Here is a 72,089-nt window from a genome sequence, read left to right as displayed (position 1 = left end):
CAGAATCTCTGAGTTGCTCTTTGGTACATTGGGATTACAATTTCCACAATGTACCGAGCCAAACCCCCAAAAGTCCACTGTACAGTGTCTAACTGGGCTCTTCTGGCAGGTGATAATGCAGGTGACTCTTGTAACTCCTTTATACCTGTTGCTTACAGGAAGTCCACTCCTGAATCCTTTAGGAGCCAGGCAAGTCCTCTTTTGTGAAGCCTAGAGTGTGCAGCAGGTACAGTTCTTGTGAGTGCAGTCCTTCTTGGTCCAGACCAGGGGTTCAGCAGGGCAGTCCTTCTTCTCCTTCTTGTTTCCAGGCAGTTATCTTTGGGCATCCACAGCACCAACCCAAGGTTCCAGAATCTCTGTTGGTACTATTATTCCCAGAATGCAGCAGGCCAGTTTCTTCAAGGGCCATTGGAGGCTGCCCAGCTGCGGTCTTCTTGATGGAGAAGGTGCAGGTGAAACTCTGTTAACCTGTTGCTGTCAGAGAGTCCCCTCCTTCACTTCTTGAAGCCAGAGCAAAGTTCTTAGAGCTATTGTTCCTCAGTGTGCAGCAGATGCAGGCGTTCAGAATATAGGGCTAAATGTATCAAAGGATTTTGCATTCGCAAACGGTGCGAATGTCCGTTTGCGAATGCAAAAATGCGTTTCACGATATATGAAGCGCATTCGCAGTGTGGATTCTAGAAATCGCAAAAACTGCGAATTTTTGCGAATGAGAGACAAATTTGCGTGTCGCAAGCAGCGTATCGCAAATAGTGACATGATTTACCGAATCGCTGTTAGCGAAACGCTAATTGCGATACAGATTAGCGAATCGCAGATAGCGATTTCCAAAATCGTGCTGCTATTTGCAAGATGCAGATTGCGAGACGCAAAAATGGATTCGCAATGAGATGTAGCAAAAAAACGCAATTTGCGATTATTTGCAGAATGGCCGTTTGCACATGCAAATTACCACAAACTGAAACCAGGTAGTAACCAGGTGCAACCTATTTAAAGAGGCCCAGAATGCCTCAGCCCCTCTTCCACAATGGCTGCTCTCTACGTCATGGCGAGGAGAATGAGAATCTTGGCAGGTTTGAGGAGAGAGAGGAGGAGACAAGAGCACATTTTCAGAGTGCGCATAACCCTTTTTGACCAGACTGAGGAGGACATTTTTGATAAGTACAGGTTAAGCTCAGCCATTATACTTGACCTGATAGCTGAGCTACAACCCATGCTGCAGCACACAACACACAGGACCAATAGCATACCCACCCTTGTGCAGGTATTATGCTCCCTGCACCTACTAGCCTCAGGGAGCTATCAACGGGTCATAGCAGCAGCTGGAGGGGTATCACAAAGTGCCCTCTCTAGATATTTCAATGCATTTCTCAATGCCATGCTGAGCAGAATACAACTGTACATCAGATTCCCCAACACCCCACAGGCAGTACAACAAACCAAAGTTAATTTTTACCAGATAGCACAGTTCCCACATGTGCTAGGTGCCATTGATGGGACACATGTAGCAATCTGTCCACCATCGGCCAGCGAGTATGTGCATCGCAACCGAAAAACCCATCATTCCATGAACATACAGGTGATATGCAATGCCTCCTACATCATTACCGATCCCGTGGCCAGATACCCAGGGAGCACACATGACTCCTACATCTTTCACCACAGCGGGATACACACAAGACTGCTAGCTGGGGAGTTTGGGGAAGGATATCGACTAGGTAATTTGATAGTTCACAATAATTCATTGATTTAAGTATTATGTCAGACTGCAAATGTACTCATTGTACTCTCTGTGCACTCAGGAGACAATGCCTACACAGTGCGCACCTATATGCAAACGCCCTACCTGAGTCCTGCCACCCCAGCAGAGAGGAGGTACAATGCTGCACATAGGGCTACGCTCAATGTGCTGGAGCGCACATTTGGGCTGCTGAAGAGCCGTTTCAGGTGCATCCATAAGAGTAGAGGTGCACTACAGTACAGCCCTGAGACGACATGCAAAATTGTAGCCAGATGTGCTATCATGCACAACATAGCAACCACCAGGGGCATACCAGTGGAACTCACGGAGCCAGACTCAGATGAGGAAGATCATCCCTTACCACCCCTTCTACCAGCCAACAGAACCAGTGCAGCAGAAGGCACGCAAAGACGTGCTGACATCACACGCAACCATTTTTGACATAAGTAAGGACAGATCCACTTCAATATTATCTTTCTCAGTAGTTAGCATCTTTATTACCTTGACTTCAGGTAAACATTGTGTCAGTAGGACATAGCTATTCACAATGGGCAAACATGATCTATTAACAGTGTCACACTATTAGCATCATAGCGTGACTTAATTACACATGTTGAGGTGGTCCCCTGTAGCCCTCAACATCACTTCTTTTGTCCACGCACTCCACTTGAGTGCTCAGTGCCCTCGCTGGCACCTCTAGTAGCAGGTTCACCTGCAGTGCTGTGTCTGGCACTGCAACGCCTCAGATCAATCACAGGGACTGTCAGACTGCTGAGGCTAGAGGACTCCTCCCTGTCACCAACATCCAGTTCACTGGTTGTGGCACAGCATGCTGGTTGCATGGCATCCACTACGTTGGTAATTTGAACCAGTCCCTGTGCAACGTCCCTACTGCAATGTGCTATCTCCACCTGTGTGGCAACAGCACACCGTGATATCAGGGCTGTAGAACTTGCAAGCCGATTGACTGATCTACAGAAGCTGTCAAACTTAGCCAAATATTGGTGATAGCGCCTGCGCTGGCTGACATGCTTCTGCTGTATCTCTGTGCATAGTTCCCCAATGGCCTGTTTCAACTCCTTGGTGTTTTCAGCAACTCTTTGCTGTCCCTCCATCAGGGTCTCCAAGTGCTTGTTTTGTAACCCCATATTGTTATTGTGAGTCACAAACTGTCTGTGCAGTGACTTCAAATGTTTGCATTGCAGGTGCTGCACCTTCAGCATGGAAGCTTCCAGGCTGCCAAAGATTGATGGGCCCACTCCTTCTTCTGTGCCCTGTCTGCCTGCATCGTGACACCTCCTGAGGGGAGTAGAATGGCGCTGGCGCTGGTGCATGGACTGCTGTCTTCCTGTGGGACTTGGCTCTGGTGGTGCTGTGGGGTCATGTTCTAGTATCTCATCTGAGTCCAGGATGTACTCTGGCAGTGGTAACACCCTTGCCCTGCGTCTAGTCAGAACAATACTGTAGGACTCACTTGTATTTGAGTCTGACTGTGGCTGTGTTTCTGCTTCCCCCACTTTTAATGATCCTTCAGCAGCAGGGACCGAGTCATCTGCAAGGATAATGTGCAGCATGTCAGTTCTAGCATTTGTCACAGATTTCCACAGTGTTGCTGTATATGTATGTAGGAGGCTGGACTGGCTTGTAGTGAGTACCAAGGGGTACTTGCACCTTGCACCAGGCCCAGGTATCCCTTATTAGTGTATAGGGTGTCTAGCAGCTTAGGCTGATAGATAATGGTAGCTTAGCAAAGCAGCTCAGGCTGAACTAGGAGACGTGTGAAGCTACTACAGTACCACTTAGTGTCATATGCACAATATCATAAGAAAACACAATACACAGTTATACTAAAAATAAAGGTACTTTATTTTTATGACAATATGCCAAAGTATCTTAGAGTGTACCCTCAGTGAGAGGATAGGAAATATACACAAGATATATATACACAATAGCAAAAATATGCAGTATAGTCTTAGAAAACAGTGCAAACAATGTATAGTTACAATAGGATGCAATGGGGAAACATAGGGATAGGGGCAACACAAACCATATACTCCAGAAGTGGAATGCGAACCACGAATGGACCCCAAACCTATGTGACCTTGTAGAGGGTCGCTGGGACTATTAGAAAATAGTGAGAGTTAGAAAAATAACCCTCCCCAAGACCCTGAAAAGTGAGTGCAAAGTGCACTAAAGTTCCCCTAAGGACAAAATAGTCGTGTTAGAGGGAGAATGCAAGGAAAACACAAATCAGCAATGCAACAACGATGGATTCCTGTCTGAAGGTACCTGTGGAACAAGGGGACCAAGTCCAAAAGTCACAAGCAGCTCGGAGATGGGCAGATGCCCAAGAAATGCCAGCGGTTGGTGCAAAGAAGCTCTTACTAGGCTGAAGAACTGTGAATACTGCAGGAACGACAAGGGCTAGAGACTTCCCCTTTGGAGGATGGATCCCCCACGCCTTGGAGAGTCGTGCAGAAGTGTTTTCCCGCCGGATGGACGCCAACAAGCCTTGCTACACGCAAATCGTGCGTTTGGCGTTTTTGGACGCTGCTGGGGCCCAGGAGGGACCAGGAGGTCGCAAATTGGACCTGCAGAGAGAGGGGACGTCGAGCAAGACAAGGAGCCCTCACTGAAGCAGGTAGCTCCCGGAGAAGTGCCAGAAACAGGCACTACGAGGATGCGTGAAACGGTGCTCGCCGAAGTTGCACAAAGGAGTCCCACGTCGCCGGAGACCAACTTAGAAAGTCGTGCAATGCAGGTTAGAGTGCCGTGGACCCAGGCTTGGCTGTGCACGAAGGATTTCCGCCGGAAGTGCACAGGGGCCGGAGAAGCTTGCAAAGTCGCGGTTCCCAGCAATGCAGCCCAGCGAGGTGAGGCAAGGACTTACCTCCACCAAACTTGGGCTGAAGAGTCACTGGACTGTGGGGGTCACTTGGACGGTGTCGCTGGATTCGAGGGACCTCGCTCGTCGTGCTGAGAGGAGACCCAAGGGACCGGAGATGCAGCTTTTTGGTGCCTGCGGTTGCAGGGGGAAGATTCCGTCGACCCACGGGAGATTTCTTCGGAGCTTCTGGTGCAGAGAGGAGGCAGGCTACCCCCACAGCATGCACAAGCAGGAAAACAGTCGAGAAGGCGGCAGGATCAGCGTTACAGAGTTGCAGTAGTCGTCTTTGCTACTATGTTGCAGGTTTGCAGGCTTCCAGCGCGGTCAGCGGTCGATTCCTTATCAGAAGGTGAAGAGGGAGATGCAGAGGAACTCGGCTGAGCTCATGCATTCGTTATCTACGGTTTCCCCAGAGACAGAGACCCTAAATAGCCAGAAAAGAGGGTTTGGCTACCTAGGAGAGAGGAAAGGCTACTAACACCTGAAGGAGCCTATCAGCAGGAGTCTCTGACGTCACCTGGTGGCACTGGCCACTCAGAGCAGTCCAGTGTGCCAGCAGCACCTCTGTTTCCAAGATGGCAGAGGTCTGGAGCACACTGGAGGAGCTCTGGACACCTCCCAGGGGAGGTGCAGGTCAGGGGAGTGGTCACTCCCCTTTCCTTTGTCCAGTTTCGTGCCAGAGCAGGGGCTAAGGGGTCCCTGAACCGGTGTAGACTGGCTTATGCAGAATTGGGCACATCTGTGCCCAACAAAGCATTTCCAGAGGCTGGGGGAGGCTACTCCTCCCCTGCCTTCACACCATTTTCCAAAGGGAGCGGGTGTCACACCCTCTCTCAGAGGAAGTTCTTTGTTCTGCCATCCTGGGCCAGGCCTGGCTGGACCCCAGGAGGGCAGCTGCCTGTCTGAGGGGTTGGCAGCAGCAGCAGCTGCAGTGAAACCCCAGGAAGGGCAGTCTGGCAGTACCAGGGTCTGTGCTACAGACCACTGGGATCATGGAATTGTACCAACAATGCCAGGATGGCATAGAGGGGGCAATTCCATGATCATAGACATGTTACATGGCCATATTCGGAGTTACCATGGTGAAGCTACATATAGGTAGTGACCTATATGTAGTGCACACGTGTAATGGTGTCCCGCACTCACAAAGTTCAGTGAATTGGCTCTGAACAATGTGGGGGCACCTTGGCTAGTGCCAGGGTGCCCTCACACTAAGTAACTTTGCACCTAACCTTTACCAAGTAAAGGTTAGACATATAGGTGACTTATAAGTTACTTAAGTGCAGTGTAAAATGGCTGTGAAATAACGTGGACGTTATTTCACTCAGGCTGCAGTGGCAGGCCTGTGTAAGAATTGTCAGAGCTCCCTATGGGTGGCAAAAGAATTGCTGCAGCCCATAGGGATCTCCTGGAACCCCAATACCCTGGGTACCTCAGTACCATATACTAGGGAATTATAAGGGTGTTCCAGTAAGCCAATGTAAATTGGTAAAATTGGTCACTAGCCTGTTAGTGACAATTTGAAAGTAACGAGAGAGCATAACCACTGAGGTTCTGGTTAGCAGAGCCTCAGTGAGACAGTTAGGCACCACACAGGGAACATATACATGCACACCTATGAGCACTGGGGCCCTGTGTGACAGGGTCCCAGTGACACATACATATAGGCCACAAACCTATGAGCACTGGGGTCCTGACCAGCAGGATCCCAGTGACACATAACAAACATACTGAAAACATAGTGTTTTCACTATGAGCACTGAGGCCTGGCTATCAGGATCCTAGTGAGACAGTGAAAACAGTGACAAACACCCTGACATACACTCACAAACAGGCCAAAAGTGGGGGTAACAAGGCTAGAAAGAGGCTACCTTCTCACACAACCCCCCCCCAAACGAAGGACAATAAGGCTAACCTTGGCCAGTTGAGACTTTATTGTCTAAGTGGTGATAAGTAGAGAGTAGCTCTGCAATAGACTGGTTACTCCCTTTATCATCCACTATATGGTTACTTCCCTGTGGGGATGTAAACCACCCTGTTTGAAGTTTTTTAGCTAAGCAACAATGTGAAGATGTATTTTCAGAGTTTCTATCAGTAAGTTTTAGTTTAGAGCAGTGGGAATTGTCCACTGAACCTATTTGTAGTGATGGAAATGCCAGACAGGGATGCTGTCTCAGAAAAGCCATAGCTGGGCAAAAACTTTGTCCATCTGGCTGGAAGAGAGAACAGGGATGCTGTTTCTCTTGAGTTGGAGCAGGGCAGGGATGCTGTCCTATGAGCTCCACACTAGGGCAGGGATGCTGTCCTAAGTGTTGTGAGGTAGTGCAGGGTTTCTGCACTAAAGTTTCTCTGGGAGGGCTGGAGGGATACTCCATGTTAACTAAAATGGTGCTGTTTTTCTCACCAATGTTAGTTATCCCACAGAGAGGTACTTCCACCTCAGGGAGTCCAGCTTTGCCAGCTGATGATTCCCTTGGAACAGGTGCCACCCCAGGAGAGGTTTCTCCCACCACAGGAATGGTATCCTGAATGGTAGGGTGGTTAGGGGATACTGTGATACCCTTTTTACCTGTTGATGGAGAGGGATCCTGAGTTTTCAGGCCTTCTCTCCTTTGCTTTTTCATTTCACTTGAAATGAGAGGGAACAATTCCTCAGGGATGCCCAGCATGGCTGCATGGGCATAAAACTCTACATCAGCCCAACCTGAGGCCTCTAGGTCATTACCTAAGAGACAGTCTACAGGTAAGCTAGGTGATACCACCACCTGCTTAGGGCCAGTAACTCCACCCCAACTAAACTGAATTATAGCTAAGGGAAGAAACTTAGTGGAGTTATGGACATCAATAATCTTATACTGTTGTCCAATGATGTGTTGTTCAGGAGGCACTAGGTTTTCAGTCACCAAAGTGAAACTGGCACCTGTGTCCCTGTAGGCCAAGGCCTCAACACCATTTATTGAAACTGTCTGCCTGTACTTATCCATTGTAAGGGGACAAGCAGCCAGTGTGGCAAGGCCAATGCCACTAGGTGTGACAGGAACTGTCTTGGGACTGATTACATCAGTTTTCACTGTGGACCCATAAGTGAACCCAACTACACCCTTTGCTTGACTGTTGCCAGCAGTCCCACCACTAGTACCACTACTGCTAGGGGCACTAGAGCTTGATGTATTAGTGGTGGTAGGCTCAGGGGGTTTACCTGGACAGGACTTATCCCCTGGCCTATGGCCTCTGTTTTTACACACAAAGCACCAAGGCTTTTTAATGTGTGCAGGTTGGGAAGAAGAGGAAGAATTTGTTTTATCCCCACCCTCTGAAGAGTGTTTAAGATTTGAAGTGGGATCTTTGGTTTTACCCTTATCCCCATGCTTATCTTGAGATTTTTCACCATCTTTCTTCTTATTGCCATCTTTGTCACCCCCTGTATGAACTTTTCTGTTCACCCTTGTTCTGACCCATTTGTCTGCCTTCTTTCCCAATTCTTGGGGAGAGGTCAGATCAGAGTCTACCAGGTACTGGTGCAACAAATCAGACACACAATTATTAAGTATATGCTCTCTCAGGATTGTGTTATACAGGCTTTCATAATCAGTAACTTTACTGCCATGTAACCACCCCTCCAAGGCCTTCACTGAATGGTCAATGAAATCAACCCAGTCTTGTGAAGACTCCTTTTTGGTCTCTCTGAACTTTATCCTGTACTGTTCAGTGGTTAAGCCATAACCATCCAGGAGTGCATTCTTAAGAACTGTAAAATTATTGGCATCACTTTCTTTCACAGTAAGGAGTCTATCCCTACCCTTTCCACTAAATGATAGCCATAGGATAGCAGCCCACTGCCTTTGAGGGACATCCTGTACAACACAGGCCCTCTCAAGTGCAGCAAACCACTTGTTAATGTCATCCCCCTCCTTATAAGGGGGAACTATCTTGTGCAGATTCCTGGAATCATGCTCTTTTGCAGGATGACTATGGGGAATACTGCTGCTGCCACCATGGGTATCTAAACCCAACTTCTGTCTTTCCCTCTCTATTTCTAAAGACTGTCTATCCAAATCCAGCTGTTGCTTCTTGAGCTTCAGTCTGGTTTGTTCCACTCTCAATCTATTGAGCTCCCTTTCTAACAATCTGTCATCAGGGTGGGTGGGAGGGACATTTCTAGATACAGAGGTATGATGGGAATGAACAGAAGGAGACCTGTCCCTTACAGAGGGCACCCTAACAGCTTGGCTACCAGTATAATGTGAGAGCACATCATCAGTATGATGTGATTCAACCTCTGTACCAACTATGCTAGACTGTCTAGTAATGGGCAGGCTGAGAAGTTTCTTTCCTGAACCTTTTCCTGGGGGAGTCCCTGGATCAGATTGAGAACCATTAGCTACTTTTTCTACAGATTGGGCACTTATGGCCTTATCCTGTACTCTAAGCATATTAATTAACAGTTCTAAAGAAGGATTCTTCCCTACACTCAAACCTCTCTCTATGCAGAGACTCCTTGCTCCTTTCCAGCTAAGGTGATCATATGCAAGTTTGGACAGTTCAACTTTTTGGCCTGTGCCAGACATTTTTAGAGAGAGTTAAAGTGATAGACAAAGAGAAAAAAGTTTTCAGAACTTTTTGGAAAGACAGAAAAAACTTTTTAAACTTTTAAGAACTTTTTGAAAGTTTAGAAGTACTTTTCAGCACTTAGAAAAGAGTGAAAAGAGGAAATGCAAAACTTTTTGGCTATGTGTATATACACTGACCTTGTTTTGTATATTTTTCTCTTATTGATACATCTAGCCCATAGTCCTTTGGGGTGCAGACCAGGGTTCCAGCAGGGCAGTTCTTCTTCACCTTGTAGATTTAGGCGGGAATCTGAGTTCCTGAGCAACTTTCCCACATTTATTCAGGGTTCCTGGGATGGCAAGCAGGGTGGCACCCCTGACCAATGAGGTGCAGGGTGGCACCCAATGGGCTGATTACTTCCTGCGAAGTGTGTGTAAAATCAAACCCAGGATGCACGATTCTTCCAAAATCCAAGATGGAGAAAGTCTTTCCTGGGGGTTAGTATTTGGCTAAGCCATCCCTCTGGTGTGGCATAATTTCCCTAACATTCTCCCTCCAGGCCCTCTGCTAATCCAATTACTGGGGCTTCTATTTGGCTGGGGTGGCAGGATGTGGGGGTGAGCCTGGGTCCTGTCCCAACTAACATTCCCTCTTTGAAGACCTTTGCAGCTTGCAGATCTCCACCCACCAGATGCCTCTTTTTCCTCAATGCAGGCTGCTTCACACTTTATTGAAGCAGCTTGGCTTAGCCTGGCAGAGGCTGGCGAATCAGAGAAGAGCAGCTGAAAGGCTTGATTTTGGCTCACAGAAAACAAAGTTATATAACTTTTTTTCTGTAATAGTTATAACAAATCTAACAGTGGCAAATTGTTGGATGTATTCTAACTATCATTTTAAGTCCAAGAATGAAAATTGTAGCTCCTTCCTAGTGATATTTATACTCTAATAAAGTTTTCCTATGTTATCTTCTGGAGCAACTGTACTACAATGGGGAAAGGAGATTGTCATGTTTTCCTTCACCAGGGCATATAAAACATCTTTTATAATGTCCCTGATGATAGCTACAAGACACAGTAGCTCTGAGGCACCTGGGGGGGATTTTATGGGAGGGACTTAAATGTAAGAATGAGATAGTCTGAGACTTTGGAAGTACTTTTAATTCCAAAGTCGAATTTGCATATAATTTGCTCTTAAATGCAGCCTTCAAAACAGGGCTGCCTTTAAAATGATAATAGGCACCACAGCAGTACATACCTAACTGCATTAAATCCACTGGGCCTCTAATCCTCCATGCCCTAATATGTACTAGGAAGTTACAGGTAGGTTGTGAGGCCAATTATAATTATGCCTAATTTGCATATATCTATTAACCAGAGCACAGGTCTGGTTATCAGAGATCAGGGCACCGTCAGAGTCAGAAATCCAGCATCTAGGGGTCACAAATGGGGCAAAGAGTAGGGGGACACTGCAAAAAAGACCTAGTTTCTCACAATGAATGTCAAGAGCAGTGGATAATAAATTAGCAACTCTAGCTGCCTACATTTATTTCATTATATTTTTGTGAGTGTCCTAGTCCCATCTGGGATACTCACTGCTTCTTTTGTTGTTGGAGGCCCTGACGGTTTCCTACAATAACCACTATCTTATGGGGCTGTGCAGGTGCTAGCATGGGCCCCACCCAGGACACCCAACAACATTTTTAAATTTGGGAGATGCAGGGAGATCCCCAGGCCCCCTCTGTAACCCAGGGCTCCCTTGCCAGCACTCATCCTGGGCTTTGGTGGGTTCCAGTTGCATTACATAGCTCCCACCCGGTGGGCGCACCTTTTTTTTCTGCTCCTGCTGGGCAGGAGCAAATCTATGTTCCCTGTTATGGAATAATGTAGGCAGGGAATCAGGTATACATTCCCTGCATGCGCCCTTCCAGGCAGGGAAAAACTCATTACGTTGGGAGGTGATGTAATAGGGACACGGCCACCATTGGGGCCTGGGGGATGTGATCACTGAGGCTATCCAATGGTGAAGAGAATGCTACCCCACACACTACTCCCCATACAAAATCTCAGTGGGAGATGGGGTCCACAGGGCCTTCAAAATGCTTGTGGGGGCATGCACCCCCCCTTCCTATTAAAAATATGTTGGCCCCAGGGGCCTGAGTCCACACGGCCTTTGAAAGGCTAAGGGAGGGGGATAACAAGCCACCCCTCCCCATAAAAATGAGCTTGACCCTATGGGATAGGGTACCCGGGGTTGAAAAGGCACAGTAAGTGGGACAGTACACCCCCCATAAAAAATATATGGGCCCCAGGGCATAGGAAGCCCAGGGCTGTCAAAAGGCTCAAGGGGAGGGTTCCCACAGCCCTTCACCAAAACAAGAAAAGCAACACATTGATCTGCTGGGCGATAGCCTTCCCCTGGGGGCATTTATTTGGAAAGGGCCCTTTTTGATTTTAACCCCAATTTCATGGGTCCTCCATGGATTCGCAGTACTGTTAAAACAAATCATGTTTAGGCTCAAGGACCACCAGACTGGCAAGAGGGTCGGGTTATCTTCATTTTTTAGGACAGGGTCTTAGGTCCAGATGATCAAAGCTTTTTGCAAATGGTCCAATTTGCAAAATAGGACTCTTTGCGATTGCTAAAAAGCTGTTTGGCATGTTCCAATGCAAAATTGCGATCCAGTATTAGGAAGGGGCATGTTTAGGGCGTTACTTCCTAAATTCTAATCCCAGTGGTATGTCTGAATGTTTTGCAACCCAAATGAGGGTGCAAAATATTTGCAGGTTACCAACAAGTTCCAAATTAGTATTTTTTTTTAATGCAGCCCATTTTCCTTTAAAGGAAAACAGATTGCATTTAAAAAAAAAGATTGCTTAATATAAAAGCAATCACAGACATGGTGGTCTGCAGACCCCACCAGGCCACCATCCCTGTGATTTTTTGCGATTCCCAGTTGGTTGCCCACTAGGAATCCCAAATGAAACTGAAACGAGTTTCAAACATTTGGAATTGCGATTTCCTATATGCGTCTTGCATAGAATCACATTAGGAACTTTCAATTCAAAACGTACATATATCTAGCCCTTAGTTTGAGGTTATCTTTAGATTTTAAACCTTAATTTCCCAAAAAATATTAAACACATTTACACCAAACTCTAAAATACACACTTGGGTAAATATCTAGTAGCTTTCTGCCAAATTTGATGAAATGCTGTTTTTAGCTCTGTTCACTTTTCCTATAGCACATTGCATTGGGAAAATGCATTATGGGACTCCCCTCTTTTTCTTGGCCCCCACTTGATGGATCACGCCAAAACTTTCCAGGAGGGAGTTTAGCTGAACATGACTTATTTTGGGAAAGTTTTGTGAAGATTTGTTAAATTCCACTAAAGTTAGTACCAGGCCACAAAACCAATTTCCTTTGGAAACATATTCTTAACAATACCTCTATGTATATATTTTGACCGAAAGCCAAAAGTTAAAGTGACATTATGGTTGGGTGAAAATGTCAGTAAAAAGTAACAGTTTAACATATCTAACTAAAAACAAAGCACTACAATTTACCAGTTATAGTTAACTGAACTATAAGTTGCTCCCCTGCCATGCAAAGTGTTGCAATCAATTGATACCATTTCAGATGTCATCACTGATGTTGGGGATGTTATTATTGATGTCATAGATAATTTAATTCCCTGTAGGGTCGATAACTACAGGGTCAGGGACAGAGACTTTGCGTCCATCAAGAGAAAGTACACATCAGTGCAGAGAGAGAATGTATGCATGGAGAAGCATGTCCAATGGACGTAAACAGTCAATTAAAAGAAAGATATAGAGAGTATGTACAATGACGTGGACATCTGTAGTACTGAGAATCTACTCTGAAATATTCTCAAGTGTAGGTATTTATTAGAGCACCCACACCAGATGTACTGGAGTCAGCCTAATTCTCATGGGATGTAGAATCATATGCAAACAGATGCACGTCAACCAATGAAAACAATGGAACACTCTATAATAAACCACTACTGATTTCAGTGAATAACAAATATGCATGTACAATTATATACGTTCTACATTACTACACAATCTATCCAAGGACAAGGAGCATGCCCAGAGAAAGTGAGCATGTCCAGAAATATAGAGAGTGCCCAAGGAGAACGTGTATGCTCATGCAAAGGTAGAATATCTGGTGGGAACTCAGTAAGCATACTGAGAGTATGTCCATGGCGAGGGAGAGTTTGCCTAGCAACTGAGCATGTCCAGTATTTCACAGAATGTCCATTTAGATGCAGAGTGCCCAGGGAGCCAGACATGTGTGGAGAACAATCATCTGTGGAGGATTGGGGGCAGGTCCAGATAGAGGGGGATGAGGCAGACAAGTTTGTCTGGAAAGAGAGAGGAACAGGGGCGGGGGATAGAGTGACTGCGAATGGAAAGGGAGGGTCAGGTGGCAAGTTAGTGAATGGAGACTTTCTTCTCTTGTTTCAAGAGGTTGGGAACACCCAGGTTCTTCAATATTCCTTCTCAGTTAACTTGCACACTAGTACCAGGGAAGATACAATCTGATCTGATTGTCCTTACCTCCTGGACAAGACAGAACGAAAAACCTCTTGACCTACTGCAACTCTGATATTCTTATAACTGTGAAATATCACTCATTAGCACACTTTATTTAGCACTTTTTTCCTGTCAAATATCATGATATATTTCTATCTAGCAAACAAGTAAAAAATAGTACAACCTGGCTCAATGATCAGAACCTTGATGGCTTTGAACTTCAACTTTCACCAGATGCCAAGTTAATTTGATTTATCTTGAAAAACACATTCTCAAAATCTACAAAGGAAGCCTAGTACCAACCTTCCCTTCTAAAGAAAGTGAAACTGATTTTCTTTCCAAAAAGCTACTTCAAAAACTGCCATTTAGGCCCCTATACTCTCACATGTTGATGTCATGGCCTTCTAGACTCTACACTGGCCCCTCTTAAGGGCATCCACCATGCTGTTGCATTTGTCATCCAGGGCTGGAAGACATATGACCACATCTCCCCCATCCTAATGGAACTCCATTGACTTTCCTTGCCAGCCCACACAATCTTCAAAACCAGCTGCATTATTTACAAAACCATCATTACCAGAAGCTCTGCCTATCTTGCAGACAAGCTCACAATATCTGTGGTACTTGGCACACCTGAAACCAGGTCACCTTCACACTGGATACTAAGGGCCAGATGTATCAAAGTACTGTTTTGCATTTCCTAAATAGCGAATTTTAAGAAATTGATATTTGAGAAATGCACAATGGTATGTATGAAAATAGTGAATCCCTAATACTGATTTCTTAAAATTTGCGATCGCTATTAGGAAATGGGACTCCATTCATCTTTATGGGCCTAGGTGTGAACGGTCTTGCAATTCTTAATTTGCGAATTCCAATTAGGAATTCGCAATTTAGGTAATGCAAAACCAAGGGGGCTGGCGGCTTAAGGCCCCCTTTGATGCACCCCCCAAAAATATGTCTACATGTAAAGTGCACACATGCTCTAGTAGCATGTGTGTGCTACATGGCACTTTTAAATATGCATTTGTAATGCATTTTTAAAAATTGCACATGGTTACCACCAACTTGGAGTTTGTGGTAATTGCATTTTCTAAATGCACAGTTGACATTTAGGAAATCCTCGATACACGTGCATGGGTTATCGCAAATAGGTATTCCCTATTTGCGATTTCGTAATTTAGGGAATCACAATTTGCGATTTGCAAAATTGAGTCATAATTTTAGGGAATCGATATTTTAGTGATTCCTTAAAGTTGCACAGTGAATGCCTTTCATAAATCGTGAAAGGCTATTTTGCTATTCGCACCGTTTAAAAATGCAAAATAGTTTGATGCATTTGGCCCTAAGAACTGTAACAAAGTGAAAAAACAAGCCAACAGGCCTCTATGCACCCAAAATCTTGAATAACATCCCCGTCCCTATATGCAACAGGACCACCCCAACATTGATCATATTTAGGAAAGAGTAGAAGACTCACCTCTTTGGAGAACACCACATCACAATCAACTAATATTGCAGTGACCAGCTACCTCTCCTATTACTTGTTGACTGTATGCAAGTCTTTGACAATGTTCATCATTCCACTGACTTTTTGCAAAGTCCACTCTATACAAGTACCACATACAAATACAGAAATAGCTCAGGCAAAAGGATAACAGAGGGGGGTCATACTGGAGAAAGGAGGGTGAGGGTGAGTGTCACGCTGGAGGGAGAAAGGAGGTGGGAGGGTGACAAAAAAAGTCTCTATGTAATTTGCTGGAGAAAGCAGAATGACGAGTGATGGAGTCACTAAGGAGCCAGTTTGGAAGAGGACCAGGGAAGGTTGTCGTGGTAGAAGATGTAGGAAGCAGGACATTGAGGAAATATTTTCCCTTTCTATTACTCACATATACATTGACACAAGCACGACGCAAAAACCACATCCCTGAGCATGTCATGTTCTGCTATTATTTGGGCACCTCAGGCTAACCTGGCACTTGCCAGATCACAGGCAGCTGGCATCCAGGAGAGATGCACAGCTGGCAGTAGTTCCAGGTTTGTGAAGGTTTTTTGTATTCTTCACATGAGTGGAGAGGCCACCACCATTGGGGGCAAACTCACTAACTGGTAACAAAATATCTAAAGAAAAACACCTTTATTGTGAATGGCTTTCAAACCTAAAGCACACTGCATTCTGGGACTTGTAGGCTCATAACCATAGGAAAAAGAGAGCTTCAAGCCAGGACGTGCTACGACCTACTATAGAGATAGATAAAGGCACCTCAAGCATCATGATGCCAGTTCACCGTTCTGCATGTATGTTTTTCAGTAAAATAGATTTTCAGTGAAAGCTCACATTAAAATGTGATGTAGACACAAGCAGCTGGCTTGTCTACGCCACGTTTCCAACTCTAATGCTTGTAAAATGAAAAGGTATGTTCTTGCGTGCAGTAATCTTTTTCTAGATCTTGCAGATTAGGTGGTGGTGTCACACAGTGACACAGAGATTTCTCACCTACACACCTGTTAGCATGTCTGCACCTTAATAAGTAAACTTACAATGGGAGGCTACGAGGTCGATCAATCTTTTGACCAAAATGTTTGAGATGTTCCCACCACAATGCCCAGTGTCATCACAAAACAATATTCAATCGACATTTGCCATCAATAATCAATAATATTAGTAATCAATAGGAGTCAGTAATTGACACACCAAGACCTTTCAGTCATGAATAACCACACTGTTGACTGAAAGTTAGAATATTTATTTCCCTATATTAACAATGCTAAGGTCACGTAAATTAATCTAAAAATCAAATGAAACACATACAGAAACAATACTGGCTGTCCGAATCGCCTAAAGAAACACAATCCAATCAAGACTTGAGCTACAACACATTATGATATTATAGTGCAAATTAATAACAAGAGTATCTGTGAGAGGGTTATTTGGTACATCTAGTTTCAGCAAAGAAAGATTTCAAATATTCATCCATTTAGTTGACATTCTAAGATATTACCTATCCTCAGTATGGATCAGCAAGCAGTGTCAGTCTTCATCCTCTAGGACATCAGGTCGGTCAGCAAGATATCAGGCAAAGTTTAGAAAGGGCAAAGTCTTTAGCACTAAAGTTAAGCAAAGTCTCTTTCCAAAACACAAAATAAAGAACTGGCCTTTGGCTAGCAAGGAATGGGGCAAAGAATCTCATTTCTCCTCTGTGTAGTGCGGTTAAATCAAAGTCTGCAAAACTATTACCCAAAACCCTATTGGTCAATGAATCACAAGTTAATACTTTGTCCAAAAATATTAAAACATCCGACTAGTGATTTCTAGTATTTCACAGTTCACTTGTCGAGGATTGGTCCAGCTTGTGATGTCCTCATCATCTGGCTCGTCGGGTAACAAAGCCGGTGCTCAGTGGCTGCACAGCTGACATTGGTGGATTTTCAAAAAGCATCATGAGTGAAGATTCCAATTGGAATGTGGAATCAATGCAGTCCTGAGAACTCTTCAGATATGCAGAAATCAAGTGGTATTGTCAGTGATGTTCAGTCCATCTGGATGCAGAGATTTTAAACGGTACATCCAGACATTTTCTCTGATGTCCAGTAGTTCTTCCTTTAAAACATGTTCCACAGGGAAAATCTTCAAATCTGATAGTAAATGGTCAACAAGGTTAAAATGGTTGGCTACAGGCTGGTCAAGTTTCTTGTTAATTATTGCCAATTTGTGGTTCCTGAATCGTGTACGGAGGTAATAGCCGAAATATACCCACATTTTGGGTTTTCGTAAAAAAAAACTGAAAAAATCGCTGTGTAAAAAAGTGTGTGTTTTTTTTAAATATTGCATCAACAAAAGTTCTACTGTTATACGATCACCATTTTCCTAGGATTCAGGGGCAAGCACAGCTGTAAAAAACATGTTTTGACTTACAACAAGAGGCTTTATTCGGTCACCATAACCATCAAAGCATCAAGCATCAAATACAATTAATTGAAAATTGAAAATTTAAACTTGTACAAAATTTAAAAGCATAGTATTAATAAAATACAATCTTAAGCTTCATGACTTTAAAATACCTAGTATTAATTCATAAAGAATTGTTTAAAAAACGACTTCATATATGCCAACCGACCACAAGAAACTTGCTAACCGCAAGAATTAAAAAATTAGAGGTATCACTTTTTAAAATTCTAATAGCTGTACAACACTGGCTCAAACCCAAATCTCGGCAGATTGCATAAATCCATTTTGACCGTGGCAAGGAGTATGCAGGACAGAAGAACATAAAATGTTCTACAGTTTCTGCACTACCATGACAAACTGGACATAGGTCAGAGAGTAAAGTAGGTCCCCAGCAACGGGAGACTCCCAAAACCAAAGCGTGCATAAAGGCCCTTCCCCAGAAGATCATGTATAACATCTAAGTATGGTTCATACTTGGGGTCCCACTTAAAGTCAATAAATAAATTGGTCAACCGACCAAAAGATTTACAACAGATGGAATTGTTTCTTACATAGGGCCAATAAGCTTTTTTCAGAATGGTCTTATGAGATTTTTCCAAGTTATGTGGGTTTTCCCAGAAGCTTCAGGGTACGAAACCACTTTGACACATATTTAACCCATGGAATAGTAGCCAAATTCGGCCTCCTTAGTAAATCAAGGAGGGAGTCTCTTTATACAGTAAGTATCGGGACAGTCCAGATCCTCACCCAGAAAGGCAAAGGTCTTAAAGCTATCAAATCACCTATACGATTAAATCCAAGATCCAAAAACATTGGGATCAAGGGTGTACTACGAAGGCACGCTATTAAAGCCTTGGCAAAATTATTTTCTCCCACAGATAATCTTTTACTCTCAGAGAACCCCCATAATTCAGCACCGTAAGTGGCCGCAACCTGCACCGTTGCCAGATAGATTTTAATAGCTGGAGATACAGCTTTAGATATAGATCCTTTATAAAAATGCAGGATAGCGGCAGCTCTATGCTGAAGGAGCCCCACACTTTTGCTAATCTGGTCCTCCCAGTGTAGATTACTTGATACCCTCACGCCCAGGTAATCTATAGTTCTAACCCTACTTAGGAGAGTCCCATCCGAATTAATGGTGCATTTCCTACAGGGACCAAAGCTGAACACCATTAATTGAGTTTTGTTCAAATTCAACTCCAAACCATAGTCCGTGCAGAAATATTTAAACCTGTCAACAAGGACTTGGAGGCCCATGGGAGTCTTGGAGATGAGCAGGGAATCATCAGCAAAGAGTAGTATAGGAATCTTCTGCGCATTCAGTGTGGGAGCATCATTTGGACATGAGGACAGAATTTGTACCATCTCATTAATAAATAAGGTAAATAGAATAGGGGCCAAAACACAACCCTGATGAACTCCCCTCTGAATAGGATTTTTTTCTGTCAGCTCTCCTTGATCTCCCCATCTCACTTGCGCATATGTGTTTTCATGCAACCGTTGTAAAAGGAGAACCATATCAGTTGGAACACCCAACCTGTACAATACTTCCCATAGCTTTTCCCTTGGATACAAGTCAAAAGCAGATCTAAGGTCCACAAAAACAGCATATAGATATTGCTTAGGGGGGACCACATATTTCCAATATAAAATCACAAGCCTAAAGGCCTAGGGCCAGATGTAGCAAAGTGTTTGCGCCTCACAAACTGCGAAAAACGCTGTTTGCGAGGTGCAAAAGCCTTTTTGCTATGCAGAAATGCATTTTGCGAGTTGGATCCGACTCGCAAAATGCATTTCCGACTCGCAAATAGGAAGGGGTGTTCCTTCCTATTTGCGACTCGCAATGCAATTCAATTTCATTTGCGACCACGAAAGCGGTCGCAAATGAAATCGCAGTTACTATCCACTTGAAGTGGATGGTAAACCATTCGCAAACGGAAAGGGGTCCCCATGGGACCCCTTCCCCTTTGTGAATGGAAATAAAAATAATTTTTCAGAGCAGGTAGTGGTCCAAGGGACCACTGCCTGCACTGAAAAATAACGAAACAAAAGGTTTCGGTTTTTTTTCTAATTGCAGCTCGTTTTCCTTCTAGGAAAACGGGCTGCAGATAGAAAAAAAAAAACTGCTTTATTAAAAAGCAGTCACGGACATGGTGGTCTGCTGTCTCCAAGAGGCCACCATACCCGTGAGTGCCCAGACTCGCAATGGGGTCGCAAACTACGACCCACCTCGTGAATATTAATGAGGTGGGTCTTTGCGACCCCATTGCGAGTTGCAGAAGGTGTCTGAGACACCTTTCTGCACACCAAATTGCGACTTGCAATTTGCGAGTCGCACGGACTCGCAAATTGCAAGTCGTAATTTGGTTTTAGGGCGGAAGCCCGCTTGTAACGAGGAAAGTACCTGATGATCTTGTACCCAGCTTGTTAACCTCTCCAACAACTGTTTAGCAAAGATTTTCTGAAGATTAATAATGAGTCTAATAGGTCTATAGTTGGCTGGAGAGTTTTCATTGCCATTTTTGTAAATGGGAAATATTTCAGCTCCTTTCCAAGTACTTGGGATTACACCGCTAGCGGCGATTTTATTTGAGATCAAATTTATATACCAGGACCAAATAATTAATTCAGATTTATATAATTCTCACAGAATCTTGTCGGGCCAGGTGCTTTGCCTGATTTTAAAGAATTAATTGCAGCTATAGTTTCCTCTAAAGAGAAGAAAATGTGGTCCTCAAAAGTACAGATGTCCAGGCTAAGTAAGTCTGAGCGATCACTTGAACTTTCCAACAGTGGGAAGGAAGAATCGCAAAATTGAGAGTTACAAGTTGGAAAGTTACAGGGAGCGACATAGAATTGGGTGAAATGATCCACCCAGCTCTCAGGTTGTATATGATTCCTGATACACTTCTTGCCCCCTCTTTGCATTGTGGACAATAGCTCCCAAACATCATATTGTTATTAATTTTAGTTGCGGCCAACGGGCCCTGCCAAATAGAGTCTTCCAAATACCTTTTTTGCTTGCATTAGGACCTTTTTATAAATACATCTAGCTGATTGTATCTCCACTTGGGAACCAATCATGACAGCAGATTTTAGTGCAGACGTAGCCTTAGCACAGTCCGCATTTAACCATTAATTTGTATTTGTAATATCATCAAAGTGTTTGAGACTAGACTTTTTGTAGAAGAACGTTTGCAATTTCTTCAACATCTCTTCGTGTATACTGAGAATGGGAATGTTGTCAACTTCATATTCCTCATAAACTGCCATCTCATTAATGAACAATTTATAAATCCTGTGTATCAAATGGGGATTGGCCAAAACCTTGGGCCAGCTAACCCTTGTGTAATTGTTCTTCAGCAGTGGGGTAGGAACCACTGTACGTTGTACGGTGGACATCCCTTGTTTGAATGTAGGTGTTGTATTTAAGTCAGAGGGCGTACGACCATTTCAGGCCCTAAGACCATACTTTAGGCATAAGAAGGCCAACTGGGAGGCCACACAAGAGCGAGTACACTGGCGATTATTATAACATGTTTTTTTTACTAGAGTTTTGAAACTGTTCTAAGAGTTAGCCCATTGTTCCTCATTTTTGTGTTTTCACTATAGTTGTGGTTTTTGGTGGAAACAGGTGTAAAACACATGGCTGACATTTCTGAAAAGTGAATCAATTCAGCAAGGGATCATTTGTGTAGATCCCTAAAGGATTTCCCAAAGAACTTAACTGCTTAAATAACAAAAATATAAAAATGAATAGGACAAATATAGCAATTTCTGACAACATTTTGTTCTGTAACGATTGACGAACGCAATACTTTGTTATGTTCAATAGACCCTTCTGGTCATGAGGATATATAGGGTTTGTATGTTTTCCATAAACAGGCAATTCCCAGAGCCAAATGACAACAAATGAGTTGCACATTACAATTATTTTTCATGATGTACCAACTATACAGCAATTCATATGGTAAAATATAAAGAGTGAACAACGAGTATGAGGGAAACCTATGTATTTCTGAAATTTATATAAGATGTTGAGTTTAGGTACAGTGATTATTTGTACACCTTTAAAATTGTGGGTACCTATAATATTATGTGACTCAGAGGGCATTCTGCAAATATATTTTATTTCTTGTGCAGTGGCTCACATTGGAAGCCAAAAATGAGCAAAATCATATCCTATCATATCCTATTGTTATATGCTTCCACAAAAATGGTACGTGGTTTTAAGATAAAAAAAAAACTTCCCAAAACCTGACCTGGAGACATCATATTTGAAGGCCTTTTTTACAGTGTGGGTAGCTGTGCAGTTTGAGAGCTAGCTCAGCCACCACCTAAGGAAACGCACCAGACATTTCTGAAAACTATACACCCTAAGGAGTCCAGGGTGGTGTGGCTTATGTGATTCTCAATGTGATATCTTACCCAGAAGCCCTTGCAAATCTCAAAAATTTGGCTAAAATACACATTTGTCTCACATTTCTGTTAAGGATACGTCCAGAATCTATAGGAATCCATAAATGTCCTACCATCAAACATTCCTTTATGTCTCGTGATAACATTTTTAGGAGGGAAATTTCTGGAATCTGTAGGGATCCACAGCTTTCCTATATGAATTCCGATTAAAACGCTACTCCAATTGTGTAGCTGGGCCTAGTGCCCTCGCTAGCAACAGTTCAAGACAGTATTTCCTGTGTGCCCTAAAGCAAAGAGTGCCACAGTGTCCTTCCGTATCTATCTATCTTTGTTTCCTTGTGAAGACCCTGGAAATGAGCAACACCTTCTCTGTGGTCTTTTTAAACCATTTCTGGGGACAGCTCTTTCAACACTATGATTGGATTGGAGCCTGCTGACTGGGGGAACAAAGAAGGGGCATTTGCAGGTGTCATCTGACATCTGCCTTTGACTATGGAGGCCCCTTTGCAGATATGTAAGCACATGGGCACTGCCCAATAGTAAAAGCTTTTGTCTCTGAAGCACTTTTCACACCTCATCAGGGGCTAAGCACTTAGACGTCTACAGCTGGCACTCATGTAAATGAGTTTCCAGAAGCTTTAGGCAGGAAAAAGGTAACTTTCAAAAAGTACATGTTCCTCCATATTTATTTAACATCTGACTACAACAGTAAATTTGGCTTTTAATAAATATTACAAAGAGTCCAGGAATTAAATGTATAGGTGTTTCCTAGTTGGAGATAACATTATTAAAGTTATTATTGCATCCCAGTGTTTTCCTACAGAACAGCCAATCTTGCTACAATGAAAATAGCTATTGGACCTTCTTAAGACTATGTTTAAGATTTCATTTCTTACACGTGCTTCATTTAAATATCTTGTCATGTGGCATAAGTCCTATATAGAGGTGACTCATTAATATATAAAAGGGAGGTTTTGACCTGTAAACGGGGCTTATGTTGAGTTGAGTTGCAATATTTTAACTGCACAGTCAGGCTACAATGAAGGGCCTAAAGTCATGTTTTACACTGTCACTTTGGTAGAGGCAAGGTAGGTGCTATCCTATAGGCCCTGGCTACACTTTGTACTACATACTAAGGACTAATAGGAAAGTTAAATATGATAATTAGGAGTATATCGATTTCATTATGGTAAAAGCAGAAGCACAGGCACTTTACCTCTAGCAGGGATAAAGTGCACAGCATTTCACCTACACCAAATATTCTTAAAAAATGTAAGTACATATTCTTTGGGAAAAGTGTATACTGCAGGCATCACCTTTCCAGATTGGCATTATTAATTATGGATTGCTGGTCACACTGCTGATGCTATCCTGTCACTAAATAAATACTGACATTCTTCTACTTTTTCCACTAGATTCAGTATCAGATATTACAGAGATGCACTGGCCATGATTTTTGCCACAGACGAAATCAATCAAAATGCCAATCTGTTGCCAACCATTACTCTTGGTTTTCAGATCATTGATTCCTGTATGTCTGAGAGCATTGCATCTGCTGGGGTTCTACAGCTTCTCTCAGGAAAAGTGCAACTACTTCCAGGATACAGGTGTCCCATCAACCCACCACTAGCTGGAATCATCGGGGATGTAATGTCATCCTTGAGTGTCCCCATGGCCAGGATTATGAGTGCCCTTCATTATCCACAGGTAATAGAAATGTTAGTGTGAATGTATGTATGTAGTGGTAGTTTGAGGGAACAAAACTTGGCTGGAAGCAATGGGCTACTGAGGGGATAAAGAGAATGATTCAGAACCATATATATTAGTGAGGTACCCAGTACGTATGTCTTGACTGTGGTGGTGCTTGATTGGAACATCTCTATTCATTTTGTTTTTCCCTTCTCAATAAGGCCTATCTGCGTTCTCTCCCCCAGAGTGTGAGGCCTCTCTCTAAGATGGACGTCACCCTCATTCTCAATTTAGTCTTTTGAGAATGTTCCTCCAAGTGCCTGTGCCTTTTCCGGATTCTGACCCTGAAGGCGGTCTTCACTGCACCTTCTGGTAGTGTTTGCTCTCACTGGTTCTGCTGTTCTGCTGGTTCCGCTGTGGAAAGCGGCACCTTTCTCCACAGCTGCTCCATCTTCCAACCCGCAGGCAGAAGATACCTTTACAGAGGGTGCTTTACAACCATGCCCTATTCTAATTTTCAATGGTGCAATGATTATTTGTGTGATTCTCCACCAGCGCATGTTAGGCCTGACATCCTGCAAGGCCAGTATGGTACTTGCAGCCCTGCCTCTTGATTAAGGTGGTTCTTTGACTCTCTAGGCCATATTCATGATCCATTGTTGGTGAGTCCCTGCCTTAGGTCTGGTGTTAGCCAAGAACTTTTGATTTTTCTAAAACTATATGCATATTATAGTTAATTAAAGGGGCTTTGAGCCAGTCCTCTTTATCCATTGCTGCTAATGCTGCTGTACATTCATTTTAGATTGTCCTCTGTTTATCTGACTGTTGCTCTTTCACAGCATACCATATTGTGTCCATTTTAAACGGTTCTTATCTTCTTTGTAGTATGCGCGTAATGAGGTGCATTTATAACTGTATTTCTGTGTGTCATGCTGGTATGTACTTAAGTCAAGGAATACAGCTAAACCTGTAAACCAGAGCAGTCTGTACTTCCAGCTTGTATGGCTTTCTAGTTTGCTTTCAGTGCTCTTTTATATCATACGTATATAGCTCAGTAACTACCTAGGAAAACTCACCATACTCAGACATTTCTAAAAACTAGACACCATGCACAGTTTTCTCATCAATCATTTCACTGCGACTGTGTGATATGATAGAAGATGTCATGGGTGATGTAATATGTGAGTTCATTAGCAGTGTATGGCAAGGGTGTGAGTTATAGTTTCCCTAGGGCTAAAGTTCTGGGGGCTGATTTAAGAAAAGTGGTGCTGCACTGAGTTCAGCGCCACTTTCCTTACGTCCCTTAGCGCCCCCCTACTTCCACCATGTGTGCACAGTATTTAAAATACAGCACACCTGGTGCAGGGTATGGGGCAATAGCATCAGAATTCGTGAAGATATTGATTTACTCTGCAGGAGTAGTGCAAAATGTTGGCACTACTCCTGCATAGTACATTGGGGCCCATTGTATGTAATGGCACACCCACCTTTAACGCCTGCTCTGAGCAGGCATTAAAAGTGCCAAAACAAATGGTGCAAGGAAACCGCTTAGATTTCATTGCGCCATTTTTTCAGCCCCCTAATGGGGGGGACGTCCTCCCTTTCATACATTATGCCTGGTGCAGGAATATTGTGGCGCAAGGGTTTACAACGTGTTCCAATGCATGCATTTCACCACTTTGTAAATATCGAACATGTAAAAAGCCACTTTAGCGCTGCCTTAGTGTCAAAATAATTATGCTATGGCAGCTGTAAAGTGGCACTATGGCCTCTTAAATCAGGCCCATTGTTTCTTTAATTAAGCATAGCTATGCCTGCAGAATTTCTCCGGTTTAATGTGTGTACAATCTGAACCTTGCTATAGCATCCCTGTAACCTTTGTTTTTTTTGTGAACTTCAAAGGTTATTTATTTCTATTTCCTGACCATAACATCCCTGGAACCTTAGTTTTTTTCAGTAAATTTCAAAGTTTTTTCAATGTAGAGTATTATTTAATTACCATACATTAATCCAATCGCCTGGCCTTTGGACAGGCCCTGCATCCAACCACCTCATGAACCAACCTCATGCTGCACATGGCCATCGGCTGTGCATGGCAAGGGTTGCCCGGAGGCCAGGACCTATGGTAAATCCCTGCATCTGGCCAACACGACTCTGTGGGTCTGTGAGTGGTTGTATGGTTGTGTGACTGAGTGTGTGTGGTTGTGTGGGTGTGTAAGAGGGTGTGTGAGTTTATATGTGGGTGTGTGAGTGCATGTATAAGTAGCTGTGCTGGTCTGTGAGTGGGTGTGTGAGTAGTTTTGTGGGTGTGTGAGTAGGTGTGTGAGTGTCTGTATGGGTGTGTGAGTGGTTGTATGGGTGTGTAAGTGAGTGTATAAGTGGTTGTATGAGTGGCTGTGTGGGTCTGTAAGTGGGTGTTCAAGCGGTTGTGAGGGGGTGTGTGAGTAACTGTATGGTTATGTGAGTGGGTGTGTAAATGGTTATGTTGGTGTATAAGTGTGTGTGTGTGTGGGTATGCCCATCTGTGACTGGCTGTGCTAGTCTTTTTTTGAGTCTGTCAGTGGGTGTATGAGTGTGTGAGCAGGTATATGAGTGGCTGTGTGGGTCTGTGAGTGGATGTGTAAGTGGTTTTATTGGTTTGTGAGTCAGTATGTGAGTGGGTGTATGGGAATGTGAGTGGGTGAGTGAGTGTGAGTGAGTGTGTGAGTAGGTGTTTGAGTGGCTGTGTGGATCTGTGACAGGGTGTGGTAGTGAGTTTGTGGGTCTGTGAGTGACTGTGTGAATGGTTGTGAGAGTGGGTCTCTGAGTCAGTGTATTTTTTTAATTGGGCTCTGGATCTGTCATGGATTCACAGGGGGCAAGGGCACTGAGCCCTGCTGAGGATTACCTGTTCCCCAAACACACAAAAAAATAACATTGTTCAGCAATTTCTTGTACGTGAGTGGTCCCTTAAAGACCCCTCCATCAGTCCCATGGGGGAGCGAATACCTCTATCCTGACCCCTTATATCCTATATTTATTTGCTACACCAAAGGAACCATGTCCCAATTGACAAATTGGCGGCTGCAACTTTTCTCTCAGGTTGCAATCAGCCAATCACAGCATGTAGATCCGCAGATCACATCTCTAGCCATACATACATATTTTTTCTTTAATAATTCCAAAACTACAGTAAAGATTTTACATCAAATTACAAAAAAGCATTCTTTCTGGACCATGGTCTAGCTTTATTCAAACTTTGGTATGATTCTGTCCATCAGTTCGGGCTGTAGTCATATCTAAATCCCTATAGGAAATTGCATAAGGATAAAAGCAGGACCCCCTTTTTCTCAGCCTCTGCTTGATGAATCACCCTAAAACGTCTGTTGACCAGCGCCAAATTTATTGGCAAAAAAAAAAATGCTTTTCCTATGGAAACTATGGTGGTCATTTTGAACACAGCGGGATTTCCCGCCGTGTTCAGGCTGGCGGTCTTTCCATCAACCGCCAGCCTCCTGGAAAACCCGCCAGCCGTATAATGATTTCCCCGCCAGGCCGGTGTGGAACACGGCTGCAACATTGAGGGGGGGCTCCATGGAGGCAATGCTGGTGTGCGCCGGGTGCAGCAACACCCATCGCGCATGTCACTGCCCGTAAATCGAGCAGTGACATGCGCGATGGGGGCCTGCACGGGGGCCCCTGCACTGCCCATGCAAAGTGCCCATGGGTGCCCCGGGTCACCCCTCTGCCAGCCTTTTCCTGGCGTGACATTCCGCCAGGAAAAGGCTGGCGGCATTTGAAACATCCGCAGCGTAGGCTGTCTGGCGGCAGGAGCATGGTGGTGGGTGACAGCTGCCGCTGGCGGCCGTCAACCTATTCATTATGTGGTGGTTCTGCCTGCCATGCCGGCTGGCGGCTTTGGCCGCCACTGCCAGCATGGCGGGCCGAACCTGCAAGTTCATAATGACCGCCTATGTCTTAACCATAACTACCTACTGGCGACCACCAGCAGATAATATATTTATATTTAGTACCGCCAGGGATAAAATGAAGTGGAAAACTGAAAGAATTTTCTATTGAGGATATTGCAGTAAATGAGGACATTAGGGAGCTTTGTAACAAATAGGTTTCCCAAGAAGGCCACTGGAGAAAATAAAGCCCAAATGAAGCACAAATATCACTCAAATGTAGCCCAAGAATAGGCCTTGACAGAAGTGGCCAAAACACTTAGGACCAAATTCACAAGGGCCTTGCGCCACCAGAATGTTTACTGACGTTCCGGTGCCACAGTAGCCTGCCCCATTTTTACAAAGCGGTGTTAAGCCACTTTTTGTGGCTTAAGGGCCCTTTGTAAATATGGCACCTTTACACACAGCATTTTACCTTTACCAATGCAACACCGATTGCATTTTGACACTGACCCAGATTTACGAGGATTTGTAAACCTGAGGCAGCCCCAAAAACGAATGCCTGCCCTGGGGTGGGGTTAGCATGGCGTAACGAGGAGAAATACTTTTATTTCTCCTCATATTTGCTTTTCCTATGTGTGCTGCATTCTGCACCATTTCCTTGTAAACATGCCCTATAGAAATTTAGCAATCTATTTGTTCATTACAATGTGTGGGGATACAGAGGTCAGGGGCATGGACTCAGAGAATGGTGGGCATGGAGGAGGGTGCAGAGGCAACAGGTTAACCACACTGGGTAGGGGGGGAGGTGCAGTGGCAGCAGAACGGACCATGGGGGGCAGGGGAAAGAGGGGCTGGGGCAACAAACCAACCGTGCAGGACAGGCAAAAAAGGATGCAGTAACATAACAGACCATTGAGTGCAGAAGGAAGAGGCAGTGGCAGTTCAGCCATAAATGCCAACAGACCAGGCAGGAGATTCCTGATGTTTTTAAGCTGAAAATGGCTTTATTGTATTTGTCTCCAGCCTAATATCTCCTCTTTTTTCAATGTAAGTCAATGGGAAAAATCAATCCCCCAGTTTTTAGTTTTTTTTTTCACAATCTCCCCCTTCCCAAGTTGGCAATGTTGACTAGTATGGTACATTGGATCACAGAGGGCAGGAGCAATGGAGTAGGAGCATGGGTAACAGAGTGTAGGAGGAAGATGGGCAGGGGTACCAAACGGACCTTAAAGGGCATGCATCAGGAGTTGCAGCAGCACAATACACCACACAGGGAAAGCAGGATGTCAGTGCAACACAAAGGACCATGGAAAGCAACAGGGAGGGGGCAGGGCCATGCACATTGACAACAGAGAGCATAGGCGAGGCAAAGGCAGCAAGCTGACCATACCAGTCAGACAGGAAGGGCAGTTGTAGCATAACAGACAATGAAGCGCAGGTGGAAGGGTGCAAGGGCATGACAATGGACCAGAGAAGGCAGGAGGTAGGGGATAAGGGCCTGCACATGGAAAACAGAAGGCCATGGGAGGCGGAGAGGAGCAGCAAGGTGACCATGGAGGGCAGCCGGCATAAGCAGTGGATGCACATAACACCATGGAGGGCAACCATGAGACTATAATGGCTTACACAAAGGAGGAAAGGTGGAAGGGTACCAGGGGCAGCAAGCTGACCACACAGGGCAGGTGGGAGAGGTTGTGGCAGCACAGAAGACCATGCATGGCAAGCAGGAAGGTTAATGGTAGCACAAGGGCCATGTTGGGCAAAAGGGAGGTGGCAGGGGCATGCAAAAAGGACTATAGAATATAAAAGGGAGGGGAAGGGACTGGACACAGGCAAGGGAGGGCAGGGATGGGGACTTCACAACAGACCATGCAGGGCAGCCAGGACGAACAGTTGCAGCACAACAAAGCACTGTGGGCAGAAAGGAGTTGCAGCAAAATGGATAATGGAGGACAGGTAGAAGGCATGGAACTGGGACAGGCAGGGTGGAGGTGACAGGAACAGGCAGCAGCCATCTGACCATGCTAAGCAGGTGGGGGATAGGGCAGGGACAGCTTAACAGAACACTCAGAGTAGATAAGAGGGGCAGTGGCAGGTCCATGGACCATGGTAGACAACAAGGAGGAAGCAGGGGCATGCACTCTGAAATAGGAGGGCAGGATGAAGGAGGGTAGGGGCAGCAAGCTAATCACAGAAGCTAGGCAGGAAGGCAATGATGTGGTATAGAACTGGGCAACGGAGGACAGGATGAGTGAGTAGAGAAATAAAGGTAAATGGAGGGCAGTGGCAGACCAAATCGGATCATCCAGGGCAGGAGGGAGGGGGCTGGTGCATGGACTTCCACAACAGAGGTTAGTGATGAGGTGGATGGGACAGTATGATAACTGTTAGGGGCAGACAGGAAGGGCAGTGGCAGAACAACGGCCACACAGGACTGTTATGAGGGAGCAGGGGCATGTACTTGGACAATGGATGGCAAGGAAGAAGGGGGCAGGAGCAATAAGCTCTGGTGGGGGCAGCACAATGCCAGGCCAGGCCGTGTGTCCAACCCTCCCACTGTGCATTACGATGGGCATCTTACTTAACATAAAAAAAAACCTAAAAGTTCACTGAAAAAAACAAAGGCTACAAGGATGTTATACACATAAATTCAGCTGTTATAGTTAAAGTTATTTCAATTAACTATAATCTGTGCCCTAGAGTTACTAAACTTTCACCCTCACCATTCACTGCTAATTACCCCAGAAATCATATCACTCATGACATCATTGATAGTATCACAGAAACATTTGCAATAAAATTATAGTCTGGAAATGATCTATCAGTGTTTTGCTAATGCATAAGATGTGACCAACAAATGCTGTCTAAACATTGAGCCCCCTCAGATGGATTCCTATGCAAATGTACTACTCAAGTTGCGGTACCTCCTCAGTAACCACATTTAAAATGTTCCTTATGTACTGGGGGGGCTCTTTCTGAATGTCAGATACATTGTCCTGAGTCTTTTAAAGAAGGGATCCTGCTGGAAACTGCATCTGGCTGGCCACCACTTATCAGGCTATCCTCCCTTTCCATTATCAGTTCCCATGGTGTCATGGCCACCGAAACAATCTTCTCAGAGACTGTAGGGTTGATAGCACCACACACCAATATTTTAGAGTTATAATTGTCTTTTTTTTACAATGTAAAAAACTGTAAAATAAAATAGGAATCACTATTCGATAATTACAATATCTGATATCTATCAACAGGTAAGCCATGGGTCTGTTCTTTCCACTCTAAGTGACAAAAGGCAATTCCCTTCTTTTCTGCGCACTGTGCCTAATTACTCATTCCAGAACACTGCAATTGCCAGATTAATGGGCCACTTCCACTGGACATGGGTTGGAATGATTGTATCAAATGATGAAGTGGGCTTGCAAGGAGGTCAGGGTATACGTAATGGTATTGAAGACAATGGTGGTTGTGTGGCCTTCATGGAGCAAATAAACCTCCGATTCACCAAGGAAAAGATTCTCCAACTGGTTAAACTCATTCGTGGACATTCAGCTAAAGTGATCATTGTTCATAGTCTTGATGTGCATGTCAAGGTTTTACTGCAAATGCTTCATGAACAAAATGTAACAGACAAAGTCTGGATATTCACTGCAGCTTTTACACTGGGACCTGGGCTCCTGCTGGAAAACCAGGCCTGGAAAATACTGAAGGGATCTCTTGGAGTTGCGCCTTACACAGAGCGTATGCTGGAATTTGAAGAATTTCTATCCCACCTTCATCCATTGAGGTACCCTAAAGATATATTTATTAAACGTTTCTGGGAGAGAGCATTCTATTGCACATTTGAAGAGGAAAATGGTACTACAAGTTTGTCCACCAAAGAAGCAAACAGAGGTCTAGTGCCATGTTCAGGGAAGGAGACATTAGAAAAAGTGACCAGATTTTTATTTGAGCTAAATGACCTAAGCTACAGTTACCACAGTTACTTAGCAGTCTATGCCTTTGCTCATGCCATAGACTCTTTGATAGCTTGTAAGAATGGCCAAGGACCTTTCATCAATGGAACCTGTGCTGACATCAATAATATAGAACCCTGGCAGGTAACACTAAGCGAGCGGTTGTTGAAATATTACAATACAAGACTGAACACTTTTAACCTGTGAACAACCATATATGATGTCTGAGGTAATGTCACTGTGTGTGTGTGAAGAGTTGTCTCTCAGTGCACAATCCACAATGTTTACTAACACTTGGGGCTTTTGCCTGTGGCTATTGGGTTGGCTTTTCTTATTTTTATGTCTCTGTAAAGCAATACAGTTTTGGAAAATACTTAATCTCCACTCCAACGTTTCAATCGAGGTAATGAGATACAGGAAGTTCATATGAACCAGCTTGGAGAAAAGAGGCTGCACCACTTCCATGACCAAAGGCTCATCTCTCATAGATTCTGAGAAAAGTGTGAGCTAGTGTGTTATGTTCAGTATTATCGACTCAGTGCAGTTTTAAAGAACAGGAGGTTGCAGCAGGAGGTTGAAGGATTACCTAGTGTACTGTAAATACCTCACTTTCTCAGATAAGGTGTATCCCACATCAAACTGCACTAAATGAGCTGCTCTGCAACATCATCTAAAACCTGAATCATTTTGTGTACCATTGCCACTAAGCATTTATTGAAGGAACCAAGGGTCTGATTTAGGGTATTATGTGCACTCTGCTCTGCGATCCGTACAGCATCTTGCAGCGTGTACACTGCTGTGTGGTTGCATGCCTAGCCATAAATCCTGTCTCCACCTTCTCACTGTTCTGTTCTGTTCATTTCTGTCTTGATTATTAGGATCAATACTAAAGTTGGTATGCACAGGCCGTGCCATTGAACAACATAAATAACATTATATAGCACTTGAGGCCATAGAGGGCTAGAGTACTTTCACTGCACTGCCTCAAGTGATTTCTGACATGACGTCCGCTGGTATTCCTCCACCCTAAGGATTTATCTGTCCCAGGGATGCCAGTAACTCTGCAGGTGGTAAAAACTTGACTTATTATGAGTTGGACTCCGAGAGTACACTTAGAAATGAGGAATTACTAATGTGACAGCTAATTTATGTTCTAATTTGCCTGCAATTCCTAATTTTAGTCTGGACATTCTCCTGGACGAATCTCCAGCTGACAAGAAACATATCTTTGCTGTTTCTGTAGATCTCTTCTTTCCAATGGCCAGTAACTGGTGTTGGACAGTGGATTTTTCAGATGTGTAGATTCCAGATTCTATATTACCTCTGTGTCTTGGTTTTTGCACGGTCTGCCCATCTATAGAAGGAAACTGCCAGTACAAGAATATTTTCAGATAGGGGTTGGGGGAATACTGCTAAATGTAGTATGTCTTCCAAGAAAACTCTGGTGTATATTTTCATGTTGCATGCTAGAGTTAGGATGCCAAATTCAATTTTGAAAGTGGAGCCTTGCATGATCATTTTTTGAAATCATGTGAATAAAGGGACACATATATGTCAGAAAACAATGTTTTCACTATGGATTACAGCTATTCCCTATTTGATCCATGTGTATCAACTTTGTGCATAACTCTGTTTCCTGGCAGGAAGAATAACATCAGAAAGTTGGTAAGTTGGGAGAGGTGAACATCTTTGGAAAACCCAGCATGTGATACTCTTCTCTTTTCAGCACATGACAACTCTTAAGTGTATCTTAAGTGTATGTTTATGTGGCAAACGTTTATTGATAATCTGATGCTGACATTGTCTATCTTTGGAGTGATAACTGTCAATACCCTCTTGAGGGAGAGGAATTCAAGGAAAAACACCTGGTGGTTTGGTTTGTTGAACTTTGTAGACACTTATTTATTTTACTAAAATCTAAGAACTTGGCTCGCTATCAAATGGCAATTATATCCAATAATCTGAAGGCAATGATACAAGTAGCAATCAACTCAGCAGTCTCATTCCTAGACCAAAACATAATTTCTATTGATCAATGAATTTATGCTATTTAACATGTTAAGAAATGCAAAAATGTGTATCACTTATTTAGTCATTGCCTTGGCAATGCAGTTCTTGCCTATTCATCCTGTGATCACACATTAAACGAGGTGTGCATTATGTATCCAGTCATCCCACCAAGACTTCCCATAACCAAGCCATAACGCTGGCAGTCCAGTTGAGCAACCAAAATGTACACAGACCTATCCCTAAGTGTGAATAATATTACACTGTGGTGTAGAACATATGAGGTAAGGCTTCTGTCTAGGCACTATCTAAGTCTAAACAAGACCAGGTCTTCCCCATGACCTCGAAACCAGTTGATATAAACAGCATTGCCAGTGGTCACTGATGATGTCATGAATAAAGTCCTGAATGTCATGGATAATGTTATCTTTAATAGGGAGCAAGAGGCCATGGGCCTGACTTAAGGCTGCCTAATAATATTTATTTAATAAATAGCCACCTACAAACTATTCCTCACACAACTTTAAAACATCCTTAAAAAGCTTTTTTTCAGTGTTTTCATGGTGTTTACTGAAGCCTCTGTTTTATGTTGCTGCCAAAACACCAAAACCCCATCACTTAAGCTTGCACAGAACGCTAATGACCTCTTAGCATCAGGGCATGATTAGGAATAAAAACTCCTATGTCTATAGCAGGACTTCTACACATAACAGTGTTTCACCCACATGTTTGTCCTCTGCCTCCAATGTGGCTTCCCCTGAGCCTGCTCTTTTCCTTTTCTGGACTTCTCAGCGTTGCAGTTGAGTTGGATCTGATCAAATTCCTCTATGGGTGAGGGATTCTCAGTTGTAAGCACCATTATCACATTCCAAACACAGATTTACACTTGGAAGAAATGGCTATAAACAATTAGGTTGGCCCATCTCTGTATGTGTGTATGTATGTATATTATATTTCTATAGTGTGAAACTAGTCAAAGGAAGTGGAGCACTAAACAGGGTCAGAAACAAGCATACAGTCAACCCTTATTAGGAGAGGAAGCTGGGTTGTGAATGGTTAATGCATTGTGATGTAGTTTTTAAAGAGTTGAGTCTTCATCTCTTTCCTACATTTGAGCAGCTTTCTGGCAGTCCTGGGGGATACAGGGATGTTGGTGCAGATCCTGGTTCATGAACAGCACATTTTGGCATCTGAACAAATCCTGTTTGGCAAACAGCACAAGTACAATATATTTTCCCCAGTGGCTACTAGTGTGGACCCAAAAAATGCTTGTAAATCTAATCTTTTTTAACCAACAAGACATGTTCTGTTGTTAGAGGTTTGATGTGTCACATTTATTGCAATGTTGAATTTCTTCCTATGGAATGCTGTTTTGTTTGAATGTCTCTCCCTTCAGATTCTTCACTACCTGAAACATCTGCACTTTAAGACTCTCACGGGGAATCAAATATCCTTTGATGTGAATGGCGATGGTCAGGCCACCTATGACCTCCTTAATGTGCAAATATCACCAGATGATGAGTTCCAGCTTGTAAAAGTGGGAAAATTAGACTCATCTGCACAAGAGGGTGAAGACGTCACTGTCAATCTTGACGCTATCCTGTGGAGTGATGGCTCTTCTGAGGTGAGGCTACTGCTGTTTCTGCAGGATGTTGAGAGCCAAGTGAACATCTTCCCCTTCTATTTCATTGTAATCTTCCATTATCCTGCTGTGGCATAGGTTGAACAAAAGACAAGGTATAAATCCGCTTGTAGATGTAGAATGGCTTTTAGCAGATTGTTCTCTACTCTGATTAAAGAACACGGCTTCCCTCCTTCATATGCCATTGCTAAGCCTGTGCCTTCCTTGTTGCCAGCATGTTCTGACCACAGTACAGTATATTTGCTGTCTTCCACTGAGAGCACTGATGGCTGGGTGATTGCTATACTAGCCAAGTTCCTTTATTACACAGCATGTGTATTAGAAATAGGCCATGCATTGAGTTAGCACACAACATAATTGTCTTTCTCTTTCCAAAAAAATGTGCAGTAAAGGAAACGTGCAACAGGCAGAATGTTTAGCATTCATAATTTACAACAATATCCAGTATGCAAATAGCAGGGTCATAAAAATATCAAGAACCTCAATAAGAATTGATCTCTATAAAATCATATCATACAACCTGATAAGAAATGGCAAAGCATTTATTGACTCTCTACCACCACAATGTAGTCAATATTTTCATGAGAAAATCAATATTTACAGATGAAGAGTCTCTGAGATTCTGAAACCAGATGCATTCTACCTTTGATGCATTTCATGTTCAAGCTGTCCAATAAAAGGAAAAAAAATGTGCAGTGTTTGGAAATTTCAGAAGCAGGCAAGACAACAGAGGATGCATTTTCAATCCACCAGTACAGAGTCCTTTCAATTAAAATTCACAGTGGGACGCAAAGTGATATTTCGATGTCTCGTTAATCAATGATTGAATCTAACAACAAGATACATCCAGTCATCACCAACGATATTACGTAATTGCAAAAAGGAGTCAAAGGGTGATTGTGATCCAAGGTATCAAACCTGTATTCTTCAAATGAAGTGAATATCACTAATTAAAACACATTTTTAAGCAAGATTTATTGGAATTCTGCCAAAGGGAAGTAAAATGTTTAGATATAATACTGTATGTAAATTACACCAAATTGAACACAAGTGTTCAGGAAACCTGCATCATCTAACAGAATTCTTCATTAAAATTCAGGTCATGCACAAGGTCACAAAGAGAATGTTCCATTTGGTGAATTGGTAAGAATAAAAATAAATTACAGTGACTTGGAGATGCACTTCAGTAAGGAAAAACAGCCTTAAATAGACTCACTTAAAGGGGTACCCAGCTAAAAATACTTACAACTTGAGCCCACAAATTAAGGGAAATGTTAAGATTAATCTTGTTGTAGGTTAACCTAAGAAATCAGGACTAGTAAAAAATGACCTGTGATTTATAACCTGAATTGGTATTGGCTATTTAGGCTCTAAGACACTGCTGTAAATGTAACCTGCTGGAAGTCACCCCAAACACTAAAAATAATGGTAATCTGAGCTTTACCTGTAGGCACAAGAAGAAAACTCTCTAACAAGACGTCTACAATGCTGTGCGAAGAAGCCAGTCACCTTACCTGGTTTTGGCTCTGTTCTGCTCAAAGATGACCACAATCAAATGGCATGCCTCCATAACTTGCACATATTTTCTTTCACTTATTGCGTTACTCCATGACATTTAATTGCCTTCCGATATCTCCAACTGTCCCAGCTGATAATGAGACTTACTTTTAGGTCTGACCTCGTGGTCATGATAAACTTATTCGAACATGTAATCCCCTTGTATTTGCTATTGTTTTCTCACTTTGACTGTTAATGATTTGTGTTGTACCAGGACACTTCCCTTGCATACGGATCAAGGTATTTTAATATTAGTGAATTGATGAACTGTAAAGCATTGTGTGTGTACCTTAAAGTCTGTTTTTGTAAGAAACAACTTATGGGATCAACTAAAAGCACCTTTAAAAGAAAGGGGAAAAGAAGAAGCAAGGCCATTGATCAGAGATGAGGGATGACAAGCAACATATAGCTGTATATTTAAAACACACATGAAGGATTAGATTTGAAAATATATAACTAATTGGTATCTGCCATATATGCCCAAAACTCAGAGGTGGGGACAGAGAACAAACATTTAAAGAATGAAACACCTGGTGAATTGACATTTTGAAAACAATTCAAACAGCTCTAAATACAAATACTGAGTGTCAATAAATGTCATATTCACTCCTCACTACATTGTAAACAATAATGTTCCTAGTTGCGAGAAATGTTAGAATGTAAGGAAGCTCACAAAGTTCTATACAAAAATAATTTCCCTTCACAAATTCACATGACTCATTGCATTTTTATTCCATTGTGTTAGCAATCTTAAATACTTAATAGGCAAGACAAAAAACTATTCAGTAGAGTAGCAGTTCTTAACCTGTGGTTCAGGGACTGCTGGGAATCTGCAAAGCTTACGCAAGGGGTCATCAACTGCTTAGAATTTTTTTTTATAATAATTGATTAAAAAATGTATATAAATAAAGAAGCAAAATGTACAGTGGAAATTTTAAAACATTCTGTAAGGTGAACACATTTCAAACTGGAGGCTAAAAATTAAGTTGACCTCCTCAAATTGATGTGTGGGTGTAGCGCAAGTGCATGCAACAGAATACAGCATGGACAAAGGGTAGCTCTACTGCATTTACAAAAACGTCACCTTCCCATTTAAAATGTATATTTTTTTATATTTTTTTGTGAATTAACTAAAATATTTCATCATTGTTGTATTTGATTGATGAATGATTTCTGCGGTATTTCCATGTATTGTTTTGCTGTTCAAATTATTGCAGTTGCTTAGTCTGCTTCCCTGGATTCCACTAAAGACTCAGTGGGGAGGTCTCCGGATTACAATATGGATTCAGCAGGATCCTTGGGTTCCAGTAATGATTAAGAGGGGGAGCACAGAAGTCAAAAGTTTGAGAATCACTTCACTGGAGATTGGGATCAAGCCTTTCTATACTAGTCACTATAATGAATTTCATCATCATCATATTCATTTATTTTAGGCTATCGCCCATTAAACAAGTAACAGTCATCATCACAATTCATTCATTAATACAAATTTTGATCAAACTTATAATTGTAATAAAAGAAAGCTAAAAAAGTATCACATGAAAAACATACGATCTTCCTCAGCGCGAGAATAATTCATTACAAAGGTTATAATACAGTACGATCTGATTTTAAAGTTTTAGCCCATCCTTTTTCCTAATTAGCCAGAAAGCATGTAAATATCGGCTGATCCCACAAACAACAGACTCACTCAAATCAGAGTGCAAAATCATATAAGCCTCTTAGTATTGTCTCTCGCCAATGTTGTAGAGGCTTAATATAGGAACGATGCAGATGAATATATCTTGGCCTAAGAACATAATATGTTCTACGTTCTCACTCACATACCCACAACATTAGCATATAGGAGGAATTGGTCACATGGATTTCCAATTACACACAAATTAATTTGCTAGAAGATTCCCCAACATTAATTTATAAATATAACAAAATGCGTCCAACCTACTGTAGGGTAAATGGCGTGTATATCGGACTCTCTACCAGGTAGTGGTTTCTGATTTAAAACATTCTCCACCAAGCTCCCTGGCTTAAGCTTATTACTCGAAGACCCTCTTCTGCCAGGTGGCAGTAATAATCCTATCTCTGGTGGCTGAGCCGATTGCTTGAGAGCATCATCAATCCTCACCCAGTCCCAGATTAGCAAGGTGGCACTTAACAAATTTGAACCAAGAAAAAGTGGGGGCCTTACTTAGCCGCATCAGTTCCTCCACAGCCAACCTATAGTGGTAAAACTCCTTCAACAGCCAAAAGAGCTACAATCGGGGCTAGTTTACTTCCAGAGCAATTACAAATTTGGCATGTAAGTCCTCCATTAATGGTCCCAGGTTGTCAAGACCTTGATCGGATACTGTTACATCTTCAACTAACAGAGTTGTCCTAATGCTCATGCACAGGTGTTTAGACTTCACTCTAGCTTCCATCCTCTTCCTTTTACCTGACACAGCCTAGCCCTGTCTATAGAACCCACGAAAATTTCAGGCTCCAAGTGTAAGGAAATGCCTCCTTGGCATGGTTGCCCCCTGACTTTTTGCCTTTGCTGATGCTATGTTTACAATTGAAAGTGTGCTGAGGCCTGCTAACCAGGCCCCAGCACCAGTGTTCTTTCCCTAACCTGTACTTTTGTATCCACAATTGGCAGACTCTGGCATACAGGTAAGTCCCTTGTAACTGGTACTTCTAGTACCAAGGGCCCTGATGCCAAGGAAGGTCTCTAAGGGCTGCAGCATGTCTTATGCCACCCTGGAGACCTCTCACTCAGCACAGACACTCTGCTTGCCAGCTTGTGTGTGCTAGTGAGGACAAAACGAGTAAGTCGACATGGCACTCCCCTCAGGGTGCCATGCCAGCCTCTCACTGCCTATGCAGTATAGGTAAGACACCCCTCTAGCAGGCCTTACAGCCCTAAGGCAGGGTGCACTATACCATAGGTGAGGGTACCAGTGCATGAGCATGGTACCCCTACAGTGTCTAAACAAAACCTTAGACATTGTAAGTGCAGGGTAGCCATAAGAGTATATGGTCTGGGAGTCTGTCAAACACGAACTCCACAGCACCATAATGGCTACACTGAAAACTGGGAAGTTTGGTATCAAACTTCTCAGCACAATAAATGCACACTGATGCCAGTGTACATTTTATTGTAAAATACACCCCAGAGGGCACCTTAGAGGTGCCCCCTGAAACTTAACCGACTATCTGTGTAGGCTGACTAGTTTTAGCAGCCTGCCACAAACCGAGACATGTTGCTGGCCCCATGGGGAGAGTGCCTTTGTCACTCTGAGGCCAGTAACAAAGCCTGCACTGGGAGGAGATGCTAACACCTCCCCCAGGCAGGAATTGTCACACCTGGCGGTGAGCCTCAAAGGCTCACCTCCTTTGTGCCAACCCAGCAGGACACTCCAGCTAGTGGAGTTGCCCGCCCCCTCCGGCCAGGCCCCACTTTTGGCGGCAAGGCCGGAGAAGATAATGAGAAAAACAAGGAGGAGTCACTGGCCAGTCAGGACAGCCCCTAAGGTGTCCCGAGCTGAAGTGACTCTAACTTTTAGAAATCCTCCATCTTGCAGATGGAGGATTCCCCCAATAGGGTTAGGATTGTGACCCCCTCCCCTTGGGAGGAGGCACAAAGAGGGTGTACCCACCCTCAGGGCTAGTAGCCATTGGCTACTAACCCCCCAGACCTAAACACGCCCTTAAATTTAGTATTTAAGGGCTACCCTGAACCCTAGAAAATTAGATTCCTGCAACTACAAGAAGAAGGACTGCCTAGCTGAAAACCCCTGCAGAGGAAGACCAGAAGACGATAACTGCCTTGGCTCCAGAAACTCACCGGCCTGTCTCCTGCCTTCCAAAGATCCTGCTCCAGCGACGCCTTCCAAAGGGACCAGCGACCTCGACATCCTCTGAGGACTGCCCCTGCTTCGAAAAGACAAGAAACTCCCGAGGACAGCGGACCTGCTCCAAGAAAGGCTGCAACTTTGTTTCCAGCAGCCTTGAAAGAACCCTGCAAGCTCCCCGCAAGAAGCGTGAGACTTGCAACACTGCACCCGGCGACCCCGACTCGGCTGGTGGAGGTCCGACACCTCAGGAGGGACCCCAGGACTACTCTGATACTGTGAGTACCAAAACCTGTCCCCCCTGAGCCCCCACAGCGCCGCCTGCAGAGGGAATCCCGAGGCTTCCCCTGACCGCGACTCTTTGAACCTAAAGTCCCGACGCCTGGGAGAGACCCTGCACCCGCAGCCCCCAGGACCTGAAGGACCGGACTTTCACTGGAGAAGTGACCCCCAGGAGTCCCTCTCCCTTGCCCAAGTGGAGGTTTCCCCGAGGAACCCCCCCCTTGCCTGCCTGCAGCGCTGAAGAGATCCCGAGATCTCTCATAGACTAACATTGCGAACCCGACGCTTGTTTCTACACTGCACCCGGCCGCCCCCGCGCTGCTGAGGGTGAAATTTCTGTGTGGGCTTGTGTCCCCCCCGGTGCCCTACAAAACCCCCCTGGTCTGCCCTCCGAAGACGCGGGTACTTACCTGCAAGCAGACCGGAACCGGGGCACCCCCTTCTCTCCATTCTAGCCTATGTGTTTTGGGCACCACTTTGAACTCTGCACCTGACCGGCCTTGAGCTGCTGGTGTGGTGACTTTGGGGTTGCTCTGAACCCCCAACGGTGGGCTACCTTGGACCAAGAACTGAACCCTGTAAGTGCCTTACTTACCTGGTGAAACTAACCAAAACTTACCTCCCCTAGGAACTGTGAAAATTGCACTGTGTCCACTTTTAAAACAGCTATTTGTCAATAACTTGAAAAGTATACATGCAATTTTTATGATTTGAAGTTCCTAAAGTACTTACCTGCAATACCTTTCAAATGAGATATTACATGTAGAATTTGAACCTGTGGTTCTTAAAATAAACTAAGAAAAGATATTTTTCTATAACAAAACCTATTGGCTGGATTTGTCTCTGAGTGTGTGTACCTCATTTATTGTCTATGTGTATGTACAACAAATGCTTAACACTACTCCTTGGATAAGCCTACTGCTCGACCACACTACCACAAAATAGAGCATTAGTATTATCTATTTTTACCACTATTTTACCTCTAAGGGGAACCCTTGGACTCTGTGCATGCTATTCCTTACTTTGAAATAGCAAATACAGAGCCAACTTCCTACATTGGTGGATCAGCGGTGGGGTACAAGACTTTGCATTTGCTGGACTACTCAGCCAATACCTGATCACACGACAAATTCCAAAATTGTCATTAGAAATTCATTTTTGCAATTTGAAATTTTTCTAAATTCTTAAAAGTCCTGCTAGGGCCTTGTGTGTTAAGTCCCTGTTTAGCATTTTCTTTTAGAGTTTAAAAGTTTGTTAAAAGTTTGAAATTAGATTCTAGAAACAGTGTTAGATTCTTTAAAAAGTCTTCCCACTTTTAGCAAAATAATGTCTGATACAGAGATGAATGTGGTGGAACTCGACACCACACCTTACCTCCATCTTAAGATGAGGGAGCTAAGGTCTCTCTGTAATATCAAAAAAATAACCATTGGCTCCAGACCTACCAAAATTCAGCTCCAGGAGCTGTTGGCAGAGTTTGAAAAAGCCAACCCCTCTGATGATGACATCACAGAGGAAGAAATTAGTGACTTGGAGGCCAATGTCCCTCCTCCAGTCCTAAATAGGGAGAACAGGACCCCTCAAGTCCTGTCTCCAACTGTGTTAGTCAGAAATGGTGAGTCCCTCACAGGAGGGTCCCACGTTTCTGAAATCACTGAGGATGCTCTCAGTGAAGATGACCTCCTGTTAGCCAGGATGGCCAAAAGATTGGCTTTAGAGAGACAGCTCCTAGCCATAGAAAGGGAAAGACAAGAGATGGGCCTAGGACCCATCAATGGTGGCAGCAATATAAATAGGGTCAGAGATTCTCCTGACATGTTAAAAATCCCCAAAGGGATTGTGACAAAATATGAAGATGGTGATGACATCACCAAATGGTTCACAGCTTTTGAGAGGGCTTGTGTAACCAGAAAAGTGAACAGATCTCACTGGGGTGCTCTCCTTTGGGAAATGTTCACTGGAAAGTGTAGGGATAGACTCCTCACACTCTCTGGAAAAGATGCAGAATCTTATGACCTCATGAAGGGTACCCTGATTGAGGGCTTTGGATTCTCCACTGAGGAGTACAGGATTAGGTTCAGGGGGGCTCAAAAATCCTCGAGCCAGACCTGGGTTGACTTTGTTGACTACTCAGTGAAGACACTAGATGGTTGGATTCAAGGCAGTGGTGTAAGTAATTATGATGGGCTGTACAATTTATTTGTGAAAGAACACCTATTGAGTAATTGTTTCAATGATAAACTGCATCAGCATCTGGTAGACCTAGGACCAATTTCTCCCCAAGAATTGGGAAAGAAGGCGGACCATTGGGTCAAGACAAGGGTGTCCAAGACTTCAACAGGGGGTGACCAAAAGAAAGGGGTCACAAAGACTCCCCAGGGGAAGGGTGATGAGACAACCAAAACTAAAAATAGTAAAGAGTCTTCTACAGGCCCCCAAAAACCTGCACAGGAGGGTGGGCCCAGAGCCTCTTCACAAAACAATGGGTACAAGGGTAAAAACTTTGATCCCAAAAAGGCCTGGTGTCATAGCTGTAAACAGCATGGACACCAAACTGGAGACAAGGCCTGTCCCAAGAAAGGTTCCACTCCAAACTCCCATCCAGGTAACACTGGTATGGCTAGTCTCCAAGTGGGATCGACAGTGTGCCCAGAGCAAATCAGGGTCCACACTGAAGCTACTCTAGTTTCTGAGGGTGGGGTGGATTTAGCCACACTAGCTGTCTGGCCGCCTAACATGCAAAAATACAGACAGCAACTCTTAATTAATGGGACTAGAATAGAGGGCCTGAGGGATACAGGTGCCAGTGTCACCATGGTGACAGAGAAACTGGTTTCCCCTGGCCAATACCTGACTGGAAAAACTTACACAGTCACCAACGCTGACAATCAGAGAAAAGTACATCCCATGGCAATGGTTACTTTAGAATGGGGAGGGGTCAATGGCCTGAAACAGGTGGTGGTCTCCTCAAATATCCCAGTGGACTGTCTGCTTGGAAATGACCTGGAGTCCTCAGCATGGGCTGAGGTAGAACTAAAAACCCATGCAGCAATGCTGGGTATCCCTGAACTGGTGTGTGTGAAAACAAGAGCACAATGCAAGGCACAGGGTGAACAAGTAGAGCTGGAGTCTGGAAGAATGGCCCAGCCTACCAAGAGAACAGGAAAGTCAGTTGGGAAACCAACTGCAACACAGCAAAAGAAAGGGAACCTCTCTTCTCAGGAAGAAGTTCTGCCCTCTGAGGGAACTGAGCCTTTGGAGCTTGAACCTTACCAGGTTGAGCTCTTGGGCCCAGGGGGACCCTCAAGGGAGGAGCTGTGTAAGGGACAAGAAACCTGTCCCTCTCTTGAAGGCCTTAGGCAGCAAGCTGCTGAAGAGTCCAAAGGCAAGAAAAATGGAACACATAGGGTCTATTGGGAAGATGGACTCCTGTACACTGAGGCCAGAGACCCCAAACCTGGTGCCACTAGGAGAGTGGTAGTGCCTCAGCTGTTCAGGAAGTTCATCCTAACATTGGCCCATGACATTCCCCTTGCTGGACATTTGGGACAAACCAAGACGGGGAGAGGTTAGTCAACCACTTCTACTGGCCCAATATGTCCAACATGGTTAAGGAGTTTTGCCTCTCCTGCCCCACCTGTCAAGCCAGTGGTAAGACAGGTGGGCACCCAAAGGCCCCCCTCATTCCACTTCCAGTGGTGGGGGTTCCCTTTGAAAGAGTGGGTGTGGACATAGTTGGTCCACTAGAACCTCCCACAGCCTCAGGAAATATGTATATCCTGGTAGTAGTGGATCATGCTACCAGGTATCCTGAAGCTATTCCCCTTAGGTCGACTACTGCCCCTGCCGTAGCCAAGGCCCTCATTGGTATCTTTACCAGAGTGGGTTTCCCTAAGGAGGTGGTGTCTGACAGAGGTACCAACTTCATGTCAGCATACCTAAAGCACATGTGGAATGAGTGTGGGGTGACTTATAAATTCACTACACCATACCATCCACAAACTAATGGCTTAGTTGAGAGATTCAACAAGACATTAAAGGGCATGATCATGGGGCTCCCAGAAAAACTCAAAAGGAGATGGGATGTCCTCTTGCCATGTCTGCTTTTCGCTTACAGAGAGGTGCCACAGAAGGGAGTAGGATTCTCACCCTTTGAACTTCTGTTTGGTCATCCTGTAAGAGGACCACTTGCTCTTGTTAAAGAAGGCTGGGAGAGACCTCTCCATGAGCCTAAACAAGACATAGTGGACTATGTGCTTGGCCTTCGCTCTAGAATGGCAGAGTACATGGAAAAGGCAACCAAAAACCTTGAGGCCAGCCAACAGCTCCAGAAGTTTTGGTATGACCAAAAGGCTGCACTGGTTGAGTTCCAACCAGGGCAGACAGTCTGGGTTCTGGAGCCTGTGGCTCCCAGGGCACTCCAGGACAAATGGAGTGGCCCTTACCCAGTACTAGAAAGGAAGAGTCAGGTCACCTACCTGGTGGACCTGGGCACAAGCAGGAGCCCCAAGAGGGTGATCCATGTGAACCGCCTTAAGCTCTTCCATGACAGGGCTGATGTCAATCTGTTGATGGTAACAGATGAGGATCAGGAGGCAGAGAGTGAACCTCTCCCTGATCTTCTGTCATCAGACCCAAAAGATGGCACAGTAGATGGAGTGATCTACTCAGACACCCTCTCTGGCCAACAGCAAGCTGATTGTAGGAGAGTCCTACAACAGTTTCCTGAACTCTTCTCCTTAACCCCTGGTCAGACCCACCTGTGTACCCATGATGTGGACACAGGAGACAGCATGCCTGTCAAGAACAAAATCTTTAGACAATCTGACCATGTTAAGGAAAGCATCAAGGTGGAAGTCCACAAGATGCTGGAATTGGGAGTAATTGAGCGCTCTGACAGCCCCTGGGCTAGCCCAGTGGTCTTAGTCCCCAAACCTCACACCAAAGATGGAAAGAAAGAGATGAGGTTTTGTGTGGACTACAGAGGGCTCAATTCTGTCACCAAGACAGATGCTCATCCAATTCCAAGAGCTGATGAGCTCATAGACAAATTAGGTGCTGCCAAATTCTTAAGTACCTTTGACTTGACAGCAGGGTACTGGCAAATAAAAATGGCACCTGGAGCAAAAGAGAAAACAGCATTCTCCACACCTGATGGGCATTATCAGTTTACTGTTATGCCCTTTGGTTTAAAGAATGACCCTGCCACCTTCCAAAGGTTGGTGAATCAAGTCCTTGCTGGCTTGGAGTCCTTTAGCACAGCTTATCTTGATGATATTGCTGTCTTTAGCTCCACCTGGCAGGATCACCTGGTCCACCTGAAGAAGGTTTTGAAGGCTCTGCAATCTGCAGGCCTCTCTATCAAGGCATCCAAATGCCAGATAGGGCAGGGAACTGTGGTTTACTTGGGACACCTTGTAGGTGGAGGCCAAGTTCAGCCACTCCAACCCAAGATCCAGACTATTCTGGACTGGGTAGCTCCAAAAACCCAGACTCAAGTCAGGGCATTCCTTGGCTTGACTGGGTATTACAGGAGGTTTGTGAAGGGATATGGATCCATTGTGACAGCCCTCACTGAACTCACCTCCAAGAAAATGCCCAAGAAAGTGAACTGGACTGTGGAATGCCAACAGGCCTTTGACACCCTGAAACAAGCAATGTGCTCAGCACCAGTTCTCAAAGCTCCAGATTATTCTAAGCAGTTCATTGTGCAGACTGATGCCTCTGAACATGGGATAGGGGCAGTTTTGTCCCAAACAAATGATGATGGCCTTGACCAGCCTGTTGCTTTCATTAGCAGGAGGTTACTCCCCAGGGAGCAGCGTTGGAGTGCCATTGAGAGGGAGGCCTTTGCTGTGGTTTGGTCCCTGAAGAAGCTGAGACCATACCTCTTTGGGACTCACTTCCTAGTTCAAACTGACCACAGACCTCTCAAATGGCTGATGCAAATGAAAGGTGAAAATCCTAAACTGTTGAGGTGGTCCATCTCCCTACAGGGAATGGACTTTATAGTGGAACACAGACCTGGGACTGCCCATGCCAATGCAGATGGCCTTTCCAGGTTCTTCCACTTAGAAAATGAAGACTCTCTTGGGAAAGGTTAGTCTCATCCTCTTTCGTTTGGGGGGGGGTTGTGTAAGGAAATGCCTCCTTGGCATGGTTGCCCCCTGACTTTTTGCCTTTGCTGATGCTATGTTTACAATTGAAAGTGTGCTGAGGCCTGCTAACCAGGCCCCAGCACCAGTGTTCTTTCCCTAACCTGTACTTTTGTATCCACAATTGGCAGACCCTGGCATCCAGGTAAGTCCCTTGTAACTGGTACTTCTAGTACCAAGGGCCCTGATGCCAAGGAAGGTCTCTAAGGGCTGCAGCATGTCTTATGCCACCCTGGAGACCTCTCACTCAGCACAGACACTCTGCTTGCCAGCTTGTGTGTGCTAGTGAGGACAAAACGAGTAAGTCGACATGGCACTCCCCTCAGGGTGCCATGCCAGCCTCTCACTGCCTATGCAGTATAGGTAAGACACCCCTCTAGCAGGCCTTACAGCCCTAAGGCAGGGTGCACTATACCATAGGTGAGGGTACCAGTGCATGAGCATGGTACCCCTACAGTGTCTAAACAAAACCTTAGACATTGTAAGTGCAGGGTAGCCATAAGAGTATATGGTCTGGGAGTCTGTCAAACACGAACTCCACAGCACCATAATGGCTACACTGAAAACTGGGAAGTTTGGTATCAAACTTCTCAGCACAATAAATGCACACTGATGCCAGTGTACATTTTATTGTAAAATACACCCCAGAGGGCACCTTAGAGGTGCCCCCTGAAACTTAACCGACTATCTGTGTAGGCTGACTAGTTTTAGCAGCCTGCCACAAACCGAGACATGTTGCTGGCCCCATGGGGAGAGTGCCTTTGTCACTCTGAGGCCAGTAACAAAGCCTGCACTGGGAGGAGATGCTAACACCTCCCCCAGGCAGGAATTGTCACACCTGGCGGTGAGCCTCAAAGGCTCACCTCCTTTGTGCCAACCCAGCAGGACACTCCAGCTAGTGGAGTTGCCCGCCCCCTCCGGCCAGGCCCCACTTTTGGCAGCAAGGCCGGAGAAGATAATGAGAAAAACAAGGAGGAGTCACTGGCCAGTCAGGACAGCCCCTAAGGTGTCCCGAGCTGAAGTGACTCTAACTTTTAGAAATCCTCCATCTTGCAGATGGAGGATTCCCCCAATAGGGTTAGGATTGTGACCCCCTCCCCTTGGGAGGAGGCACAAAGAGGGTGTACCCACCCTCAGGGCTAGTAGCCATTGGCTACTAACCCCCCAGACCTAAACACGCCCTTAAATTTAGTATTTAAGGGCTACCCTGAACCCTAGAAAATTAGATTCCTGCAACTACAAGAAGAAGGACTGCCTAGCTGAAAACCCCTGCAGAGGAAGACCAGAAGACGATAACTGCCTTGGCTCCAGAAACTCACCGGCCTGTCTCCTGCCTTCCAAAGATCCTGCTCCAGCGACGCCTTCCAAAGGGACCAGCGACCTCGACATCCTCTGAGGACTGCCCCTGCTTCGAAAAGACAAGAAACTCCCGAGGACAGCGGACCTGCTCCAAGAAAGGCTGCAACTTTGTTTCCAGCAGCCTTGAAAGAACCCTGCAAGCTCCCCGCAAGAAGCGTGAGACTTGCAACACTGCACCCGGCGACCCCGACTCGGCTGGTGGAGGTCCGACACCTCAGGAGGGACCCCAGGACTACTCTGATACTGTGAGTACCAAAACCTGTCCCCCCTGAGCCCCCACAGCGCCGCCTGCAGAGGGAATCCCGAGGCTTCCCCTGACCGCGACTCTTTGAACCTAAAGTCCCGACGCCTGGGAGAGACCCTGCACCCGCAGCCCCCAGGACCTGAAGGACCGGACTTTCACTGGAGAAGTGACCCCCAGGAGTCCCTCTCCCTTGCCCAAGTGGAGGTTTCCCCGAGGAACCCCCCCCTTGCCTGCCTGCAGCGCTGAAGAGATCCCGAGATCTCTCATAGACTAACATTGCGAACCCGACGCTTGTTTCTACACTGCACCCGGCCGCCCCCGCGCTGCTGAGGGTGAAATTTCTGTGTGGGCTTGTGTCCCCCCCGGTGCCCTACAAAACCCCCCTGGTCTGCCCTCCGAAGACGCGGGTACTTACCTGCAAGCAGACCGGAACCGGGGCACCCCCTTCTCTCCATTCTAGCCTATGTGTTTTGGGCACCACTTTGAACTCTGCACCTGACCGGCCTTGAGCTGCTGGTGTGGTGACTTTGGGGTTGCTCTGAACCCCCAACGGTGGGCTACCTTGGACCAAGAACTGAACCCTGTAAGTGTCTTACTTACCTGGTGAAACTAACCAAAACTTACCTCCCCTAGGAACTGTGAAAATTGCACTGTGTCCACTTTTAAAACAGCTATTTGTCAATAACTTGAAAAGTATACATGCAATTTTTATGATTTGAAGTTCCTAAAGTACTTACCTGCAATACCTTTCAAATGAGATATTACATGTAGAATTTGAACCTGTGGTTCTTAAAATAAACTAAGAAAAGATATTTTTCTATAACAAAACCTATTGGCTGGATTTGTCTCTGATTGTGTGTACCTCATTTATTGTCTATGTGTATGTACAACAAATGCTTAACACTACTCCTTGGATAAGCCTACTGCTCGACCACACTACCACAAAATAGAGCATTAGTATTATCTATTTTTACCACTATTTTACCTCTAAGGGGAACCCTTGGACTCTGTGCATGCTATTCCTTACTTTGAAATAGCAAATACAGAGCCAACTTCCTACACCAAGGGTGTGACCAATTTATTACACCCCTGGGGCATTGAATCACCCCCCTCCGAGCCCGTGTTAACATCCAAGGATGAGGGCTGTTCCCCCGTTATAACTGGCACAGGCGACAGACCCTCTGCCAAATGAGCAAGTGGGGGGAGGAGAACAAAGAGACACGGGGGGTGTTCGGCCAATTATATCTGTTTGCTGATGACTCCGACCACACGTTGCAAAAAACCATTGCGTAGGCTCATGGGGTTTATTTTGACCCACAAGAATGGCTATGGTCTTTTATGTGCCTACTGAATTCCAAAACCTAAAACCAAACAAATAAGTATTGTACCTAATTAGTGGCACAGTCAGAGAAAATGCACACAACAAAATGGAGGAGGCCCAGCACAGTTTTTTTCCAGACAAAGATGGGCCTGATCGTAGCCCGGTCTTCATGCGGGTACATCCTGCATGCGTCCTGTGCAACGGGGCCCGTACTGTGTCCTTATATCGCCTCCAGGTGCGAACAATGAGCCCTCTAGCGGCTCATGTCTGGAGTCACCCTGGGGCTTGTGTTCCTGTCCCTCAGCTGACACCAAGTTTGCTCTGCATGGTGGAGCTGGTTCTGTGCCTTAGAGCACCTCCAGGCATGAACAATGAGCCCTCTAGCGGCTCCTGTTATGAGGCCCCTGGGGCTTGGGGTTCTGCCACTCCACCGACACCAAGTTTGTCCTGTGTGGCGGGCCAGTACTGTGTTTTTATAGTGCCTCCACGTGCCAACAATAAGCCCTCCAGCAGCTCCTGCTGTGAGTCACCCTGGGGATTATGGTCCTGACCCCCAGCCGACACCAAGTTCGACCCGCGCAGAGGGGCCGGTACTGTGTCTTTAAAGCACCACCAGGCATGAACAATCAGCCCTCCAACGGCTCCTACCACAAGTCAGCCAGCGGTTTGTGGACCTGCTCCTCAAATGACACCAAGTTTGTGAATTTTATGTGAATTTAGATGCCCATTTGTCCCTTGTTGTTTTATCATGAAAAGTGTTTTCCTCTCCTCTGGAACAAACAAATTTCCTCACCACAAACCCAGGCTAGAATCACTGTTTGATGATTTATTTTTTGATCAGGTGTAGTTCCATTTTGCAATTAAATTAACACATTCTTAATGTTTACTAAAGCATGAAATTGACATTTATTCTCAGTTTTTCACAATTGGATTCTAAATATATATTTGTGAAAATGATCTCTTTCTGTCTATTCGGCATCTGTGAACTCACGAAGTGACGTCGTAGGTTCAATATTTAAGCCGTCAAATTGAGCGATATCATTAGTGGTGAACCAGGGGGTACTGCCCCAGTGTTATGTGATTTAATTCATAGGGATTGTGAAAAATCCAAGAGGCATACAAAGAACAACTGTAGCAAAGGAACACCGTTCATTCAGCAGGGGGAGCAAAGGTGTCATATGTAATGGTGGTGCAATTTGAGGCACATAGTTGCACAGATATTACTAATGCATGGAGTGTTAGCGCAGTGTCGTTTACAGATGGCACATTTTCCATAGTAATGGCCACTAAATCTGCACAGGCTTGCAGTTTTACTGATAATACTGTACGGTGTATCAAGGATAATGTGTCTCATTCAGGTTTCAGTAAATATCACTTGCACATCACCAAGTAAAGTGTCTTGATTTGTTTTGATGCTATTAAAATATTTATTTCTATCACTGATCAGAATTACAAAAGAAAGAACTTCATTTATGCTTTCTAAACTTCAGATAGATTTTGAAATATGTGTACAGTTCAAGTTTTGTTCTGTGTTAGAAAAAATCAAATAGGTATAGCCTTTCCATCCACACTTAGCACAGTTAGCACACTGTTCCTGTATGAAAATCCTCTCACTTCAGCCAGGGAAAGAAACCTGAACTGAGGTCTCATTGTGAACATAATGAGCAGCAATCTGTCACAAGACAGAGCCTTGGACAAGATGAATATAGTTATTGGCCATTCACCTTTTGAAAACCAGTATGGTTATTTTGGGATTGCTGCAGCACCCCTTCACACCTACCTCCAGTACCTATGAGAAATATTATTACAATGGACAGTTTTTATGACTATGTATGCATGAAACTATAAAGTAATGAGTTTTTGCTTGTTATTTTTTAAAGCAAATTTTTCATTCTGTTTTACACCTTTGCATGGGTTATACAAATAGTGATGTCATTCAAAATATGTGCATTTCCTATAAAACTATGATAGGAAAATACAAAATTATAGGTACCAATAGCATCTGCCTCATGCTTTAAATCAATTATTACTGGTCTTCCTGTTCTTTAACCTGCCTCGTAAGCGCCCAGGATTGATGTATTTATGGCCACAGAAAGATATATTTGTGATTCATCCATTGTACTGCAAAATGTCACTGCATTACCTGGGGTTTGAAGGGCCATAATAATTCTATAGGTGTGCCAGCCATTTGTTGTAAGAGACAATCACTATGGACTTTCAGCAACTACTCAGTATTCAGTACTCTAGTTGTTGAAAGTAATAGGTGTCATGGCTTTTCAAATCTTCTTCTCTTTATTTGGTCCATGCAGTATTTAATTCATTTCACATTTTATATTTGTTTCTCTCCCTAAAATTCCTATGTTATTCATGCAGTAATGAATCAACATAATGTCATATTTTTAATATATGTTACATGATAAATATTGACAGTGCTATTAATTAACATTCTCAAACTGATAGAGCTAATAAAACAGCTTTGATTTGGTATTTGCTTAACAACATATGACTAGGGATCTTGTCTCTGTTTTCTTGACTCCTTACCATCTTCAATGGACTGGAGACTATTTCAACCCTCTTTCCACATGTCTTTTCTAAAAGCAATGTAGAACTGAAGTCAATCATATCAGTATCTAAATCTAAATTATGTAAGTTATCAAATCACCTTTAGGTCAAACACAAGATGCTACTTTAAGAATTAAAGCTCCATTGTAACCTTTGAATTAATATGCAATTTGGACATCAACAAGTCATTGCAATAGGTAAGGACCTGTCAAAATAACTCATGTTCCATCATACACCATTGTGACAGTCCTACAATGAAAAACATTCTTAATCTGTTCTTTTACTATTTAAAACCCACAATATCGAAAAGGTCTTTAGGTATCCTTAATGAATTTGGAACCTTCTATTGCCTGGAGGTGCTAGCTATCAAAATAATGGTGTAAAGCAGACTTAATACTTTAGGTATAATTTTTGCATGATATAAAATATTTTTGCACTAAAGTTCTGTTTGCCTTAATTTATTTGCATACAGAAAACATGCAAGTTTTTCCAGCGAGTGAAAGCTTGCAAAAGTCATATTTCCTTTTCAAACCCACTTATCTCCATATAATAAATGACAGTGTAATATTGAAATCTTTTGCAAGCAATTTTATTGCATGTTATGAAATAAGAGGCATATTTACAAGAAATGACACATATCTGCGTTGCAGTAGAGATGTTTCAAAATTAGTCACAATGCACACAAATCCATTGCAATGCCATGGATATGCCGTATTTGCAATACAGGGCACCATGGCGCTAGAACCCAAGGTGCTTCAGAAATTCTGATGCAACGGTGGGTACTTTACAATAAAGAATCAGTCCCAAAAGTAGTGCATCGCTGAAGCTGGTCTCACAACTGATGCAACTTAAGTGATGCATCAAAATTTAGAGGTGCTGTGTTAGTTTTCAATTATGCAAAATGACGTAAGTGGCCGAATGTTTTAGGACCAATGCGAAAGACTGTAAGATGCTGGAATATCACCTTCTACACTTTTACATTGGTCTTGGATGTAAAAGTTGTGTAAGCAATATGTCCATGTGTCACATTACAGTGGACATAGGCTACTTAAGTGTATGAAAACACCTGAGTATGTGTGACATAGTGAGTGACAGTGTATTGTAAGTAAATACAAGTATATGTTGGAATGTGAAGTGGCAGTACATGTTTTACCTACTTAAGTGAGTACTTACCTGGTGTTGTTTGCAAAACGCAGACCTGGACTTGGGGACCCCTTCCTCCATGAAGAAGCGACAATCCTGGGCTGTCCCTTACAAAAAGTACACAACGTCACATTGCTTTGTTGCAGTGGATGATGAAATCATTGGTATGATGGTCTAAGCTTGGTCAAGGGTTTCCTACAACATGATTGTCACATGTGTAGACCCTACTAGTAGAGGGGAATTAAAATACAGGCATTTTCCAGTGTGTAAAGTGACTTCAACTGGTCAGATTCCTACTGAAAAGCCATTGCAGCATTTTTATGCCTGGGCTAAAGAGGCAGAAGAATTTTGACACATGTTGTACTCTGCGCACCATTTGCCAACGATGCATCACTTTCCTAAAAATGTATAAATATGGATGCTTCTGTTCTGCGTGGGATTTTAGAAGGGAACATCTACCTTGCACATGGTTAATGTTGCCTGACTCAGATGGTTTTTCGGGCAGGTAAAAAAATCTGCTGGACAGAGAGTTGTGACGCATTATGCCTAACACGTCACTTTGTAAATATGTAGCACTGAATGTGCCACTGCTGCGTCAAACACAATTATGCAGCGGTGGCGCAAGCTTCTTGTAAATATGTCCCTAATTCTGGGTATGTTGCACTTTGTCTGTATATAGGTGTAACCTATTATGAATTTCTATAGAATTTAAAGTGCTATCATACATGATTGGTTTCAAGTTATAATATTGATATGACACTGGCAGTGAAATACCATTATTCTTATTTTTATTTCACATCCTTGACATATGTCTGTTACTATGAAACTGGGATATGAACATTTTTAGAATTTGAAGAATGAAGCTCTGATCCCAAGAATTAGGTAGAAACTTACCTACGACAATTCCTTCCACCTCTTTATGTTAAAAATTGAACACAATTTTTTTATTGGATCTCATTGTTAGATTCCATCATGGAGAAAAATCCATAAAAATATGACATTGCACCCTACTACCTTGTGGAGGGACCATGACATTCAGTGGGGACAACTAGTGCAAGGCCCAGATTTTTACAAAGCCTGTCCCAGCTTTGGACTTTCCTCCAATTACCATCTTTTAATACTAATTACTGTTGAATTTCATTTAAAGTGCTTTCTCCAAAAAAGTGTCCCACAGCCCATTAAAGGATTCATTTTTCTAAAAAAATGATTTGCTCCAAAGTGTATTAATCTATTGGTATTCTGACAAGTTTGCTATTTCAGAGCTCTTTACCCACTAGGATATAATCTGAGTGAATAATTCACTGGTGTGAGAGGGGATGGGGCAGATACCTTAATATATGCTATATCTTCAATTCCATTGTAACCTGCTTTTCAGGAGCTTGCAGGGGCAATCCAGTAAACTCAAAATGGTATTTCTAGCACACCTTACCCCAACTCAAATGCATATATTCTTTAAAGATCAATCAATCTGGAGGGTTTCTGTGGGCCTTGGCTAGAAGGTGATGGTGGTTGAAGAGCCACGTCTTGAGCTGCTTTCTGAAGTCCTCCACAGATGGGGAGGTGCGCAGGTGGATGGGAGGTCATTCCAGGACTTGGCGGAGAGGTAGGAGAAGGAGCGACATCAGGAGTGACCTCAGCACCGATCGCGATGGATGAAGGAGGACTTGGGCCAGGGCAAGGGTGGAGGAGCAGAGTTCTGTGCTTGGTTGGAGTGTCAGGCGGTTGTTGATGTAGGCTGATCTGGAGTTGTTGAGGGCTTTGTAGGCATGCGTGAGGAGCTTGAAGGGCATCTTTGCTGTACAGGGAGCCAGTGGGGAGCCCTAAGGATGAGGAGGGATGTTCATCTGGGGAGGGTCCTCTGGGGATGAGCCTTGATGCCGAGTTCTGGATGGTCTGGAGGTGATTCAAGAGATGTTTCATGTTTCTGGAGTAGAGCACGTTGCCATAGTTGAGTCAGCTGGAGATGATGGCCTGTGTCACTGTCTTCCCAGTTGAGATGGGGATCCATTGGAAGATCTTGTGGAGCATACAGAGGATGTGGAAACAGGTCGAGGAGACAGCATTGATCTGTTGTATCATGGTCCGAGGTTGCATGTGTGGCGGGTGTGGGTTGGTGGGGGGGCCAAGTGCATCACATGTTGTCCCGGGGGAGGGCTTGTTCCTGAGCATAAGGACCTCTGTTTTGTCCAAGCTGAGTTTGAGGCAATTGGTCTTCATCCAGATGGCGATGTCGGTCATGGTGTTTTGGAAGTTGGTTCTTGTGGTGACAGCGTCCTCTGTGAGGGATAGGATGAGGTGTCGTCAGCGTAGGAGACGATGTTGAGTCCATGGCTGCAAACAATGTCTGCCAGTGGTATCATGTAGGTGTTGAAGAGGGTGGGGCTTATGGAGGAGCCCTTGGGGAGGCCACAGATGATGTATTTGGGTACTGAGGTGAAGGGAGGTAGGTTGATGCTCTGACAAATATTATAAAACTCAAACGTTGAAGTCTTTGTTCAGTAAAAAAAAGCTAACATGTTTTGAATAGATGCCACAATATTTATTGCACTCAGGGCCTCTTTCTGGGTGCACCAAATGTATCCCTCGTAACTCAGATCTAAGGGGTGTCATTATCTTTTGGGTATGAGGAGTTAACATGGATTACAATGGGAAATCTGAGGTTCCAATGAGAAATGATGAGTTACCAGAGGAATCTGGAGTAAAGATCCAATTTTGCTAATTATTTTTTAGTATTTAGTATTTTTTAGTATGCCCAGGTATTTCACCCAGTCAGTATAGTCAGAATCCATGGATAAATCCTATAAACCTGGAATCCCCATGGTGCCTGTAACACCTGTTAACTCGCTGCACATGTTTGTATATGCAGGGTATTATTTAACAAAGAATAAGACACACAACACAATACTGAAACACAAGTAACTTGATAAGTGAGTATTTTGGGACAAAATCAATTAAATAGAGACACCCTGAATAAGTGGCTTCATGTGCCCTTTCTGCAGGCGCCCCACTCTGTCTGCAGTGGCAACTGTCCTCCTGGCTACAGAAAAGCTGCAAAAGAAGGAAAGCCAACGTGCTGCTTTGATTGTGTACCATGCTCTCAAGGAGAGATCAGCAATGGCGCAGGTGGGACTACTCTTAATATTTTCTTTAGTTAATGCCGTGAGTACATTGAGAAGTTTAAAATCTCATTAAATACATTATAATTTGCTTTTTCCTTGAAAGATGGATCCCATCTGCGTGCAAATATTCTGGCTGTAAATCCTAATTGTGTAGTATATTCTTGTATGTATGAAACATTTGCATGTTTGATATTAAAAAGAATATGTGGCAGTAATTGTAAATTTACATCTCTGCTGTTGTTACCACTACTAACCCCTATTTGTTCCATATCTATCTATCCATCTGTCTATCTATCTATATATCTATAGATCTATATGTTTTTGAGCGTCCAATTCTTCTAAGGTTTGATTTCACTATTACTAAATTTGATAGTATTACACTTACCAAATCAAACTTTGAAGTTTAGGAATCTGTGCTGCCCTTGAAGAGATAATCACCCTTCCTCTTTAAACTATGCAATATGTAATCACCTGCTAGCCTAATGTTTTCTGAACACTAAGTTATTTCCACACATGACTGTTTAATACGTGAAGCACACAAACAAGTTTACACTGTTTTCCATCTAGTAAGGTTGTACTCACTGCTATCTTTTTTTCAGGGGCAGTAAACTGCATAAAATGTCTGGAGCACCAATGGCCAAATGAGAGACGTGATCAATGCATCCAAAAAGTCATTGAGTTCCTAACATTTGAAGAACCTTTTGGTTTAACACTCACTATCTCTGCCACTACCATGATCTTGCTGACTGCTTTTGTGCTGTTTCTCTTTGTCAAGTTCAAAGACACTCCTGTTGTTAAAGCCAACAACCGTGAGCTCAGTTATGTGCTCCTCATTTCTCTCCTATGCTGCTTTTTGTGCTCATTCATCTTCATTGGCCGCCCCAGCAAGCTCTCCTGCATGCTGCGCCAGATTGTGTTTGGTATCATATTCTCCATCAGTGTTTCCTCTGTTCTTGCAAAAACTATTATTGTTTTTCTTGCTTTCATGGCAACAAATCCCGGCAGCTCAGCAAAGAAATATCTGAACTCAAAGACACCAAGCTGCATTGTTTGCCTATGTTCTTTTGTACAAATTGTAATTTGTTTTGTGTGGATGCTCATCTCTCCTCCTTTTCCAGAACTAAACATGAAGCCTAACAAGGAGAAGATAATCTTTGAGTGTAATGAAGGGAACCCCATCTTCTTCTACTCCATGCTGGGATACATGGGCCTCCTGGCCATAGTCAGCTTTATAGTGGCCTTTCTCTCAAGGAATCTGCCTGGAAGTTTCAACGAGGCCAAGCTTATTACCTTCAGTATGCTTGTCTTTGTCAGTGTGTGGATCGCTTTCATCCCAGCACACCTGAGTACAAGGGGGAAGTACATGGTGGCAGTGGAGGTGTTTGCCATCCTGTGCTCCAGTGCTGGACTGCTGGGTTGCATTTTCTTCCCAAAGTGTTATGTCATTATTGTGAAGCCTGAGAGGAACACCAGGGAGCACTTAGTGAGAAGTAAACATTTAGGTAAATCATAGCATGCTGTTCACTGACATCAATTTCATGATACAGTGATAGTTAGGTTTCCCTTTCACATTCATATTCCATCATTTGCAAAGAGTTAAATGCACTGATATGTCTGTTGTTATGTAAAGATGACCACCAAAGGCATCTTTTTAGCACTCTGGTATTAAATTAGATTGACTACAGTTGGTTTGTAATTCTCCTATACAATTGTGTGTTGAAAAATATTTCTGTCATATTGTAATTGCTCCCTATGTGCCCAGAAGGAATTGCAAATTTCTGTGATTGTTCCTCTGGGAGACATTCATTGTCCAGTCACTCAACCTGCTGCCAACAGTGGATGACGTCTCATCAGACCCAAGTGCAGAGAAAACCAGTGGCCCCATTTAGAGTTTTATCTCTGCAATTTCCATCAGGAATAACAGTGGAGTATCATCCCACATCTATGTTAGAATCAGAATGCAGGTGGTGGTGGCTGACACACCATGGTGACTATCTCTGCCCCAGGAGGGGGCATTTTGTTGAGTGAGTCTTCTGCAGAATCAATGTAATTGCCAGCTAGTGGAGTGCTGCCACTAAAAGGTGGCACTAGAAATGCTCTCACAAAGAGTGGAGGCATAGTCAATGCCACATGGCTAGTCTGCCTCACGTATCGGGGGGTGGGGCACCATACACCCATTTATGTGAATGTCCACACCAAACACCCCTGTCAGGGGCACCATACACCCATTTATGTGAATGTCCACAATTCTTTGCATAGTGATATCGTACAGAGGCAGATTCATCAGACATAATAATGGATCAGCTCTCTGGTAAGGGCATCAATAACAACTATACTTCTGGCAGTGTTCCACAGCAGTCACCATCCCTGGACTCCTACAACTCATGCCCCAGTATTTCAATATATTGACATTATAATATTGTTTACTAATAGTAGAAGTAGTAAAAAAGTGTCTTTGAGAGGTAATCACAACAGAAAGTAAATGGTTCATCATCAGTATATCTAGGTAAAAATAAAAGTGTCATATTCTAAAGTTAAAACAGTTAACAATGCATAAGCACACCTGTCATTGAAAATGGGGAGTTATTCATAACAATGTATCTAATATCCCTTGCAACTCTACAGTAGCGCAGGTATAAATCCTTTATGAAGAGATAGAAAAATATAGAGGGTGAAAAAGAAAGTTAGTTGTGTGCTATTGGCACAAAAAACAAAGGGCTGGATTAATTCTTGAGCGCTTTGCTCATTTAAGAATGGAACAGTCTATCTGCAAGGCTGCTGCCAGCATCTTAAAGCCACATCAGGCTACTGCAGCTAATCAGAGGAATACTTTAAAATATGAAGGTCCTGATTTACTAGGATAGTGGTCTTATAAAGTTGTTGCAACTTTTTGCAACCAGTAGCTAATTTTGAGAACCGACCTCTGTATTAATAAATTGTTTTACATTTTAAAAATAAGGAATCACAAAGAATCAATGAATAAGCTGCCTAATAAATGTTAGTTTACCCATTTGCAATGTGCCACCCCCTGCGCCTCACTATAACAACAGGGATGGTGGCCTGCAAGGGACAACAGGCTACCATCCACATGCATTTCAAAATTGAAAACCTGTTTTGTCAACACAATCTGATTTCCTTAAATATAATGAGGCAGATTTTGGAAGAAAATGTACTCAATTTCTTCACTGAAAGTTGTCTATGGTTGGGTCCCAGGACCACTGCCTACTCTCCTTGAAGTTGCAAATGTGATTAGCAAAGTCAAATGGGTCCAACTTGGGAGTTTGTAAATGCTCAGTGAAAACTATAGTGGGTGAAAGAGGCAACAATTATCCAAGTGCACTTTGACACAAATATCCCTGGGCTAGATTCATTTTTATGAGCTTTCCTAATTTGGGTACTATGGACGTCATTTTGAGTTTGGCGGGCGGAAAAGCCTACCCGCCAAACCTCCGCGGGCAGGTTGCTGCCAGTGCGCCCACCTTCCCGCAGGCCCCATAACAAGTTCCCAGCGGGGAGCAGCCCACAACATTGACGCCGGTTTATAATGGAGCTGGCGGCAATGTTGCGGAGTATAGGGTGCAACAACACCCATATGCAGACAGTGAAAAGCATGACGGCTGTCTATGGGGGCCCCTGCACTGCCCATGAACTCAGCATGGTCAGTGCAGGGGCCACCATGGGGCCCCCTGCACCCCGTCTCCACCAGCTTTTACATGGCTGTGCAACCTGGTGGATTCGGACTGCCAGCACCACCAGTCCCTCCAGTGGAGGGAAACTGGCAGTGCTGGCAGTCTGACCGCCTAAATGTTTTCTATTGTAATTCCAGTTACAAATCATTGAGCAATATGTTCATTCACATAATAAGGAATTGCATGGCATCACTGAAGGAGCTGTCTAATGAACATTGGTTAGGCCATGTGTAATTTGTGTCCCCCTAGCCTAATATTCTTTATGCAGCTCATTCAATGACCCCTTGCGATTCCATATTTTGCAAACCAATATAGTTTTTTCATTTCATAAAGCTTTATTCAGCAGCATGTTAGCAACCATAAAAGTCAAACACAGTACAAGTAATTAAATTATTAAAAGATATATAGGAATTTGCAAAGAATAAAGTGCATGAGTGCTGAAGTGCATAGCACAGTTCTAATTAATGATAATAGAATGTCAAAACATTGTTCTCTGCAAATAAACAGCAGCTTTCAGAAAAGAGAAAAATTAAAAATCACTTCCTTCTTATCGAGAAGTAATAAAAACCTAAAATCAATTCTGCAGTATCTAAGTTCAGAACAATACTTCTTTAAAACTGGAGTTAGAAACATTTTAGTATATGGTATAAAAAAATACAAAAAACATAAAATGAAGCATTGTCTGTTCAGAGAAATTATCACTTGCGAAGGGCAAACATTGGTGGCAGTGTGTGTGTCCTGTTGGAAAACAGAGTACGTATTTGACATTGTCAGATCTAAAACAGAGGACCAGAGAGCATGCCCACCAATTATGAACAAGCAAAATATAATTAGTAGAGTGATCCCTTAAATCCAGATATTTGCCCAGGCTTTTTCCTTAGGGAAACACATGAGGAAGGATCAAAAAAACATGACTCCATCCCTAGGCGTTTAAATACAGAGTAAACATAGCTAATCCAGTGGATTTGTAAACCCTTATCCAGGGAGAGACAGACCATTATTTTTCCTTAGTTAAAATAGCCTCTGGGTTTTTATAAAAAGACAGCCAGAGTACGGCCGATCAAACCCGAATCAGGTCCTCAAGATAAGGTAGCTCAAGTTCTTTATGACCTATGTAAGTAGCAGTATATACAGGGAGAGATAATAGTCTACGAAGGAATCTATTTTCTACTTTTTGAATGGCATTACAGTTCAAGATACCCTAGACCGCAGCACCAAACACTGGGTTTTACAGATGTGGAGTAGTGACATCAGTGAACCAAGTCCTGAGGGGTTGGGGAGGCTAGAAAAAGCCCCATTACTCTTGGAAAATGTTGCTGTGTGATGGGCAGTATTTGGAGACCAAGGGCCAGATGTAGAAAGTGTTTTGCATGGTGCAAACAGCAAATTTTGCTGTTTGCGCCATACAAAAGGCGCATCGCAATGCTCATTCCCATTTTACGAATCGGTAACCTGGTTACCGACTCGCAAAATGAGAATACGACTCGCAAATAGGAAGGGGTGTTCCCCTTCCCATTTGCGATTCGCATCGCGATGTAGAATTGTTTGTGACCGCGAACGCGGTCGCGAAGCAATTCACAGTTAGCCCCTATTTCAAAACATATTAAAAAACTTATTTTAAAACATAGGGACCACTGCCTGCTCTGGAAAAATGAAACAAAAACGTTTCATTTTCTCGAGTGTATTACAACTCGTTTCCTTTAAGGAAAACGGGCTGCAATACAAAAAAAAAAAATGCTTTATTAAAAAGCAGTCACAGACATGGTGGTCTGCTGTCTCCAGCAGGCCACCATCCCTGTGATTGCAGCGAATCGCAAGGGGGTCGCAAATTGCGACCCACCTCATTAATATTAATGAGGTGGTTCTTTGCGACCCCCTTGAGATTCGCAGATGGTGTCAGGGACACCATCCTTCATATGGGTTGGCGACTCGCAAATTGCGAGTCGCTAACCCATTTCTTGCTACATCTAGCCCCAAGAGCCTTGAGCCGAGAAAAGGATACCTAAATACAGGAAGGAGCTCTTACTAGTCAGGGAGTTTGGACCAATGGTCAATGTAGACATCAGTTTGCACTTAGATCCACATGACATAATATGGGACTTGGTGAAATTAGTCCTGAGGTCAAGCGAGGACATAAAATGAATCAAAGCAAGCACAAGGAGACGCAATGCTTTTGGAGCCCGGGCAATAAGCACCGCATTGTCCCCAAATATATAATCATATATCAATGATTTGTATCCTGAATTACAATTGAAAACATATAGGGTCCAAGTCACAAAGGTAAACTTAGATTGAAGGTCTAAGTTTAGACCTGAAGTCCAAGTTTAGACCTAAAGTCTAACTTTACTAGTAGTAAAAGTAGACATTTGGTCTAATATTAGACCAAAAGTCTAGCTTAGACCTTTGTGAATCGGGCCTTTAGACTTTTAGTTTAAGTTTACCTTTGTTGATCAGGCCCATTTAGAACATAATCCATTTGTAATCCCTTTTTATGAGTCAGTAAATCCTCGCCAATTTGTTAAATGGGTTTAGGAAATAAGAAAAAGAGAGTGTACTTATTTTAACAGATTTAGTCGGCAGACTTATTATTTTCCAGAATGGTTCAACCTTAAATTAAAGGAATGAGAGGGTTAAGATCTTTCCACACTCCCTAATTTCACCCTGAGCAAACAAGTTGCTCATTATACATTGCATTGTCAAGCATTGCCGGATTACAAAATGCACATAGGCACCCAAGTAACACAGTTAGGGAAAAATGCAGCAGGGATTGATTTTGACATATGAATGTGAGAGATGAATGTGAGAGATGAGGAAGCTCCATGTTTTTCTCTCTAAGAAGTAGTAATAGTAGAAGATACTTTATTTTGGCCACTAAAAGTAATACAATCAAAACTAATTAAAACACATACATTAACTCACAAAAACCATACAGCAATTTACATTAAGCATCTGTATATTGCTTTATTTGTCTTTTTGTGTATGACTAGTACATTTGATACAATTTGAGAAATTCTTGGACAAGTTTACAAATAAATTGTGAGAGTAGTAGTTTGTTTGCTTCTATGACTTTTAGAAAGTTGGAATTTTCCCACCATAGCTATTTTGTGCATGCAGCCTGTTCCTAGGTCACATGATTGGGTGTAGTTGACAGTTAGTCCTTGTTTATTCCCCCCCCAGACAGCCACACAATAGAGGGATTAGGTGTGCCTGGGACTGGAAGGATAGGGTGGTGAACTGGTCACAACCCCACTTGCATATGAATAGGATAGACACTTCCTTCACACAAAGTACTTGCCACCACTTCATTGTTCAGGTGCCCAGGCTGGAGCCTTGGTAGAGAAAACAGGAAACAACAAGCACTTAAAAGGATTTCTCTAGAAACTGCTTCTCCTTCAAAGAAGACACCGGGTATAAGAACAGGACTCTCTGACCCACTCTACAGTTCACTTTCTGAACCTGCAGAGGGAATTTAAATGGATATCGATCCAGCTGCTGTGGCCTGCTGTGTGCTTCAAAAGACTGTTTTGCTGTGCCTGAAAGGACTGTTCTGCTGCCTGAAACCTGCCTTGAAACCTTTGAAGACTGCCCTGCTGCTTGAGCCCTTTCTACTGTTGATCCTAGGACTACCAGAGTGATTTTGAGCGCTAGTTGGCTGGCCTCTGATCAGAGCCGCATGGACAGAAAAGGCTCCATCCATCTTGATTCACACCTGGACCCAGCCTGACTGAGTCCCTATCCCCCAAGTTGCTCCTCTTTAGTCCTAGATCCATGGAAGTAGTGCTAGAGGTGCCCATATAGCCAAACTCCAAAACTTGAGACTTAAGCACATTTTGGCTAAGAACTGCTCTGAGAACCAAGAGGAGGCCAGAACCAACCTGCTTGTCTATCTAGCCAAGATGCATTGCTGGTCATCCTGCCTTTGTGGCAGCTTCGGCTAAGTTCTTCTCCACAGCAAAAAATCCTGTTCAGCGGTCATTCTCAGAAGGGGTATCCTGCCTCTTGGAGCCCACGGCCTCAATCCACACACCAGTGAAGATTTTCCACTTCCAAAAATGAGACTGAGGGCCTCATTTTGAATTTGGAGGATTCCACCACCGTGGCAGTGATGTGCCCCTGTGCATATTACAATCTTCCTGCCTGGCTGACCCTCAGGAACACTGTAATACTTGTTCCCGCCGGTCAGTCAGACAGGAACCGTGCTATGATATAGGGCTCGACTACCTTATATTGTAGCACAGAGATGGCCATCCAGCACCCTCAGAATGTCCACTGTCTGCAGAACAGACAGTGCGTGTTCCGAGAATGCTAGGCAGTTGGGCCCTGCACTGCCCATGCAATAGTCATGGGCAGTACAGGGGGCCTCCTGTGGGACCCAGCACAGGCTTTCTGTAGGAGGATGGCTTGGTTTGTAGTGGGTACCTATCGTACTTACACCTTATACCAGGTCCATTTATACCTTATTAGTGAAATGTAGGCAGTGTCTAGAAGCCAGGCTCTCTAAGGATAGCTGAGCAGCCAAGGCTTATCTATGAGACATGCAAAGCTCATGCAATACCGCTGTAGTCACACAGTACTGACACACATGAAAGAAAATACTCAGTGTTACAAAAATAAAGGTACTTTATTTTAGTGACACAAATGCCAAAAATACTAAAGAGACTATACTCCATTAGGAGGTAATCAATGATTCACTAGTATGCAGAAATAGCTCTAAAAACAGTACGAAAACAGTGCAAACAGTGAAACTCACAATAGTTAGAAATGGGCCTAGGGGGAACACAAACCATATACTAAGAAAGTGGAATACGAAAGTCGGTTTCCCACTTAGGCAAGTGTAGTGTGTGGAGGGGCGCTGGGAGTATTAGAAAACACCTAAGGTAAGTAATAGAACCCACCCCAGAGCCCAGTAAAGCAGGAGTATGTCACAGTAACTTTCCTAGAACACACAAGAACAAGAGAAAAAAGATATTGCAAGAAACAGAAGAGACTGCAAGACGCCAATAATGGATTCCTGGACCTGAAGACCTGTGGAAGATGGGGACCAAGTCCAAGAAGCACAGAAGAGTCCAGGGAGACCAGGAGCCCCTGCTAACCCAGATGAAGGTGCAAAAGAAGAACCACCAGTGAAGAAAAGCAGGCAGTACTCCACCCAAGGAGATAGTTGTGGGTTCCTGGTTGGTGCAGATGGTGTTCCACACCGGATGGATGATTGCAGTCTGGTTTGTGTTGCTGGATTCCGTCAATAAACCTTGGCACACGCAAAGCTCGCTGTTAGCGAAAATGGCCCTGCCTGGGACCAGGAGGGACCTGGTGGACTCCTCCCGGGAGGGGTAATCAGAGGGGGCTCTCAGCAACTCAGAGAGCCTTCAGAAGATCAGGCAACGTGCACAGAAGTCCCACAGCATGGGACAAAGAAGGTGCAAAAGGAGGCCCACGCAGCACTACAACAAAGGGTCCACCACCTCCGGAGAACCACACAGGAAGCTGTGCATTACAGGATAGAGTGCTAGGGGCTGGAGCTGCATGATGCACGAAGCCTTGGCAACTCCAAAACACGTGGAGCACAGGGATACTGTCTTGCATGGGAAGGCAAGCGTTTACCTCCACCAAAGTTGGACAGTTGGACGCCAGTACCATTGGGACTACTTCAGTCCACCACCCATGAGGAGTGATCCACACAGCACTTCAGGAGAGGGTGCCCATGCCGCTGGTCAGGCAGAAAGGTGCCTGCTGAAGCGGAGGAGTGACTTCTTCACTCCAAGGGAGATTCCTTTGTTCTTCTGGTGCAGGCTGAAGACAGGCTGTCCTCTGAGAATGCACAACCGGGAAACCGTTGCAGTTACTGGCAGGAGCTGAAGATACAATGTTGCAGAAGTCGTCTTTGCATCCTTGTTGCAGTTTGCAGAGTTGTTGGAGGGTCCAGAGGCAGTTTTCTCTGTGGGTAGGTGAAGTAAAGGATGCAGAGGATTGCAATCTGAATCTGAAGAACCACCCACGAGAGAGACAGTAAATAGCCCTGACAGGGGGATTGGTTAGCTAAATAGGTAAGCACCTATCAGGGGAGGGCTCTGATGTCACTTGCTGGCACTGGCGACTCAGATACTCCCAGAGTGCCCTGCCAACTTGGAATCCAAGATGGCAAAACCCAGGGACCCTCTGGAAGAGCTCTGAGCACCAGAGCTGGGGTGGTGATGGACAGGGTAGTGGTCACTCCCTTTTCCTTTGTCCAGTTTTGTGCCAGAGCAGAAACTGGGGGTCCCTAATCTGGTGTAGACGGGATTATGCAAGGAGGGATACCCTTCCCCCTGCCTGTAAAGCCTATTTCCAAAGGGAGAGTGTGTAACACCACTCTCCGAAAGGAAATCCTTTGTTCTGCCTTCCTGGGCTTGAGCTGCTCATGCTAAGGAGTGCATGGATTCTTACAACCAATGCTTGCAAAAGCATTGGGGTGTGATTCCAACATGTTTGATACCAAACATGCCTATGTTCGGAGTTACCATTATGTATCTGGGCATAGGTAGTGACCTATGTCCAGTACACACGTAAAATTGCATCCCCGCACGCATGAAGTCCGGGAAAATGGTCCTGGAGGTCATGGGGGCCCCTCTGGTAGTGCAGGGGTGCCCTCACACACAGGTACTCTGCACCAGGCCCTCAGGGCTGAAGGGCCTACTATAGGGATGACTTATAAGTGACCTGGTGCAGTGTAAATGGCAGTGAAAGGGTGTATGCACCTTTTCATGCAGCCCTCAATGGCAGTCCTGCAGAGGCCTTTGCATGGGCTCCCTATGGGTGGCAAAAGAAATGCTGCAGCCCATAGGGATCCCCTGGAGCCCCAATGCCCTGGGTACCTAAGTACCATATACCAGGGACTTTTAAGGGGGCACCAGTATGCACATTTCGGGTGAAATACTGGGTTACCAGTATGAAGTGACAACATTTAGAGGAGAGAGCATAATCTCTGGGGTCCTGGTTAGCAGAATCCCAGTGAACATAGCCAAGCACACTGACATCAGGCAGACAATGGGGGTAACCAGGGCAAAAAGAGGGTACTTTCCTACACTTTCCACCAGCCTTTTTCTGGCAGGGTCCATACCCGGTCAGAATCTATGATCCTGGTGGCACAGCAGCTTTTAGAGAGGTCTGCCTGTCAATGTTGTAATTGGGCGATTGGACCGCCTCGAGTGGGGCGGTCTGACCTTCAGCACCAGACTAGTAATTAGGCCCTAAGTCTGAATTTGGAAATCTTCACCGCAACTTCTTCCAGCAGCTCCCCAATGATGACGTCTTTTCCTTAGAGACTCTCTGCAGCTTTGTCCTGCTGAATTTCTACCTTCCCAGAAGGTAAGAGCTGACTAGGCCCAATCCACTTTTTGTATCCATATCGCACTTGATCACAGTGGGGCATATCGTGGGGCTTTGACCTGGTCTCGCACAGCTAGATGTCCGCTGTTGGTGCTTTGATCTTCACTCTGGTTCTACTTCTTGGATTTGAATAATTAATTAAAATGTACTCTATTTTGGGGATTTTTCTTGTGCTTTATTTTCACTTCATTAAGGTTTTTGTGCTGCTTAAACACTCTACTAAAGTTAAGCCTGACTGCTTTTGTGCCAAGCTGCCAGAGGGTTAAGCACAGGTTAATTTAGTAACATTGTTGTTTACCCTGGCAGGGGTTGTGGGTTTTTGCTTGAGCAGGGTTAACATCTCAGTCCACCAACAACCAATTAACTCACAATGACATCTGCACAACTTTATTGACTAAATTAGGCCCAACCAAAGCATCAACTCCATTTTGATTGCAGTTACAGACATGATGTTTGTTTTCATTTCTCCTTCCATCACACATAATATAACATGCACTCTTTTAATGCTTTCTGTTGACATGCTGTTCTCAAAGAACACCAGAGTCAGCCTTATGCTACAGTCAAGACTGTTATTCTTAATTTTTATGTAGGCCTATTCATTATGTGAGACTATCATTGTTTTTAGTGTAACCATATTGTACTGGTGCATCTGATGACATTAGGTCAAAGGAGTTGGTCCAATTTATGTTTTTTGAATTGTGCTAGTCCATTTGTATTCTGATTTGTCTGTTTGTCAAATGATGTCTCATCACCTTCTGCTAACATTGCAATTTTCACTCCATATTTTCCAATAAGAGGCACATTTAAGGAGATGAGACATGTTCTGGTTTACCTTTCTTTAGAGAGCAGACCTACATCTACCCTTCCCTTGATTTGAACTTAGAATACCTACTCTGAAATTAGACCTCTTCTCATCCTCCTTGTTGAGTTTTAATCAGCCGTATGCTAATTCTCAAGTTTGATCTGCGGTGCATTTTGACTATTTCCTTTTTACCTTCTGTAATGCACTTCAATTAATACACCTTTTTGGATTTAATCTTAAAGAAGGCGTCAAGACTTTGGCTTAAAGTGTCATTTATTTGACCATGTTGATGTATTCGCTGTCAATCTGCTATGTGTATGGACCTCTTTCCCTCATTTAACATGAAGTTGACACTGTCCAGATCATGGGTAGGCACTTTATCTTATCTTATCAGATAAAATAGCATCAGAAGTGCTGAATGCCAATTCCTTTACAGTCATGTGACTTGCAGTATTCTTACAGTGTACCCAAGGGGAATTTTATTCACATGGTCACAATATCGCCCCGTGCACAGCTCCTCTAAATCATTGGTGTGTTGCATTTTCACTTGAGAGAGAGAGGCACTTTGCAGATGTGTAGAATACAAACAGAATCTGCAGTGTCAAATTAAAAGCACCAACAAAAAGCAGTTTGATACTTGTTGGAAATTCAGTGCTGCTATAAATATGGTCCTAGGTCTGCTTTCACCTTCACTGCTGGATCTGGGTGCGGTGTTATGACATTAGTTACAGTTGAGCAGTTACATAATTTCTGCATTACAGGAGCAATCCTGTCATAAGGAAATTTGTGAAAGGGTTTTGTACCTAAATTGCAAGCCAACATTTAATATTTCTGGAATGTTGTGGTCATGAAGCTCCTTTGAATTGAGGTTGCCATACTGCAATATTTCTGTGATACCTCAACATAATTGTTTCTGTATTGAGCTCTGTGTATTCTATTTGGCATTCCTGTTTATTTCTAGGTGAACAATTTCGCTAAAAACAACCATTGGCAAAGCCAATTGGCCTCGACTATGCTAGATCTATTGGCTTTGTCATTTCTTTTTTAGCCATAGTGTACACGTGGGAGGTGGGAGGAGTGCATGAAGTGGTTGTGGTGTGTGTCACAGGGCAACAACCATTGAAGGAACAATGGGCAAGCACTGATAAATGAGGAGGGAGAGAGTATGGGGCAAACAAAAGCAACTAAAAAGCTAAGATGCAGGAGAGGGAAGCAACAATAATTACCTTAGGGCACAAGTTATAGTTACTTGAGATAACAAACTATAACAGCCGAATTTCTATGGTTTTGTATGTTTAAAATATAAGCCTAACTATAAAGTCCCTGTAACCTTTGTTTTTTAAGTGAATTTCTATGGTTTATTTTAATTTTATTTCTTAACAATAATGTGCCTGTAACCCTTGTATTTTCATTGATCTTCTATAGTTTTTATTACAGTTTTATAGTTAAAGTAATTTTAATTACTATATGTTAATTCAACCACAACCCGCGGAAGTTGGCTTCAGGGCCTGGCCTGCGACCAGGCCCTGCAGCCAACCCCTAATAACCACCCAACCCTGCGTCATGCATAGCCTTCAACTTTGGGTGTTAGAGCTGGTGTGAGAGTCTCTCTGTGGGTATGAGAGTGGGTGTCAGAGAGTTTGTCTGGGTGTGTGAGAGTATGTGGGAGTGTGTGTCAGGCTGTGAGAGAGTATGTGAGAGTGTATGTCTGGGTGTCAGAGTGGATGTGAAAGTGCATGTTTGAGTGTCAGAGTGAGTGTGAGAGTGTGTGCCTGGGTGTGAGAGTGGGGGTGAGAGTGTTTGTCTGGCTGTTTAAGAGAGTATGTGAATGTGTATATATTTTTTGATGTCTCGTGAAATCTGTGGATCCACCCGTGGATTTACACTGGGGGCTGCGCTGAGCGCAGCGGATGGATTCATGGATCTCGAAAAACTTAAAAAAAATATTTACACCATTTTCACATTATCATATACTATTCCTGTCAATTCTCACAACCCCATGGGGTCAGGGAACCTCTACCCTGACCCCATCATATCCATTGCCCCCCACATTTCAACTCTGGGACCGTTTCCCCATAAACAAAATGGGGCCTGCAGTTTCCCTGTCAGGTTGCTGCCAGCCAATCAGATTCTTCCGCTGCGGGTCCACAGAGGATCTGCATTCCTAGAAACCTATATTTCATTTCCTTTAATATGTCCAAAATTACCAAACTGATTTACACCAAATCACAAAAAGCATGATTTGAGCATCTACATCTAGCCTTCTGCCACAATTCATATAATGCCGTTCAGGGGATCGGGCTGTAGGAATGTCTACGTATCCTATGGGAAATTAACATGAAAAATGCACTTTTTTGAAAGCCCCCCTGTTTCTCTGCTTGATGGATCATGCTGAAACTTTCCATGTGCAACAGGACCTTATAGGATACTTTTTGCGAACATTTTGTAAAGATTCGTCAAACTGTGCCAGAAATATAAGCTTTTCCTATGAAAACTAGGTGCTAACTATACCTATCAACTGGTGACTGCTGGCTGGGACCGCGGGGGCCTGAGGTCCCCCTTCAGTCTCATTGCACACTGGGTCCCCTGGGAGACATCTAGGAGATGCCAACTGCCAAAATCATTCCAGGGAGATGGCCCCCTACGCCATTTAATTAAGGCCAGGTCCCAGGGGATGGGGTTCTTGGAGCCCAAATCGGCCAGGGGAGGGGTGCCACACAGCCTTCCTTCCCCCATAGAAAAGTGGTGGGCCCCTGGGGATGGGGTGTCCGGGACCAAATTGGCTAGGTGAGGGGGCCTGCATAGCCCCCCTCCCCTACATAAAATGGCTCTCCTTTTAAATTGCTAAAAGTATGCAAATGTGCAAATCACCTAGAAGCTGCACCCACTTGGCCCTGCACTGTCTACCTTAGTAGTATGCATGTCTTACCCCCGTTTTACGAGGATGATGGACATTTTCCCAAAGGGGCCACCAGTGCACATCCTGCCGATTCTAATGATGCTTTCTTGTTGCCAAGGAATATGAGGACATCTCCACAAAACAAAGAAGCACTTACTTCATATAGATAACAATAAGGACACTGGTTTGGTGGAGATTTATGTCTTTGTAGGTTGGTCTCTCTATAAAAGGATTCATGTTATCACAGAATTCTAGAGAAATAGGCAACAGGCACACACATTCACCCACTCATAGACCTACTCAGAAACTCATGCACTCACTCACAGTCCTACTGACTCACACACCCATTCACAATCCCACTTCCACACTTCCACACCCAGTCACAGACCCACTTACACACTCACACACCCACTCACAGACCCACTAAGAGACTCATGCACCCACTCACAGACCCACTCAAAGACTCATGCA

At 43.9% G+C, this 72,089-nt stretch overlaps 1 protein-coding gene across 1 annotated transcript; it reads left to right on the top strand.

Annotated features, from left to right (window-relative positions):
- The first annotated feature begins 31,075 nt into the window (after positions 1–31,075).
- Positions 31,076–58,376, top strand: LOC138249293 (extracellular calcium-sensing receptor-like). The gene is made up of 4 exons (XM_069203249.1): positions 31,076–31,783; positions 35,043–35,270; positions 56,744–56,867; positions 57,463–58,376. Exons 1-4 carry the CDS (start codon positions 31,076–31,078, stop codon positions 58,374–58,376), a joined length of 1,974 nt encoding a protein of 657 aa, XP_069059350.1.
- Positions 58,377–72,089: the final 13,713 nt, after the last annotated feature.

Source organism: Pleurodeles waltl, chromosome 8 (genome assembly GCF_031143425.1).
Source record: "Pleurodeles waltl isolate 20211129_DDA chromosome 8, aPleWal1.hap1.20221129, whole genome shotgun sequence".
NCBI classification, from domain to species: Eukaryota; Metazoa; Chordata; class Amphibia; order Caudata; family Salamandridae; genus Pleurodeles; species Pleurodeles waltl.
The sequence above is the reverse complement of the archived record's forward strand: the minus strand, read 5'-3'. Positions and strand labels throughout refer to the sequence as shown.

Coding starts and splice junctions, on each gene's coding strand:
- LOC138249293 (XM_069203249.1), top strand. CDS start 31,076: ATGATTGTATCAAATGATGAAGTGGGCTTGCAAGGAGGTCAGGGTATA. Junction 35,271..56,743: donor GGAGTGATGGCTCTTCTGAG/GTGAGGCTACTG, acceptor CCCTTTCTGCAG/GCGCCCCACTCTGTCTGCAG. Junction 56,868..57,462: donor AGAGATCAGCAATGGCGCAG/GTGGGACTACTC, acceptor TCTTTTTTTCAG/GGGCAGTAAACTGCATAAAA.